Below are 72,089 nucleotides of genomic sequence, written 5' to 3'. Positions count from 1 at the left end.
AGGATAATCATTTATTTCTCTTTCTTGTATTTTCCCACAAGTGCAGATCAATTGAGTGTGGTTGGTTGCACAGGAATTGACTGGCTGGCTTTTTACCCCCAAACCTGATTTGTGGGCTGAGGGAGAGATTGATTGGCCCAAAGTCACCCAGCTGGCTTTCATGCTTAAGGTGGGACTACAACTCACAATCTCCTAGTGGGTAGGATAATAATTATGTCAGGAAATTTAAATAATAATATCATTATAATGGATGATGAATAACATTGGCTGTAACTGGACAGACTTAATCCTAGAAACAGAGTTCTTCAAGGTGTTGTGGCCCACTGGCGGCTGGCGGCGGAATTGGACAGTGAGGAGGTTGGGGAGGAACCTGGGCCAGTCCTGGAGGCTTAGGAAGATTCAGATGAGGGATCTGTGTCAGAGGCAGAGACGGGGCCAGAGCAAGCTGGCATTCATCAGCTGCCTTTGGGCTCGGACAGCAGTGAGGCGGAGAAGCAGCTGGAACTGGTTCCCAGCCTGCGCATTGGCAGAGCTGCCAAAAGGAAAGAACAATTATGAACTCAGGGTCGATGTGGGAGTAAGGCCATAGGTGGATGCTGAATGGCCCCTCCTATAAGGATTAAAAGGGGAGCAAAAGGTAACGGGACTTTTGCAGTAAACAGTTCAATCATTCATTCATTTGTTCGTTTCATTGTTGTGAAGATTTGTCTGTGCATCCTGGAGACTTTGTGCCAAGCCCTTCCTTGTCAGCACTGCATTTGGAAATATTTACCAGGCAGCTTTCCAAGATAGAGAAGGTTTGAGCTCCTAATTATACCCTTGAAACACTGTTTGCCTGGCCGTTGGCTGAATGTGAATGCAAGAAATTCACATTTGTTTAATAAAAGGTGTTTGGTCAGGACAAACAGTCTGCTTAGTGCTTTTTGGAGAAGCCTCAGACAGAACACAAGGAAATACTTGGTAGTGGAGTTTTCAATATACTTTTAAAATAATAGGTATATATGTTCTAGATTTGAAGTGAGATCAATATGGTCATCATGATATAATCTTATTTGCACTTACCAAGGTATAAACCCCACTGAATTCAATGGAAGAGTTAAGTATACATACTATTTTTTTTTCTTAACCAGCTCTCAGATATCCTTTATAGAAGATTTGGTTGGCAAGACTGAGAAAATATTGGAATAGAAATAGCAGAAATTTAAGATAATGGAAAGAAGATGAATTTATAGATCAGCACCTTGGAGGGCACCAATCCAGAGCAGATGGCAGTATCTAGCTGAAAACGGAATAGAGTCAGATCCAATTTATACTTTGATGGGAGAGTATCAAGGAATTCCAAGAGCTATATAGACAGACTGTTAAGTTGAAAAGATATTTTGGAGAAAAACAATGACAACCCATTTCTATAATGCTGCCAAGAAAATTGCACTTGATGTGGTTTTTAAGGAGTTGGATTTGAATTGCGACTTGACTCTTTACCTTTATAGTAAAAAGGTGTACAACAGAAAGAGTTACCTAGATAGCATGTTTAATTATCTGGTTTGCATGCATTTTGCAAAGCAAATAGGTAGAATTAAAGAAGCTTTCAGGACTTATTATGTGTGTTCTGTGATGAGTATATTTTATTTTATTTTTGATGTTGCTTTGTAGTCTGATTTTCTCTGACCTACCAGGGAACTGCACTGTTTTAAATCTGTCAGTCTTATTTTGTTTCTGAAGCAAGTAAAACTTTTTACATTAGATTCAGTCTGCTTATTCAGATTTAACAACAAAAACAAAAGTTTGGTCTTTTTCTCCCCCATCTGTTTTCATTAAAGGTGGATATTTTAAGAACAGTTGCCACTTTCAGCTTTTTAACCTGAGCTCTGTTTTTACTTGTTTTAGCATCCCATCAATTTATTTTTAGTTGGTGTCATTTAGATTATAGATCTTCAGGCAAAGATTATTTTGTTTATATTTGATCTTATGTAAGCTGCTCTGGAACACTTTCAGGTAGAAGAGTGGGATAAAAAATGTTTTAATTATAATAAATCTTCCATGCTGGTGAAATTCTCATATTCATTCACTCTCTGTAGTCTCTATATACCCTGAGAGTACATTGAGTTAAACAAGATTATTTTGGAATATATACATATAAGATTTCACTGTAAACACTGGAAATGTGTATTGAAGTCTCTAGAGACTGTATCTATTTGGATTCTTAAAAAATCAGTACTAGAGGATAAGAAGTAACTAGGAAATTTTTTAAAAAAGATTTTTTTTAATGGGACTATCACCTGATAGTCCCATTTCATTCCCCACCATCCAATCAGACCTGAAGAAGTTTCTTGGATGAGAAGCGAAGCGTTTTCAAAGAAAAACAAGAAAGTCCAATTGCCTCTTGAAAAAACACCTTTGGGACAACCATGACCTGGATGACTGAGAATCTCCATAGACATTTGACTGTCACTTGACTTCTGGACTTTGAATCATTAGTTAGTGCATTAATCCAGATTCTGCAATAACATTCAGTTGTTATAAACAAAATGTTTATAACATTCAGTATTTCAGAGGTGGTATTCATCAGGTTCTGACCAGTTCTGGAGAACCAGTAGTGGAAATTTTGAGTAGTTTGGAAAACCGGCAAAGACCACCTCTGACTGGCCCTGCCCCCATCTATTCTCTGCCTCCCGAGTCCCAGCTGATCGGCTGGGTCTTCTTTTGTTGCCCTGCACAGGAGAACGGAGCTGGAAAGCAGGTTAGTGGGGTGGGAGGGAATGGGATTTTGCAGTAACCTTCCCCCAGGAATGGGGAGGGAATGGAGATTTTGCAGTATCCTTCTCCTGCCACGCCCACCAAGCCACGGCCACAGAACTGGTAATAAAAAAATTTGAATCCCACCACTGCAGTATTTTCTCATGTACATGCAGTAATTCTTAGATATTTGCCCTGGCTTTGTTGGGAAAATACAGTATGATTGAAAGTCACTACAGCTGGTCAAGAAGTTAAGGAAGCTCTAAGCTAAGGCAAATATTTAATAGTGTCAATGCAGATTCCATATATGCTTTTGTGGAAAAGCTGACATGTGAAAGGCTCATGGTAAGACTAAAATTGGATGAAACAGAGATGGTGGTGGAAGAGAAATACATCTGAAAGACCTGGATACATATGCTTCCGAGTCATTAAAGAAATTATTGAAATCTGAAAATAAAAAGCCACTTTAATTCAATAGTTAATTTAGGAATAACCACAAACCCAAGTACTGGCATTTTAAGAGCAAATACATTATGTATTTTTAAACAGTTAATTTAAAAATAGTTCAATAATATTTATATGATTAATCATGTTAGACTTAAATCTAATTTCTATTTGTTTTTCTTTTTTATAAATGTCACAGCATAATGTATGATGAACAATGTAGGAAATGACAGGACAGCCTTGTCGTCTGGTAATGATTTCCTTGGTCATTTATAATTTACAAATGCTGCCACAAACTCTCCCTGATTTTGTTAGATATACATGAATTAATGGCCCAAAGTGGAGCATTATGACTTAAGGCTAGGCAAATACTTCCTATGAAAATAGCAACATTGTGTATAGCCTTTGTCTTTGGGAAAACAGAAGTTAATATGCACTATCATTCTTCTATCATTTCAATATAAGGTGAAAATATTGATGGTTCTTTGCTATTGACAGCAAAGTGTTGATAAAGATTATTGCATTTTGAGATTGTTTATTGTAGAAAACCATTAAAAGTAGATCTGAGATCATATGTATCTTTCTATCTGCGTATATATATATTTGAAAAGCCATCCTACATTTTTCTATGTCTAGTAAGTAAACGAGTAAAATAAAACTCACTAACCAGTCTTTGCAAACTGTGATATGTATTTTGATATTGCAGATCTGTTGGTCCAACATATGGATTAGCTTAGTATATATTTACCAGGAGAATATGTATGTTGTGAACTTGGATCCAATTAAAATATATAACATTCTTCACTCCTAGATGGCTTAATCATTATCACTGATTAAAATGGAATTACAGCCTGGTGATTTCTTTTTGATCTGATTAGAATTTCAGAAGGCATGGAACAAAATTACTGCAAAAACTATGATTCAGCATTAACTATTTAAATGTGACTGGGGTAAAAACAAATTAGGCCTAGATTTTAATAGCGTTGTGGTTGTTAAAGTGTATGTTTTAGAAGTCCCTTCTAGTAATCCAGAAATCTCTCTAGAAAGAGGTGCTATTTGTATCCATAAGCAATTTTGGGCATGTTGAGGTTCAGCTCTCATCCACTCAAAAACAGCATGGCAAAAATTATTTATCATGAGGTAGAAAACAGTATGAAGAATGGTGTAGAACTGAGCCCAAGAAAACTGCATAGAGAGCCAGTTTGGTCTAGTGGTTAAGACACCAGGCTAGAAACTGGGAGATTTGTGAACCAGCTGGGTGATTTTGGGACAGTCACCATCTCTCACCTCATCTCATAGGGTTGTTGTTGTGGGGAAAATAAGAGCAGGAAGGAATATTAGATATATTTGCCATCTTGAGTTATTTGTAAAAATAATGAAAGTGGGATACAAATAACATAAATAATAAACAAATAAAATAGTCTCCTTCTGATTTCCCTTATTCAGAAAGCATTCCTGTGCTAAAGCAAATTCCATTGAGTTCAATGAGAATTACTCTCCCAATATGAAGTAGTAATACATTCTTCTCCTCTTTCCAATTACCTCCTCCTATTGGTATCTTACAATTATATTGCTTTGTTGTTTGTATGCATACTGAGAGCTTTTGCACCATAGATGAATTCCTTGTGTGTCCAATCACACTTGACCAATAAAGACCATTGTATTGTATTGTATTGTATTGTATTGTATTGTATTGTATTGTATTGTATTGTATTGTATTGTATTGTATTGTATTGTATTGTATTGTATTGTACTGTACTGTACTCCAATCCTCTCTAGTCTACTCCACTTCACTCCATTCCATTCCATTCCATTCTGTTCTATTAGTGTGAGCAAAATAAATACATATTTTATTGGTACTTGGGATTTTCCCCCTTTTTCTTGCTTATTTCGGTGCCTGTCTTCCTCCTATATTCAGAAATGCAAGCAGAGGCAGTTAATTTAATCTTGCTTGGCTTTTACAAGTCCATGTCTACCTTTATTTCAAAGATCTCCGATGTCCTGATATCTGTCATTGTGATATTTTCACACTTGCGAGATTCTACCATTTATTCCAGTCTTCTCTTTTAGGTCAGAAAAGGGTTGAGATATTTCTGGAACTGATAGCATTTATGAAAGGCCACTTAAAAATTCTGTATAAATTATCATCTTCTTGGATTCCAGTGAAGAGTCCTGCATTGCCTTGAATGTAATCACTTGGGAGGCCAATTTATTTCATCACCTCTACGCACACTGTTTGCACTGACATAAGGGTATGCTTTGAGCAAGCATGACAAATTGTTTATTGAACTGTAAATGGGCACTGTCTAATTTTGAATAGTACTTTTATCTAATTATGAAACCCTAAGCATCACTTTAGGCTCATTTAGCTAGTTAGAGAAACTCAGCTTACTAAAAGTTATCATATTTTTGTTATTTTTTCTCTCCACATCTCAAATATTCTATCATGCGTTGAAAAAACAACCCTTCTTATTATAGGCTGAACTTCTATATATGGATTGTTGCAAAAAAGAGAAACTAATCTGAGACTAATCAAGAGCTGCCAAATAACATCTAAGGAAGGATAATACATAAAGAAAAAGGCTTCAAAAATATACTTTCATCTCCTATTTCGCTACCTCCTGTCCTCCACGGACAACATGTGGCACGCTTTTTATTTCATTTTATTTCTTTTATAAAAAAAATGATTTCCTAAAAATACAAGACAATTATATCAATGAAATGCTACCTCTGGAGAGCTACAAAAATGATGAAAAAAAGAGGAACCGAACAGTTTGCTACTTATACTTCTAAGCCTTTTTTCTGTAAAGATGCTATACTGCTGCACTTCCTTTAATCTGATTTAGCTGATAATGTATCTGATTTAATTGATAACATCTGATTTAACTGATAAACTTATTAGATCATTTCTACCAGGATCTTAACTGTGGCACAAAACTTTTGACTGTGGGGATCTGAACCAGTGTCCCTTTGCATGACTCAATATATGCCAGTTGGATATAATATAACACATATTTCAAAACAGGTTTCTATGACTTGGTTGGCAAGCGTGTTCAAAGTGAAATGTGAGTTGCATTTGCATATTATTATGCAGCACTTCTCAGGTGTGCTTACACTTTCTATTTCTAGAACAGTATTTGAAACTAGAAATCACATTTTTTCTATGTGTGCTCCTCATATAAAATAAGTCAGATCAGATTCTTCTCCAAGGTATGAATTTTACTGTACCTTAAAACTATAACCAAGGATGTAGGACACATTCCTAGTCAGGATTTGCATAATATGCTAGGCTAAACTGTGCTCTAGCCAGTGTGTTTAACATATGGTTTAGTATGCTATGTAGATCAAACAAGTGGGTCAAACAACGGTTATTTTAACCATTGATAACTTGATTGTGTACATACAGAACCATATTATCTCAGGCTACCTCCAAATAACACAAGAAAATGCCATTAATAAGAAGTATTTCAAAGTCTAGGTCTTCTCCCCAGTTTGAAACCATTCATTCATTCATTCATTCATTCATTCATTCATTCATTCATTCATCAAATTTATATGGCTGTCCATCTCATGAAACAGTGACACTGGGTGCCTGTTGTGGTCCGCTGGCAGCCTGAGGAGATGGCAGCAGAATCAGACAGTGATTCTGTCTGGGTCAGTCCGGGAGTCTGGGGAGGACTCAGACGAGGATGCTGCCTCCGATACAGAGATGGGGCCAGGGACATCTGGGAATTATGTGCTGACTCTGGAGCCTCCAGAATCTGACAGCAGCGAGGTAGAGGAACAAGGGGAGCCTGTTCCAAGTGCATGTGTGCGCAGAACTGTCAGAAGGCAAGAGCAGTTAAGACAAAAGGGGTGACTTGGGAGTAAGGCTTTGAGGTGATTGCCCATCCCATAAGATATAAAGGAAGTGCAAAGGGACAGGAACCTTTGCGGGAAGCAATGTTGTTCGCTCTGGTTGGTTTGGAACCTGAAAACTCTGTGGTGAATTTGTGCTCCATTTGGTTTTGAAAGACTAATTGGTACTTTAGTTGTTGGCAGCACTTCAAGAAAGATAAAGGTGCATTCTTATCAGACTTCTCCTGATGGACTTTGGCAGACTTCCATGGGACTATTTATAACTGGTTGAGACTCAATGACGATAATTCACAGCCGTTGAACTAAAACAAAAGGGTTTTAGATTTAACGTGTGTTTGTTGATTATTTAGAAAAATAAAAATAAAAATTGCAATTAAAGCCTAAGAGAGAGTGGCAGATATCAACAGCAATGAGGCCACCCTCTTGTTCACCTGTGGGACCTTCAGGTTGGTGAGATAACCAGGTTTTAAGGGACTTCTGGAAAATCAATAGGGATGGAACTAAATTATTAAAATTAATAACTATTAATTTATTTAAAAGTAATTTAAAAGACTAAATTCTTGTCAAAGCTCTGGATATTGTCTCCCCTGATTAGTCATCCCTGTCATGCAATGAAGCAGTGATTAGTTTCTGGTGGCTTTCTATATTTCTATAAAGCATTCTGAACCAGGCCATATACTGAGAGAACCAGCTGCCTGACAGATTTTTTTTTTAAAAAATATTTCTTTCATTTGCATGGTATTATGCCTACCAAATCCCAGTCCTTCATTTTACTTCTTCTTTTTTTTTAAATTGCAAATTACCTTGGAGGAAAGCCCTTCCCCAAAGCACGTGAAATATATCAAAACATAAAGCAATAAGCAACATCTCCATTACATTTCTTCAGAAATAGGAAGCTCCTTAATCATAGAATAGCAGACAAACTGTTGTTCAATGTCTTTTATTTTACTATAAATGTATTTCCTGGACAGGTTTTATTTTCCCCCACATCGAAGGGGGGATATTTTCAATTATGATTTGTCTAAAGGATAAATGGACTAGTTTGTTTGGTCTATGATTCCCCACCACCACCTCCCCAAGACTTGCTTGCTATCCGACTTAACACCTCGGTCAGCTGGTTAGAATGAATGCAAACAAAGTGCAGGCTGCGGGAAACGAAGAAAAGTTTACCCAGCATAATAGAGTTTAGAGCTTTTCTTGTCACTGTCGAAAAGATGAGGCTTAAAAAAAAAGAGAGCCCACCGCAATCCTACAGGTTAATCCCTTTTCGCACTTGGGTTTGATTCAGATGAAACCTGGCATGCTCAGCCACCTGAAGGCTGTCACTGACAAGGGGTTGTAAAGAGATGGACTGCCACTGATCTGGTCTAAATGAGCCAGTTGCACCGGGCTGATAAAAGCGAAGATTTACTGGAGTAGACAGGCCTGAGCTAAAGCAGGCTATTCTCTCTATTGAAACACTGACTGTCACTTTAATCACTCATCTCGACTGTCAAGCACAGTCAGCTAAAACAATGGAGCCCTGGTTGAGCTTTGCTGAAGGTGGGGGTGCCCAACAGGGCAGATGGTTAGATAATGGATCCTGATATGTTGTTCTGATCGGTGGGGCTACATTGGGAGTGTCTTTCCCTTCCCCTCTCCATTTGGGTTCATTTTTGATCGGATGTCTGGTTGAGCACTAAATAAAGCCATAAGGACTTTAGGGACAAGGTAATGATAATGAATTATGGGGAGGAAAAGTGCTTTGTGCAATTCTGATTCAATCAGAGAAATGGGTGGGTAATCGCTAAAACAATATTGGCGGGGGTTTTTCCCCCCCAGGTGGATTTTACATCCCCCATTTGTCTTTAATATTCTCTCTTCTATTATTTCTATCATGTTAAACCAGGGTTTCTTGAAAGAATCTTGTGCACAAAAGTGATATGATCTCAACACATTTGAAACAATTTCTCCATCATTACAATAGAACTACCCAAAGATGTAATGAAATACCTCATTGGATTTCTTTCCTTAGCTGAAAAATAAGTTTTAAAATGCAAGGGCAAAACCTGTTATGAGTATTTCTTGAAAACCTCACAGGAGGAAATAGTACGGTTTATCATGTAATATATTAAGCCTTTTCTCTTATTATTCTTAATTATTATTTATTTAATTGTATCCTGCCTTTATTATTTTTACAAACAATGCAAGGCAGTGAATATATCCAATACATCTTCCTCCTCCTGTTTTCCCCACATCAACAATCCTGTGAGGTGAGAGAGTGATTGGCCCAAGGCCACCCAGCTGGGCTTTCATAATTAAGGTGAGATTTGAACTCATGAACTTCTGCTTTCTATCTGGTGCCTTAACTACTAGACCAAACTGACTCCCAACACTAGAAGTTTTTAAGAAGAAATTGGGCAACCATTTGCAATGGTACAGGGTTTCCTGCCTGAGCAAGGGGTTGGACTAGAAGACCTCCAAGGTCCCTTCCAACTCTGTTATTCTGTTCTGTTCTTATTTCCTTCAGGAAATAACCCTAACCCCCAGCAAGGAACAAATCAGGTTTGCTTTCTTAACTACAATGGATAAAAGCTCACTATAGGTCTGATACGATCTTTAAATGATCATAAAGATTTGAAGCAATTCATAAGAATTCTTATCCAGGGTTTATGATAAATCGTCTCAGGAAACTGTCCCATAGGACCGAGGAGATGCTAGGAGAATATTTGATTTTTCCTAAATAAATACAAATATGAAACAAACAAAAAAGTACAAAGGGCTACTTAATCATGGACGTATCTTAGGGAAAATCAGAAATTCAATTGAACTGGTGTGCAGAATCAAACACCATCTTCAGGCTAATATTAGATTTCCTGGAAAATTCTGATCAAGAGTCATTTTTAAATAAAAATTAGGCAATCTAAAGCATAAGAGAGTGACAGGGGCCCAGCAGAGGCCTCTGCTGAAAATCATAATGATGTAATCTGCATCATGATTGTTATTATGCAAATTAGATTTTTTTTGTTATCTATACAATGGCATTGTGGATGTCCATGCTGGCCAGGAAGAATGAAAGAAGAGAGAGTAGAAGTTGTTGTGTTTAACATTAGCCAACCTAATATCATTACCATAATGAAAGAAATGGCCTACAAAACACCTCATTATTCACCAGAGACAAAGAGATTCATTGGCAATGTACCACACAAGATACTAATCTCTGATTCAATGCCTGCACAAGCAGATAGCACCTCTTATTTCTGAGACCTTTTAGGAACTGTTTGCTGAAACCTCAAAAAATACCAACCACAGACTCATGTAAAAAAGATGTCTACAGGAATTCATGCACCAACTACATCTGGGCAGATGGCTCCGATGAAGTCATAAGTGTTTTTGTTGTTGGTGAAGCTCTTGATAATAATTATGAAATAGAAACCTTCTCTGATCATTTACATTCATCCAGAAATCTGCAATACGATTCCAGTTTCTGTTCTGCTTATTGAAAAGGAAGAGAAAGAGAGCTTGGCCTGTGGTACACCTGTCCAATATGCAGTTAGAAGTTGCATGTATCATATAACTTGGATTGGAAAAAGGAAGAAAGAGGGACCTGTCAGTTTATACTTAACCTTACAAAGGAGGAGCAGGAGGAGGAGCAGGAGGAAGAAGAAGAAGAAGAAGAAGAAGAAGAAGAAGAAGAAGAAGAAGAAGAAGAAGAAGAAGAAGAAGAAGAAGAAGAAGAAGGGAGGAGGAGGAGGAGGAGGAGGAGGAGGAGGAGGAGGAGGAGGAGGAGGAGGAGGAGGAGGAGGAGGAGGAGGAGCTGCAAGATAAGAGATGTGTTTCAATTTCTTATGTCATTACCTCCTAGTACTTAACATTTAAGGTAGCATACTAATTATAGGGATGCGGTGGCTAAGTGGCTAAGATGCTGAGTTTGTCAATCAGAAAGGTCAGCAGTTCAATGGTTCAAATCCCTAGTGCCACGTAACAGAGTGAGCTCCCGTTACATGTCCCAGCTTTTGCCAACCTAACAGTTTTTTGAAAGCATGTTAAAAATGCAAGTAGAAAAATAGGGACCACTTTGGTGGTAAGGTAACAGCGTTCCGTGCGCCATTTGCCATTTAGTCATGCCGGCCACATGACCATGGAGAAGTCTTGGGACAGCACTGACTCTTCAGCTTTGTAACGGAGATAAGCACCGCCCTCTAGAGCACTCCCCTTGCACATACAACTAGCACGTATGTGCGAGAGGAAACTTACATTTACCTTCACTAATTATAACTCAACTATCCTAAAATCTATTTCTCAGTGTTTCTGGGAAATTCTACTGATTCCTTGATAGTAGTTTTTCCCCCCTCTATACCCTTCCACCCGTTTACTCCCTTGTGCTTTAGATCTAGCCATCTCTTAGACTTTTCAGCTTTCTTCTCTTACCTTCCTTAGAGTCAGTCATGTGCAATAATTGGTGTTTGGCCAATAAGTGAAAAATGCCTGTTGATTGAACCAATTAGGAGAAAATATTTGGTCTTTGGAGACCATTTGAGCACCAAGTAACTGATAGTTAAGGGAAGTGGTGATATCTTGTTCATTAAATTCTATTGTATGTAGTGATTAATTAAAAAAAGGAGAATTGTTTCTCTCCTCTCCTCCTTGGTTTATACACAGCAGATTGCTTGCATTTTATGTCTGAAACAAGTCTGCGTGGGAAGTAAAATATGCTTTTTTCTTTCAATCTGACTGCATGGATTTATATAAAAATTAGCAATATTCTAAATTTTGAGGATATAAATGGATTTTTTAACTTGATTAAGTTGTAGTTTGTTTAAAATAAATTTAAAAAACTGGAAACAGCCATGAATAATGAAATAGTAAAATAGATAGAGATGGAGATAGTGGTGGTTTTTTTAAAAAGAAAATGTAAATACAGAATATAGTTTCTAAATTGTAGTAGAGGTTGTGTGGGGGCATTAATTATCTTTTATAGGAAGTGATTGGAATTTGGATAGTGGATTGATGGGATAATCCTTTCTGTTTTGATTGCATCCATCCCTTCCTCCACCTTTTTCCTAAAAAATCCTCACCACTACCTTTTTCCTACTAATATTTTTTTTTCCCTAAGAAAAAATAGTGTTTGATGCCATACAATCGGTGTAAATAGATTAGGTACAGTCTGCCCTTCATATTGTAGGGGGTAGTAAGCTCAGTTTCACAATGAAATTATTAGGTAAATCTAACGATCTAAGTCTCATGTTCAAGTGTTTGAGATAGACATAGTTCTCTTTTAGACACCCAGTTCTTTCATATTTCTCAACTTTATTTGCATGGGAAGTGAGGAAAGGAGAGAAGGAAAACAGTGGGTAGGTAAAAATAAATCTTGGTGGGAATGAATCCACATTCTGTATGCCATTTAATGCTTTCTGTCAATTCACAGAATTTGTGAGAATGCTCATTTTTACATTATACCGTGAATATTGTCTTTTTATATTTTGTCTGGATTTGGCCAAAGTGAACTATTTCAGTGGCACAGAAGACATTTGAGTCAAAAGTGATAGCACTGTGGAAGACACCCTCAGCTGAGTTAACTCTAGCATTCATTAAGATGATTTCTGAAAGAAAACTCATGCTTTATTATGGCAGGAAGCCCATCAGGAAGAAAGGGTGAAAATTATCTGTCATAGTCTTGGAGAACACGGTAATTAAGGTCTGAAATACGTCCCAATTTAAAGACAAGATTAGTTCAGACAGCGTTAACTGTTTGAACAATATCCCTTTGCCAGCTATATTTTAAAGTGACATATTTCACTAGGAATTCTTGGTTATGAAATCTGACAATTTTCAAAAGGAAAACAATTATGGCTCTTTAGCTCAGAATATGTTTGTTCTAAGGCTACAAAAACTGGATGACCACAAGATGACAGCAGAGAGTTAGAATTTTCTCTTTCTCTTCACTGCCATCTAGTGCCTCTTTGCATTTATGCAGTCCAAAGTTGGTACTCTTGTATGTGTTTCTCTTAAATTACTGCTGTCTTATAGCCAAGCTTGAATCTACCTCTACCTTAATAACTAGGGTTGTAAATACTCCTGATTGGTTATGTCCTGTATACCTTATTGTGGGATAATTTAATGGCAGGGATTATTTTCTGCCCACCTAGTGGGAAAGAACCACTTACCAATTGCTCTTCTTAAAATGAACTCAAGTGGGTTGTTGTGAATGGGTGCATGAAAGATGGCTTTCGTCAGCTTCTAAGTTGCCACACACCAGTGACATTGCTAACGTATTAGTGTCTTTAATAGTTGAATGATTTTGCATGTGGGTGACAGTGAATCATCTGACATGGATTCTGATGCAGAAATTCCAGGTCCAACTTAGAATTTCTATGTGCAGCAAATCTGTTTTTCGACACTTGCATATTAGAGAAATAATAAATATTGGGACTAAATAAGTCTCCTTCCCATAAGATCATTAAATCTGGAGTCTGAACTATCGTCCTATAGTAAATAATATCTAAATACATTGAGTGATTAAATAAAGGTAGAGGTAAAGTTTTCCCTGTCCAGTCATGTCTGATTCTAGGCCTTGGTGCTCATCTCCGTTTCTTGGCTGAGGAAGCCAGCATTGTCCAAAGACATTTATCATACTCATGTGGCCAGCATGGCTAAATGCCAAAGGCAACAGAACTCTATTACCCTCCCACCAAAGTAGTACCTACAGTGGTGGGATTCAATTTTTTTTTTACTACCAGTGCTGTGGGCATGGCTTGGTGGGTGTGGCCTGGCTTGGTGGGCATGGCAGGGGAAGGATACTGCAAAATCTGCATTCCCTCCCCACTCCTGGAGGAAGGTTACTGCAAAATCCCATTCCCTCCCCACCCCACTAACCTGCTTTCCAGTTCCGTTCTCTTGTGCAGAGCAACAAAAGAAGACCCAGCCGATCAGCTGGGACTCGGGAGGCAGAGAATTAGATGGGGCCAGTTAGAGGTGGTATTTGCTGGTTCTCCAAACCACTAAAATTTCCACTACCGGTTCTCCAGAACTGGTCAGAAAAAAGTGACTTACAATGGCTCCGTGCCCTCCGTGACCATTGCAGCATCCTCATAGTCATATGATCAAAGCGCAGGCACTTGGTAACCGGCATATCTTTACAAATGGTTGCAGTGTCCCAAGATCACGAGATCACCATTTGCAATCTTCTCAGCTGGCTTTTGACAACAAGTGTACACTTAACAGGTGTAGTGTTTTTCTGAACAACTGTTGCAAACAAGTTCATAAAATTGGGTGCAACTCACAACAACCATCTTGTTTAGCAGTGAAAATCCTGGTCTCAGCTGTGGTTAAGTCAAGGACTACCTTGTACATAGATTCTAATCAGATATTTTTGGTACTAATCTGGGGTGAATATATAATTTTGGAAACTATAGGAGGGGTTGCCCTCCTCCTTCATTTATAGTGAATTAATTAAGGCAGAGCCCCTTTGAATGATTTGAAATGTCCCCTCCGGACCTCCTGATTAAATTTATGACATTAACTGCCAACTGATATAACTGCTGTCTCTTGATTGTTTCTTTCAGGTCTTCCCAATTTTTTTTTTTTTTACAGTTTCTTCCACATTAAACAGCGGTGCTCTTCAATAGTTGAGGAGGAAAATATCTACAGCATTTTTTAAAAAATTCTGTTGAAAATGTATGGCTCCAGGAATAATAAACTCAGTATTATTTATAAATTTTTGTAGTTTTTTTTTTTAAATCAGCAGCCTTTTGACTTTTATACTATAATTCTAAAATAAATCATATTACTATTACTGTTAATCTTCTCATCACTCCTTATCATCCATCCCCTCCCACTTGTGACTGTATGATTGTAACTTTGTCGCTTGTATCCTTACGATTTATATTAACTGTTTCCTAGTATGATTTGATTGCTTATTGTACCCTATGACTATCATTAAGTGCTGTACCTGATGATTCTTGACAAATGTATCTTTTCGTTTATGTGTACTGAGAGTATTTGCACCAAGTCAAATTCCTTGTGTGTCCAACCACACTTGGCCAATAAAGAATTCTATTCTGTTCTATTCTACCTGTACCCTTTCAAATATTTGTTGATGTGAATATAAATAGCCACTTCGGTCTAGCTATTAAAGTAAAGGCTAGAAATTGGGAGACGGTGAGTACTAGTCTCAGCCATGAAAGCCAACTGGGTGACTTTAGGCTAGTCACATTTTTCTCAGCCCAACTGACTTCACGGGGTTGTTGTTGTGGGGGGAAATAGGAGGAGGAAGGAATATTAGATATGCTCACCACCCGGAGTTGTCTAAAAAGTAATAAAAATGGGAATAAATAAATGTGCCTTTGAATCAGTTTTGACTTTTGTCAACTCCATGGAGAAACCCATGCAGTTTTCGTAGCAACATTTTGCTGTCGGCCACCTGCCCCTCCAGTAACTGAATCAGATGAAGAGGTGGTGTGGGAGTCAGGGCCAGGATCAAGGCAACCTGAGAACTCCAAGGGGGAAGAGGGAATGGAGCTGTCAAAGACAGAGGCAGAGCCTGGGTCATTCATCAGCCCCCAGATAGAGAGTCAACAGCCCCCAGTCTGGAGGTGGCTGTTGAAGAAGAGGAGGAACAGCTGGGTCCAGTGCCTGATGCCCGGATGCGCAGAAGGCAGAGGAGAAGAGAGCAGTGGAAATCTATGGGCCGATCCTTGGGACAGAAGAGCCACCGCTGCTAGCAGAGCCCCACCCTAGCTCTGGGGATAAAAGGCAGCGGGCAGAGATGAATAGGTATGGCAGATAACTATTCATCTTCCAGCTGGACAAACTTGTTAGATTGCTGTGTGTGTGAGAGAGAGACTTTTTGCCAGGGCTGCTGGCGCTCCTAATAAAGGAATAATTGATTTAACTAATTTATCGTGTTTGGGAGCTGGGTCAGAACACATTTTTAGAAGTGGGATGCCATTTCCTTCTTCCTAGGCCTTAGAGAGAATGACTGGCCAAAGCTCAGCCACAGACCTCTGGGTTTCTAGTTTGGTGCTTTACACCAAACTGGCTCTCCTATGAATACATTGACTCAGTGAGCAATTGTGGCTGAGGAAAATATGGTTGCCCATGAATTGGAGGTCATTGTCATGTCTTACTTGCTCAAAAACACTTTACCAGCAGTTTTTGAGGGACATGTCCTCTTGCCTTCATCTGACTTCCAATTACTACTGATACAGAACTCTCTGTAGTTGTTGCACTGTGGAGGTGATGTTTTTCTTCTTTTCCTGACACAAAAATGTCCATGTGGACATTTGAGACTATCTTGAAAGTGACCCTGGAACTTAGGCAAGCAGGAATCATAACCTGCTCATTTCCAAATGACCCAGAAGACCTGTTTTATCATGCTACCACGTTGTGTTTCTGTGGCCATTGGCTTGGGCTGTGAAAGAGGCAGGGATATAAAACTTTCAGGAGCCTGATAGATCTGTCAGCCAAAATCCTGCTATTTGGTGTGTTTTTACCTCATGGATATTGGTATATGTGCTGGGAAAATTGTAGAGAAAGTGCAGGTGGTACAAACACCTACATACCAGAGATACTTTGCCTAACAAAAAATGACGGGCAGGGGAAATGGCTTGTAGGAAAGAAAGGAACAAACAGCTCAGAAGCACAATAGCCCTTGTTTGGGCTCCTGTGCTTTGTATTTGTATTCAGTCACTGAAGCAGACTTTATGTGTGCGTGTGCTGTGGGGTGGAGGTGGGGAGTTGTTTGACATCAGTATATCGATCTTTTGCTTCTCTGACAGGACTATTAATCTCCCTGGAGATCAAGAGTCCTTAGAAACTATTTTATTAATACTGCCATCTAGAGGTCGTCCAGATTACCTGGACAAACTCTAGATGGCGGTATTTATAAAAGGGCTGAGTAGGACCCGCAGATTTGCCAGATTGATGGTCGTGTCAGAAGAAGTGTGCAGGCAGTAATAAAAATTACTTACTTCGGGTTTGTATAGGTGTGTTTGTAAAACAGGGTAAGTACCTGAGTCTGTGGGAAACTCTTCTATTGAATTTCTGTGCCAGATCTCTGCCTGTCTGGCATTTGCCTTTGGTCTGAACAGGAAACAAGGCTTAAACTAGTGGCTGATATTTTTTATTCTCCCACAACACAATTATTGCTTATGGATGTGAAGATAATATCCACGTGTTTCTTCTAATATTGGAATCTTAACACACAGCTGAAGCTTTCCAGTGGTATCCTGGGTGATCCACACACTTTCTCTCTTACGGAACCAAACCAAAAGTGTTTACTTTTCTCTGGACCAAGACACACAACACGCACACCTCTCTCCACAATACTTCACGTTTTACATCCAGAGACCAGGAGGAGGAACTTTACTTGCTTATTTTTCCTCCTCCCCTGCCTCAAACTTTGAAACTTGCTTGTAGAGCTTTTCTCTCTTCAAGGGAACCCCACTGCATTTGGTTGAGATGTGTGTCTGAGCATCCTACATTTAAATACTGTATTTTTCCACACTTTGTTCCCCCCCCCTCTTTCCATCAGCAGAGCTGCCTGCAATACAGCTTCAGAGATCCTTTGGCCAGAAACCACAGGGCTGCTGTGGGACAGAGAAGGTGTTGCAAAAAAAAAAAAAAAAAAGATTTTTTGGGGGTTGTTTATGTGTGAACAGCAAGAGCCAAAAAAAAAAAAAAATGTACCTGCTTTAAAATATATATATAGCTTCACTCTAAGGAGCAGGGCATCCTTCTGCTTCCCTTCTGCAGGGATTCAGACAAGCTGTAATGACAAATAGTTTCATAGGTCGCTTGATCTCCTGGGAGATCAGCAGTCCTATCACAAAGTACATGCAGTACATAATGAAACTTAAGGCTTGAATACCGCCCCCCTCCTCTTCCTCCTCTCCCTGCTCGCTGCCACATATTGAGTGTGATTGGTGGCTGGTTTTCGTGCTGGTGGGTGTTGCTAGGTGGGAAGAGAAAGGATGGCAGGGAATCCACCAATCGGTGCCCTGTCACTACCCCCACATTAGATTGTGGGAGAACATCCACATGGATACTCAGGCTCCTTCAGAGTAGGCTGTGGGGGCCGTGTGATTTATGTTGATATGCTCCAGATGAATTGCCCGCAAGGTCCCTCCTGCCTGATTGCAGCTATTCAACAATTTGCCTTTTTGAGGGGCAGCAGATACAAAGCTGCACCTGCAAGAATAGCCGAAAGCAGCAGAATTAAGAGATGGGGGCGGGGTGTGTGTGTGCGGAAATCTCATTCTGTGTTTCACAGGATAGAAGACTGGATCATCGGAGACGGCTCTGTATCAATTCACAACCAGTGATATTAGTACCGTTTTATAAAGCCTCAGTAAGGCCACGCTTAGAATTCTGCATCCAGTTTTGGTTGCCATGTTATAAAAGAGATGTAGAGACTCTGGAAAGAGTGCAGAAAAGAGCAACACAGATGATTAGGGGGCTAAAACATATGAAGAACTGTGGCAGGAATTGGGTTTGTCTAGTCTAGTGAAAAGAAGGATTAGGGGTGACATGATAGCAGTCTTCCAATAGTTGAGGGGCTGCCACAAAGAAGAGGGAGTCAAGCTATTCTCCAAAGCACCTGAGGGCAGGACAAGAAGCATTGGGTGGAAACTTAGAACTAAGGAGAAATTTCCTGACAGAACAATTAATCAGTGGAACAACCTGCCTCCAGAAGTTTTGGATGCTTCATCACTGGACTGGAGGTTTTTAAGAAGAGACTGGGCTACCACTAGTCTGAACTAGTATAGGGTTTTCTGCTTGTGCAGCGGGTTGGACTAGAAGACCTCAACGGTCCCTTCCAATTTTGTTATTCTGTTCTGTTCTGAGGACTTTGGCTGAACTCAATTCACAGATTCTGCTAAATCCTAAAATGGTTCCTCAGGTTGTGGCTTATTTTAAATGTGTACATTGAGCCGTCATGACTTGAAAATCATGATTTGTGACATGTTGTGTATAAATCAAGAGAGCCAGTTTGGTCTAGTGATTAAGGGACCAGGCTAAAAACCAGGAGACTGTGAGTTCTAGTCCCACCTTAGACATGAAAAACCAGCTGGGCCAGTCACACTTTCTTAGCTCAGTTCACCTCACAGGGTTGTTGTTGTGAAGAAAATATGACAAGGATGGCATGTTGAATATGTTCATCGCCTTGAGTTATTTATAACAATAAGAAAGGCAGAATACAAATGGTATTGTATGATAGGTGAATGGGTGGAAGGATGGATAAGTATATAGACACACAGACAGACAGATCTAGCATGTATAAGGCAAAACAACTGCCTACAATGGAGAGTGTAGGTCCTTTGCAAACTGTGGAATGAGAAAAGGCTAGATGTAAATAAAGAAATAATGGTATATTTTGTGGTAGGGTGGTTCTGAATTTCCAGAATAGGTTAGTTTCCATTTCTCTAAAAGAAGACTGGGACTTTTTCAGACTAAACCCAGAGAGAGAGAGTGATAGAAATAGGGGAGCTGGAGGAAAAGAAACAAGTAAAATACAGAATGAGAAGTTGGTTCAGTTCTACAGTTTTGGTTAGAGAAAATGCTACTTTAAGGTTTGACTGTTCCTTGTTCTTTTTGATTTGGCTGTTGCCTGCTTGGTTTTGTTTGACTAATAGCACACATACCTACATACTGAAAAAAGCTTAGGATGCTCATTGGACAAATAAAGGATAGACAGCTGAGCTATTGAACATAATTCTTTTGTAAAAGGCCTAGCTTTATTTAACAGCTATTATTCATGCAGAATAATTACTAGTTTAGTGATTTGGGGAAAAGTCAAGTATAGAAGAGTGTCCATTAAATAAACTACTAACAAAATCAAAATAGCTTTGCATGCTGTTATTTCTCAATGGCCAGTAGTGGTTGTCTGAAGAATTAGAATTGTACTAATAGCAATTTTCTCGTCTCCTAATAAGATTCTGAACAGCTGTTTTTGCTACCTATTCAGTAATTGCAATTCTCTATCTATCTATCTATCTATCTATCTATCTATCTATCTATCTATCTATCTATCTATCTATCTATCTATCTAATCATTTCTATAATTCCCCTAGTTCAGTGTAACTCTTATTTTTTCAATTTAATTTTTTAGTAGCTGGACAGAAGCTAGATGAAATCTTCAATTTACTGCTGGGTAAATAACAAAAGCATATCATATATGCTTCAAAAATCTCAACAGCCATCTAGATTTTCAGAGGGCTTCCAAGTGGTTGTTTTGATTTTTGTGGCCCACTTACATTATAGCTAAAATATAATCTACAGATTGGGGAAATGAGAATCATCATCTCATTCCACCAAGCTCAGTAGACATCCACTCTGACTGGGGGAAATGCTCCAGTTTTGAAGGTTTTTAAGATTCTAGTGATTATATGTTGTACAGTTTGCCCACAAAAGATTTGCCTGTTCTCTGAGCTGTAAAGCTTTTCCTTCCTGTTGTTGTGATCCAAATATTATATTTTTTTAAAAAGGGGGAAAAAAGAGAAAAGAAGTATCTCCAAATTCTGTGCCATGGCTGTGCAAGAGGTGAAGAAAATTCTGTTTTCCTGCACCACAGGTTTTGATTAGTGGAACTGTTCTGGATGATTTACAGTGTGAATAATGTCGCTTGTTTGCATCTGGTGGCAGAGTCAAGTGTTTCTCACTGTGAAGAAATTTCAAATTACTTTTCAAATAAAATCACTCAAATCCAGGCTGACATGCTTGTCCCTATATTAGCAAATTCATGACTTTTTATTGTTTTGTTAAGGCTTTGGCACAGTAGTGTTCCTATGATCAGGAGTTTTGAAGCAATTTTTAAGAAATCCTTCAATGCAATTTTATCTCTTAACTTATAATACAGCTTGATTAGCTGCAATTGGATGTGTCTGGTATAGAAAGTGGTTGAGGGTCATAAAAAGGGGGAACTCTGAAGGATAACAGCTGTTCTAAAGTACAAACGGGAGCTTAGGTGATCATGCATTTTTCCTCAGATGTAAGATTCTTGAAAGGCTGGGTGATATAGTAGTTGGATTACGAAGCATATTTGAAGGCCTGTCTCAACCATGATTCTCAGATTGGCCTGCTTCTAAGGATATTGTTTTGGGGAAAATGGAGAGAAGGATGCATGGAGCTCCTGGAAAAAAATAAGGGAAGGCTAGAAACTGAATTATTAGAGCCAGTGCCCAGTTGATTAGACTATGAGAAACATTTGGACAAAGAGAATATTAGTAATATCCATTTGTATCAGCTGCAGAAAGTTTCTGCATGTTACACACTTGTGTGTTTAATAAAGAGCATGGAGTTAGTTAGAGAGAAAGAAGAAACACCTACCTGATGAAGTAGAGCAAGGGTGTCAAACCCGCGGTGTCACGTTGCTGTCATGTGATGTATCACAACATTTTTCCCCTTTGTGGAGCTGGGGTGGGAGTGGCCTGAGTATGATGCATCTGGCCCGTGGGGTACCAGTTTGACACCCCTGGTGTAGGGGTTCTTTGATATTCTACAGTGGGTTTTTTTGGCCCTTTTGGCAGAATGCTTTCCCTTGGTATTAAAATACACAATAACAAAAAATAAGCAAAACTTTTGTATCAAATGGAAAGAGACTAGAAATGCAATCATATGGATGTCTGCTTAAAAATAAAGCTTTTTGGATTTCAAAAGAAACAGTTATAATAAAGGTGTATAGAATTGTAACCTAAATTTGGAAGAAACATTAGAAATCTAACAATGCAACTTTTGCTAGTGTGGAAATAAAATATACTTTGAGTGCTATTAATAGCCTGGAATCCATACAGTACTCTCTGGCTTAAGCCATTATCCTTTGTCTGTAATAAGGCCATTAATTATTCTCAGCCATTCGAACATTATAAAGTACATTATAGTTTAGCTTTTAGGACAAGATAAAGCTGACCCATAATAATTATCCAGGGTATAGGAATAAAGTAATACTTCAAGGAGGCAACATGAGAATGTAAGTAAGTATTTTTAGAAGTAAAGGTATATTAGGGCATTTTGGGAGATTTTGCTGCAGCTGTAAAGGAACAATATGAAAAGGAATGAACTGCTAGAAAATGGTTATTGGTAGCTCAGCAGTAGAATTCATACTCTGCATTCAGCCTTGACTACTCTGAGGTGTGTGTGTGTGAAGAATAAAATCTTATACGTAAGCTGCTGTGAGTCAGTAAAGACTCTAACCCTAACCCTATAGTATGTATGACTTAGAAAGGCAAGATGGTGGCCACAACTATCTTATCTCACCCTTTATTATGTATGTCATAGTTTAGATAAAATGGGTGGGCCTTTGATTACAGGATTGTAGCTGCCATCTTGATTTATTTGACTCCTTGCTAACACACCTATCTAGCCTGGATTCTAATAGCAGCTTCTTTTCCTTCTGGGAAGGTGTAGTCTTCACAATCTGTTTAGATCTGGATAGGGTAGTGTTTAAACAAAAAGTTGTGTTGCTAGTTAGTTGACACTTTTTCTGTTGAATGTACTGAATCTTTCTGCTTTGTCTTTCCTATCTACGTTATTCAAGATTAGTATGTTGGTTATGTTTTTCACACTATGCAAGATGGAATGAATCCAAACCACAATGCCATACTTCTGCATCGCAGCGCCAATGGAACAGATTCCACAGGGATATTTTTGATTGGTATCCATTGGCACAGTTGCAAAGTAACTGAATAAGCACTAAATGTGTGTAAAAAAAGAAGAAGAAAAGGACAAAAACATGAGTGTCTGTCCTTGGGTTCTTCATTTAGATAGAATCATACAAACTATTTAATTTAAATAGAAAAATCCAATAGAAAAAGGAAGTCGATGAAAAGGACAAATTCTGCACAAATTTGGGAACAGTGAAAAGGAGAGGGAAATATTAAAAAAATACTACAATTAAATTGCAAAGGGAAGACATAAAGTTAACTAGGAAATTCAAGAGAGAAATCTCAGTATTATACAAAAGTATGACATCACTCTCTGAATGTATGGAGGAATTCATCTTTACCCAGACCAATTTCCTGAAGCTATAAACCCATTGCCATCATAGAGAGAGCTAGCAGTGGGAATCTGCACCACTATAGCCTTCCTTTGTATATCTTTATGTAACATGTTTGCTATGAGTTAGGATGATCTTCCCAGGGCTTTAGTGGTGGGATTCAAATTTTTTTACTACTGGTTCTGTGGGTATGGCTTGGTGGGCGTGGCTTGGTGGGCATGGCAGGGGAAGGATATTGTAAAATCTCCATTCCCACCCTACTCCAGGGGAAGGATAATGTAAAATCTCCATTCCCTCCCCAATCCAGGGGAAGGTTATTGCAAAATCCCCATTCCCTCCCCACCCTACTAACCTGCTTTCCGGCTCCATTCTCCTGTGCAGGGCAACAAAAGAAGACCAAGCTGATCAGCTGGGACTCAGGAGGCAGAGAATAGATGGGGGCAGGGCCAGTCAGGAGGTGGTATTTTTCCGAATTACTCAAAATTTCCGCTACCGGTTCTCAGAACTGGTCAGAACCTGCTGAATACCCACCTCTGCTTTTATCATTCCTTCCTTTCTTTCTTCCTTTCACAATTCAATTCTCTTTCTCTTTTGACTCTGACTTGCATAGTTCAGATACCGGCCTCCATAATGGAGGAAACATCATGCAGGTTCTTAGCTGTAGGGTGGCTTCCAGCTTTCCTATCACCATGTTATTTCCTAAATGAAACTTAGTTTCTCTTCTGTCCATGCGCCAGCCTCAGGAATGCTTCCTTATAAAAGTTATATTCCTAACTTTAGTGTTTTTCCCCCTCAACATGTGTTCTTTTCTGCAATATAAATTTTCCTGCCAGCCAGAAAGATGTTGGTAGGTTTGTGACAGAAATACGTGATTGGTAGGAATCACAAGAACAGCTATTCTGAGAAAGCACTCTGGACATGTACCACAGAAATGAGAGGTAAACAAATTGAATCCTAGTTTCTGAGAATATTGGTATGGGGACATTGTGAACCAAAACAATATTAATCACTTGAATACAGTTAACATGCACATTTTTTTTCTGAGCACATCAAAGCATAAGAGTTGAACAGTGAGCATCAGGAGAAGGGATTTAACTCTTTCTGATCCTGTGAAAAGTTGCCTCTCTCTGTTTGCATGCGAAAGAAAACTTATATTGACATCTGTCATAGCCCTTAAAAACTAGCTATCACTTTTTTAAGGGTCCCTAATTCCCTTTTGAGAGCCAGTTTGATTAAAGCATCAGGCTTAGAAACCCAGAGACGGTGAGTTCTAGTCCCATGTTAGGCACAAAGCCAACTAGATGATCTTGGGCAAGTCACTTTCTCTTAGGCCTTAGGAGGGGTATAGTGGCAAACTACTTCTGAAAAACCTTCCCAAGAAAACTGCAGAAACTCAGTCAAGCAGTCTTCAATCAGACAGTATGGAACAGAATAATAACAAAAAATTATTCTAACCAGTAGTCCTGGGGCTAGGGGGCGTGCATAAGCGCACCAACGTGCCTACCGTCCCTGTCCTATTGTTTCTCCTATTCTTTTATTTATCTTATATGTAACCATTTCATGTATTCACAACTATGTATACATTTATACTTATTATCTTGTAAACAATTGGCAAATCAAATAAATAAATAAAATAAAATAAATACTTATTCTTTGTTGTGTACTATATACATTCTGTTTGATTGTTTGTCTGAGTGTTGGTAATTCTTTTGGGGTATTGTATACTGATAGATTGTTGGTCCGGTATTTAACCTTGGTGTTAATCTCTGTTAAGATGGTGTGAATTGCTGATGAGAAAACGTTTTAGTCTTTTTTGTATTCTTTTTAGCTTTATTGTCTCTTTTGAATGCTGTGGAAATAGTGTTTGTGTTGTTAAACCTAAAGAAGAACCAAACCATCAGCATCCTGTGAGCAGACAAAGGCCGAACCCCACTTATCATGGACAGATCACAATATATACAACAAGCCAATTACTGGAAGACAAAGACACCTATATCATAGTTTATAGCAACCAAATACAGAAACTAGACAATTGGATTAACAGAATCCTTGGTAATCTTACCAAGAAAGGTCATATCACAAAAGAAGAATAGTGGCAGATGAAAAGCAATGGATTTCCCCCCTCCCAAACACTGACAAACCCCAGTCTCTTCTAGTACTGATGATGTTACTTCATTGGTAATAAAATGTCTGCAAGAAAGTAACCAAGCTGAGAGAGCACCAAAGACCCCAGAGAAATATATATTTGCACTTCTCTGCTGCCGTTGGTGAAAAGCAGATGTAAGAGAAAGGAATAGCAGAAGCTGGTGGTTGAGTCAAAAGGGGGATCAGCTACTAGAAACCCTACATAGCCACGAGAGAACTAGGTCTATCCCCTACCCCCCCCCGCCGGCCTGAGTGACTTAGAGAACATAACCAAGCTAAGAGACTACCAAGGACCTCACAGAGAAGTGTGTATTTGCATTCTGATGTCATTGGTGAGAACCAGATGTAGAAGAAGGAATTATAGGACCTGAAGGCTGAATGAAAAGAGGGGTCCCCTAGAATTACATAGTCACAAACATCTAAATCCAACCTCCCTTGAGTGTCATTGACCCTTATCTAACTCAAACCAGGTTCTAACTTAAGAAGTTTCCTATGCATAGGCTTTTAGCATGTGTGGACCTGGTCTTTTGCACCCTATTAAAGCCAATTGGGGAGAGGTGAAAGCATTGGTCTAATTCACATTTTTCCTCCTCTTTGTTCACACCCACACATGGAGTAAGGAACCCACCTGTTCAGCTATGGATCAAGACATCTTGCTGCTTGGGGTAACCACCCCACAATGCAAATTAACCTTAGCATCATTTTGCAGCGTGAGTGGACCAGGTCAGAAAGCTTTTAGTAGCATCGGAGGCTAAGGTATAGTTGTATTTCCTCATGAGGACCAGTCTCTTGACTTCTTGAGGTAGCTGTTTCAGGCTGACTAGTGGTTAAGGCTGGCTTGTTTGTAAAGAAAACTGTGTTGCTTTCTTAGCCAGGTGAATGGTCGGATTATCTGGATGTCCCTTAAAAACCAATATTAAGTGCCATTGTTCTTTATTATCGCTAATTGTGAATACAAATAAAATATCTGAATGTAAGGCATATTTTGAACAACCTTGCATAAAATATAGTTAAATTATTACAATAGAGCTTGTTTATTAAAATGATAAAGTGATGTTATTTCTCCATTCCTGGTGTCTTAGTACCTGATATTATTCTAGTTCTGTTTCCATGGAAACAGCACACACTGTTCCTTTTGCTTGACCTGAAGTTCAAGCCCTGCTGATGCTGTTGAAATGCCAAGAAACACCTACACTTTTATTAAAAACAAAAATTAGATATGTAAAAAAATAAAATCTAAAAGGAAAAAGTGAAGACCCGTGATTTATATTCCGGCAAGGGAGAGGAATAAGAATAGCTATGACAAGGAAATGAGAAATAACTATTTCAACTATTTTAGCAGCATGCTACATTCAATTTGTCAAATTACTTAGATTTGGATGGAATCATTATCTATTAATGCTTGCATGTTACGTGTTTTGTTTCTTAGAAGTTTCATTAGATAGCCAAAAAGCTTGCTGTTTTAACAAGTATATTTTGAAAAGTATAAAGTTAAACTGTTCCTAAGGCTGTGGGTCAAGTTGTATAGATCATAACAAAGAAGAATTAGAACTAAATCCAGACTAAATTTACATTAGAAACTTAATTTACAGCATTTTGTTGCAAGCACCACTGGCCAAAAAATGTAGAAATATCAGGAAATCAATTGTACTTCTAAATTCTAATTTAGTGAATCTAGCTAGAAATCTGAACAAACCAATAGTCACATAAAACTAATAGTCATATCATATTTACTCTAGTGGGAGAAGTGTATGTGCATAAACCATTCCTTTTAGAACATAATACAGGATTAAAGACTAATTATACATGTAAGTAGTAGCAAATTGGTATCTCTTACTTTTGTTATATGTAATCTGGGATAAATTCAACCTTGCATTAGACAATGAGATGAGGCAGAATGCAGTTGAGTTACAACTGCTGAGAGTCCAATTTCATTATTTATAGATTACAGATTTCTAACTATATATGCTAATTGGTTGGCCAAAGGAAAAGTATCCTTGGTTCATGCCACTGTCAGTAGATAAGTATTTTTGATACCTACAATACTTAATCTTCTTCTCATCAGATTCTGTAATTTATTCTCTCTCTCTCTCTCTCCCCTCTCCCTCTCTCTGTCTCCCTCTCTGTGTCCCTCTGTCTCCCTCCCTCTTTCCCTCCCTCTCTCTCTCTCTCACATATCTATCTATCTATCTATCTATCTATCTATCTATCTATCTATCTATCTATCTATCTATCTATCTATCTATCTATCTATCTATCTATCTATCTATCTATCTATCTATCTGTCTGTCTGTCTGTCTGTCTATCTATCTATCTATCTATCTATCTATCTATCTATCTATCTATCTATCTATCTATCTATCTATCTATCTATCTATCCATCCATCCATCCATCCATCCATCCATATTTTATGAATTATTGTGGATGTATCAATTCAAAAACAACAACAACAAAAGATCTTTGTGAAATCTGCAAAACTAGATGCATAAGAAAAAATTGGAGTAAGTTATAGCATGTACAGGGCACCATTTCACTATTTCAATGCTCCCGAATAGGATTAGGAGGCTCATTCCCAGCTACTTTTGCACTGAGAAGAAAATTTAATTGATACCAATGGGATATATTTATTTATTTTGTAATCTTCCAAGGCAGGTGCAGATTGGGGGGTGGGGGGGGAGTTCTACCCACATCAGGATTCTAATCTGAATTGCTTATTCATTTACTTTTTAAAATCTACTCTAAAAATTATTCAAACGGTATTATTCCTAGCTTGGCTTTCTGCAAACAGCAAATAGATTTTTGCATCCATCACATGGCGCAAATGAGAACTCCAACTGAAGTCAATTGGTGAGGTTAAGCTATATTTAACAACCTTAAGACTATATGAGAAGCAAAATTGCACACATACAAAATGGACACAAGGTGTGATTAAATTGTGATATAATAAAACGCCTTTTAGCATAAAGTGGTATTGCTGGCAAGTGGTGAATTATAGAGGTGGACACAAAAAAAGCTAACGGAAAGTAGGTCACTGGAAGATATAGAGAAATGAGAAACAGCTTCATAAGAAAGAATGGAAATGTTATGGTAATTAAAAAATACAAATTTACTATTGAGCAGGAAATTAGAGCAAATAAAACCTGTAATGTAAAGTAAAAGAGGAAGCACTTAATGGCTCCTCTTCAAGTCACACTTCAAAAAGATTATTGTTAATGTGTGCTAAATGAAATGGTGTAGGAAGAAACAGAATAGAAATCTTGTAAAAATTAATATTTTAGAACATTCAAATTGGCCAGATGGTCATAAAATTTATGTTTGCAAATTGCTAAACAGACAGCTAAATCATCCTTAGAAAATGTCTAAAATCCATAAAATTATCCATAGCAAGAAATAGTTAAATATTATTTTTACAGAAAGTTGGGGGTCATAGGTATAAATGCTTATGATTGATGCCCTCGTGCCATTGTCATCTCGGATAAATAAATTTTGAAGTTTTTTGATATGTTGCAAACATCATGCAAAGCCTACATGATTGGAGTTGACAAAAGGCATGTAGCTACATACCGTGGATTACAATATTTCTGTCGTTCCATTTTCAACTGGTTGAAAAATGGAGAAGTGTTGAGTTAGGGTGCTTAATTCACAGAGTTCCTAGTGCTATAAATCAAAAAGCATTGAGTGGTGGCTTTTTTTTTTTGTCTTCTTAATGGATTTTCTCCAGAAAAAAATATATGAAAAAGAAAATATTTGGAAATAGTGGAAGGTTACAAATGGTGAGGACAAAATGGAATCTTCTGTAAAAAATAATAATCCACGGACAATAAAGAGTAATTATGCGGGCAAATCCTTTGAAAAGGTTTATATTAATGCTTCTTTTGGTTGTCTTTCTTCATGTAGCTCTTCAGAAACTATTAAGTTGATTATGTAACGGTTTTTATCGGCAGAGCTAGCTTGTTTATGCCACTCAGAGGTGGTATTCAGCAGGTTCTGAACAGTTCAGGAGAACCGGTAGTGGAAATTTTGAGTAGTTCGGAGAACCAGCAAACACTAACTCTGACTGGCCCCGCCCCATCTATTCTCTGCCTCCCGAGTCCCAGATGATTGACTGAGTCTTCTTTTGTTGCCCTGCACAGAAGAACAGAGCTGGAAAGCAGGTTAGTGGAATGGGATTTTACGGTATCTTTCCCCTGGAATGGGGTGGGAATGGACATTTTGCAGGAGCATTCCCCTGCCATGCCCATCAAGCCACGCCCACCAAGCCATGCCCACAGAACCGGAAGTAAAAAATTATGAATCCCACCACTGTAAATATGTCAATTTTTCAAGATGTCACTGATTTTTTTATAATGTTTTGGGGAAACACAGTCATGTAAATCTTGAATTCAATATGTATTCCATTTATGTATTGGTATGAGAAAAGTCTTGAAAGATTACACCATGCATGTTTCTCAGAGGGAACATCCTACAGGACTTCTTTGTACATTCTTTGGCTCAGTATTTGTAAACAGCAATGGATCAAGCCCAGTACTTCCTAGTCGAACCACAGACAACTACAATGATCTAATACATATCGATTATACAGAAGACATTGTTGAAAAAGCACTGCGCAATCTAAAACCATCTCTATCTATTGGACCGGAGGGAATCTGTGCCTACTTCTTAAAAAAGCTATCCACTGCCATAGCCGAACCTCTAAGCATAATCTTTGAAAAATCTTTCAGGACCAGCTCCTTACCAAAACTATGGTCACAAGCCACGGTCATCTCCATCTTCAAAAAGGGAGACCCCAGCCTAGTTGAAAATTACAGACCAATCTCCTTATGCTGCGTCACCTGTAAAGTCATGGAATCAATTATTAACCAATCCATTATCCTCCACTTAGAGACAAACAATCTACTCTCTAATAAACAATTTGGTTTTAGGAAAAAACTATCGTGTAATCTGCAACTCTTACACTGCAAAAACATATGGACTACACAACTCGATCAGGGCAAAGCAATAGACACAATCTACATAGACTTCTATAAAGCCTTTGATTCAGTGGTACACAACAAACTACTCCTAAAACTAAAATCTTATATTATCTCTGGACACCTGCATAACTGGATAGAAGCATTCCTGTCAAACAGATAACAAATGGTCAAACTTGGGAGCATCCTATCAAATTCTGTACCTGTCAACAATGGTGTCCTCCAAGGCAGTGTTTTAGGACCTCCACTACTCATTGCAGAATACCTTATGCCACCAGACTCGAAACTCTAGACCTAGAAAACCTAGAACTACGCCGCCTCTGGTCCGATCTAAATATAGTATATAAAATCATACATTGCAATGTCCTACCTGCAAATGAATACTTCAGCTTTAATCATAACAATACAAAAGCACACAATAGATACCGAGTCAAGGTTAACCACACCAAACTTGACTGCAGAAAATACGACTTCAGCAACAGAGTGGTCAATGTTTGGAATACTCTACCTGACTCTGTGGTTTCTTCCCCAAACCCCAAAAACTTTAACCTTAAACTGTCTACTATTGACCTCACCCCCTTCCTAAGAGGCCTGTAGGGGGCATGCACAAGCGCACCAATCGTGCCTACCGTCCCTGTCCTATTGTTTTTTTTATTTTTCTTATAAGTATCTGTCTCATGTATTCAAAACTATATTTATTCTTATACCTGTATCTTGTAAGCGACTGAGAAATCAAATAAATACTAAAAAAAATACTAAAAATACTTGTAGCACACAGATCTGCTGTTGTAAATTCTTACTGGAAAAGAAATTATATATTTTTAAAAAAATATATAAAATTGTAACTTGAAGGGGTCATTGAGCACATTGATTCCAATCCCCTACTCAGTGCACAAATGCAAATTAAAGTATGCCTTAAAGATGGGTATCCAGGCTCTGTTTGAAAACATTCAGTGAATGGAAACTCATCATCTCCCTTGGTTCCTTTTCTCATTAGCTTTTTTCTGCCATGAAACCCTACGTATCATTGCTCTGAGTTTATTAAAATTCATTTCCTTTAAGAGGCATGTTTCACTATTTTCAGCTTTGGATCCTCTTAAATTAAAAGAATTCCAGCATTATGTAATCCCTTTCCCTGAAAGTTCTCACTACTTCTACATTGTTTTAGTAAATCATTTACCTTGGTTAGGGTGAGATCAGCAAATGTCTCCTTAATTCTCTGAAGGAGAAGACAGTCAGCAAGTTATGTTAGGGATTTCCTGGAATAACTGTGATTGCTAGAGTTGGTTTTCTAGCTGGTCATTACAAGTAGTAGTCCTTGACTTACAACAGCTTGTTTAGCTTATTGAGAGTTTTGCAGCGTTAATTCAGCGCCAGAAAAATAAACTCAGATGGCTGATGCTTCATTTAATATCTTTATAAACATAAGAGAAGTTCCTGAGACAGGAAGTCTAATCCTGCCAAGAATGTAATAAGGGTTAATGGAGAGGCAGTTTCTGTAAGCAACACCATAATGTTTCCTTCCTGCCTTCCTTACAGGATTAGGCCAGTAATTTCTTCTAACAATCAGTTCTCCGAACTGCTTAGAATATTAACAACCGGTTCTAGCGAATAGGTGCGAACTGGTAGAATCCCACCCCTGATTCCTATGTTTTAGTAGTTGCCATAAAAAAAGGGAGGGGAGGAGGGAAATCTGGAAGAGCAGTGCAGCAGTTTGAAAGTGAAAGTACATTCCAACTCTTATCTTTAAAAGATTGTAACTAAAACACCAGAGCTTTTGCCCGGGAATATATTTAATTGGAGAATGTGAATGATGACACCCAGCCCGTGAACGTGCTCAATTGGAGAATCTGGTTTATGAGACACCCAGGGGGGAGGGGGGAAAGAGGGTCACAGGTGATTGTAAATTTCTGACCCTGCAGTGCCAGTATGTTGCCTCTAATAAATCCTTTGAAGTTTTTTGAAATTTGGCTCAAGAATCATGACTTAATTAGGGCGATTGCTGGAATCCTGACACAGTGATTCACTTAGCAACTGTGGTAGAAAAAAGACCATAAAATGGAACAAAACTCCCTTAACCAATGTCTCACTTAGCAACAGAAATTTTGGCTCGATAGTGGTCATGAGTTGAGGTCTACTTGTATAAAGTTCTCTATCAATGATACTTCATAGCTTTTTAAAAATATTTACAGTCTGCTTTTAGGAAGTGTCAGCCACATCTTGTCCCTTGGAAGGGTATTAACAAGAGCGTTGCTTTCATTTTTTTTCTTCCATTTATTTTATCCCATTATGCCAGCTAGATTCCCTTAGATCAGGGCTGTCAAACTTGTGGCCTGTGGGCCAGATGCGTCATGCGCTGGAGCTACGCCCACGTCCGGTTTAGCGAAGGGGAAATAAGTCCCGATATGTCACGTGACGCCGCCAAGATGACGCGAGTTTGACACCCCTGCCTTAGATTTACTGTTTACACAGGCACAGAAACTTTGCTTTCTATTGCTTTTATTCTTTTTTTTTTTTTTTTTTTGAAGAAGTTGTATTCTTTAATTGTTATTCTCTAGTCATGAAAATCTTCCAACCAAGTTACATTTGAATCATGGCCCACTATTGAGATGTGATTATATTTTCAAGGTATTATCTTTAGGTCCAAATAAATTGAATTGTTTTATATGGTACACAATAAAGAAGGATAATCACAGTTTTATTCATAATTCTCCGCTGAGAGTTTTCCATCTTTAGGTTTAGTCTCTCTGAGGAAGGGACCGAAAATGTTAAGTGGAAGTATTGTCTTCAAGCTAGCATGAGACAAATCTCTTGCCCTTTTCGATAGAGTTGGATTATAATTTAATGACCTCTTCTGAATTCTGAGACCAGCAAAAAGATATTATCTTTGGCCAAAGGACAGAAGGCAGCTAACATGTTTAAAAGGTTAATCTATTTAATAATGGATTCTTAGCTTTTTGTTTCATATCATGGATTTGGGCCTTCAACCAATGTCTGATATCCAGATCCAGGCTTGGTAGTTTGTAAAGTAATAACAGCTACAATTAGGAAAGAGAAATTCTGAGCATGTACAGAGTCATTCATCTTTATTATTAAATTCAGTCACCACGCAGTGCAACCTGTTTCTATACCTGGGATTTGCAGGCAGAAATTCCAGATAAGGCAAACTAAGGTTGGGGTTAGTCTTCTCTTTCTCTTCTTCTTTCTCCTCTTCTTCTTCTTTTTCCTTCTTCTGCTTCTGCTACTTCTGCTTCCTTCTCCTCCCCTCCCTTCTGCTCCCCCACTCCCTCCATGTCTTCCTGTTCTACTTTTTCCTCTTCTTCTTTCTCTTCTTCCTCTCCCCCTTTCCCTCCTCCTCCTCATCCTCCTATTCTGAAGTATAATTTAGACAAAATGGAATTCCACCCTTCTATTGTGTAAGACATATGGAAAGACCTTAAATGGCTGAAATGTTCCTGCAATTCACCAGTAATGTTAAGGGTGACATTAAGCCACTCCAGTAGGAGTTAGTGAAGCACATCAAATCGCACAGAAATCAGAACAAAAAAAAATGCTTTTTTTTTTTTTTTTTGGGTGGGGGGGCGAGAGGAAAAACTATGCAGTGGAATAGACGAGAATCCCCACATGGTGGGTAAAGTGGATAAAAATGTATGCAAAAAAGCTGGGAAGAGGTTGTACAAAGAGAACAGATATTTGTAAACACAGTGATGCCATTTTTGAATATGATGGAACTGATTATTTGGGGCTGAAGCAGGTGTCTGGGAGGGTAACTCTTAAAGCCAGTTATTTAAGGCAGTGTGCAAAGTATTTATGTATTCTGTAGTTTGTAATCTCTAATAGCGCCCGGCAGTTAATAACAAAATAGCATATTTAATAATTAAAACATGCATGGTAATAATGATAATAAAGTTAAGTTAAAATTAAAAACTGAGCAAACCACCAAAACAATAAAACACAAATTAGTTCCCCAAAGTCACTTGGAAGAACGCCATTTTAGCTAACTCCCTGAAGGTGGCCACAGAAGAGATTGCTGCACTGAATAAAAACCTGAATAACAATAAACTGGAGAGGACAATAGAACCAAAAATTGCTTTTCCAAGAATTGTCTCATTTCCCCAAGACATGATTGGTCTGTCTGATGATGATCTGAACACAAGGCTCACTCTAGTTTGCATCTTGCACCTAGGCAGCCTCTTCCTCCTTCCTTCCCCTCTGTCCCTGCGGTGCTGTTTTGCATAAACAATTGCCTCTTTTGCCGTTCCAGAGAAACAGATTGGGAATGAAACTTCGTGCAGCGTTTTGAATTGAAACAGGGTGAATTAAGTGGATTTAAACACTTTGGTTTTGAATGATGAAATTCACCCCAATGCAGAGGTGGTATTCAGCAGGTTCTGACCAGTTCTGGAGAAATTGTGAGTAGTTCGGAGAACCAGCAAATACCACCTCTGACTGGAGATTTCACAGTATCCTTCCCCTGCCACGCTCACCAAGCCACGCCCATAGAACCGGTAGTAAAAAAAATTGAATTTTACCACTGCCCCAATGTCTAGCTTCATCTAGACCAGTGCATAGTTGGCCATCTGTGGGATTTCTATGGAATGACAAAGACTTTACTAAATTTGGGTAAATTAACAATAACTAAAAAAAACAAAAATAAAACCCTGTGTGTGTGTGAAATTATGTGATGGTGTCTAAAAATATACATACTTGTGTGCCACATGTTTTGGCAGCTTTTTAACCTCAATTATACTGAACTGTAGCTAACATCTATAGGAATCTGATATGTACTTTCATATAGAATTCAGTTGTAGCATTCAGTGGATAATATGTATTAAGCCAGGGGTCCCAGCCCCTGGTCCCTGGTCTGTCACCGGTCTGTGGCATGCCAGAAACCGGGCCATGCAAACTAGTGAAACCACATTTGTGGGATGCTGGTAGCACATGAAATCATGCCCCCTCCAGTCCACTGAAAAATCTCTTTCCACGGAACTGGTCCCTCGTGCCCAAAAGGTTGGGGGCAGCTGCATTAGGCTCTTTATTCAAAGCATTTTTAAATTGTACTTAGATGGTACCTTGAACTTTGGACTTCATTTTTTTTTGTACTTGTCCATTCAGCCAAAGATTGTATGTAAGTTCAAAAAGTCCTGAGAAATGAAAACTGACTTCAGTTTTAAGGGCTGCTTTTTCTATAGAACCCTAAATTATTACTCTATCCCAACTGTTAAATTGCTGTATTATTCTTGATTCTTAAGGACTCTTATCTGTAGTTGTGCCTTCAATTGATTCTTGAAGTAAATTCCTTAGTTCATGAAATGCCCAAACCTCTTTTTTTTTTTTTTGTAAAGAGGTCCAGTAGATGAGAAGAACATTGAATGCTGTCTTTAAGTGTGCATTACTTGCACTTTGATATATTGCATTTCTTCTAGTCTAATGTATCCCTCTTTATAGTACAGAAGTGGATCTGAACTTTGAGGGGTGCAAATTAGAATATTTGGAGCAGAATCTATGTTGCTTTCTGCCCCTAGACTGAAGTAATTATATTCCAGCATGCTCAAAGTCAGCTTTCCCATTAATGTTTCTTTCCAGGTCATATTAAAAATACTTGGTATGCCCAATTGTGCTGAGGATATTATCTTTGTTAACTTCAAAATGTTTCACTTTTAAAATCATTGTGCTTTTAATACACAGTATTGGGGCATATGTTTTAAAGAAAATTGAAATTATTTTTGCTTGAGTGTTTTCACTTGCCCACACTATAATAACTCTTAGAGCAAAATAGCTGGTCAAGAACATTCTTGCATAGGAGTCTTTGTGGACAACTGTCCTCAGTGAAATTGTATTTTTTAGAAATACACGATCTATAATCGTTTCTTTGGGGATTGTATGGACTCATTGTTGATAACTGTACTTGAGACCTGTTCAGTGTTGTCAATTTTCTGAATTTGAGTTTTGTGTTGTAATTTGAATTTTCACTTATATACAGTACTTTAAGGAATCAGTCTGCGGCCACTGATCTATTTTCATAAATAAGATGACTGGTGGAGAATGCAGAGAAGCCAGAGGTGAGTTGGCAATAGACTCTGATCCGCCTGATGGGCAGTGATTGTAAGCAGGCAAAAGCTCAGGTAGGAACTGATCACTGATCAACTTGTTCGCAAGGTTGAGGCAGACTTGAGCTGATGAGTGTTGGAAATCTGTAATTAACCATCCTAGGAGATTTACCTCACATTCCAAGATTTAGATGCTGCTTAAACTTTCCCTGGAGATAGATAGATAGATAGATAGATAGATAGATAGATAGATAGATAGATAGATAGATAGATAGATGATAGATAGATAGATAGATAGATAGATAGATAGATAGATAGATATAGATAGATAGATAGATAGATAGAGATAGATGGATACAGAGGGAGATAGAGATAGAGTGAGATAGAGAAAGTATGTGTGTGTGAGAGAGATGATAGATAGAGATAGAGAGGTAGACATAGAGATAGATAGAGAGATAGAGATAGAGAGAAATATTTATGGTTTGTAATATCTGAGCCAACTCAACTCAAGCGTTTTACAGCTTGGCATAAAACAGCAAATGGCCCCAGTCAGGTTGCCCCATTTATTCATCAGGTTGCTGAACACCCAGGTAGACTGGATAACTACCAAGTAAAAGGAAAGCAAAGTAATTCAAATCAGTGGTCTGAGAAGCTCATCTCACATTGCCTAGTAAAAGGGCTGGCCTAATGGAGCAGTTCCCATATTATCAGCATGTGTGAATAACTACAGCAGGAGGTGATTCAAACTTTGACAGAAAATGAATGGAGAAAATGAATGGATTGAAGTTATGGTCCTGCTGTCTCTCATCCAAGGCTTGGTTTCTCCACCCCCCCCTCCCCCATTTCATCTCTGCTGCACATAATTGTGCTAGTTCATAGCAAAAAGCAAAAAAACTATATTTACAAGATATAATAATGAACATGCTGTACTTCATTTTCATTTGTTTATCAAAATGGTGGGGATGTTCCCATACATGTTATACAAACCATCACTCCTCACGTGCAACTTTTTGTTACTAGTTAGGTGGACTATAGAACAATTTTATTGTGATCCTTCCCTCTCTGTTTTTTGGCAGTGCTAAATAGCAAGCTCAGATGGTCCATGTCAACAGCATCAGATTGCATTGACTAAGGTAAGCGGAATCTCAAAGACATTGCCCATTTCAATAAGTAGTTTCCATAGAGACCGCAAAGAATGACATTTGTAGAATTGAACATTAAATACCTAATCTAGTACAGTGATTTCCTCTTTAATTTGACCTCGCCTATGCAAGTTTTTTTGGCTTCCCTCATCACAGGTGGTCCTTGAGTTGCAACCAAGATTGGGATCAAAATTTCCATTGATAAGTAAAGTGGTTGCCCAATTTCACATTTTTGCTATGGTTGTTAAGTGAATCACATGGTCATTAAGCAAATCTGGCTTCCCTCATTGACTTTGTTTGTCGGAAGCTGATAGGGAAGTTTGCAAATGGTTATCTGATGACCCTGGGATGCTGCAAATGTCCTCTCTCTCCCCCCCCATCTCTCTCTCAAGCATTAGACCCTATAGTACCATTTCAGACAAGTAACTGTTCAGTCTCTTCTTAAAACCTCCAGTGATGAAGCACAGACAACCTTGGAAGGCAAGATGTTCCACTGATTAATTGTCCTCACTAGGAACAATTAGGAAGGTTTAATTCCAGGTTGCTTCTCTCCTTAATTAGTTTCCATCCATTGTTTCTTGTCCTGCCCTCTGGTGCTTTGGAAAATAAATCGATCCCTTCTCTTTGTGGCAGCCTCTCAAATACTGGAAAACTGCTATCATGTCTCCCTTAGACTTTTTCTCAAGACTAGTCAAACCCAAATCCTGCAACCGTTCTTCATATGTTTTAGTCTCCAGGCCTTTAATTGTCTTAGTTGTTCTTTTGCACTTCCCAAAGTTTCTATAACATTTTTGTAATGTGTTGATCAAACCTGGCTGCAATATTCCAGATGTGGCCTTACTAAGGATTTATAAAGCAGTACTAATACTTCATTTGATTTTGATTCTATGCATCTGTTTATACCTTACAACCAAGGATTATATTAGCTTTTTTGGCTGCTGCCACATCATGCTGGCTCATATTTAAGTGATCATCCGCTAAGGCTCCAAGGTCCCTCTCACAGTTACTGTTTTTGAGCCAGGTTTCACCTACTCTGTACTTGTACCTTTTTGTTTTACCTGCCCAGGTGTAAAACTTTGCTTTTCTCCACATTAAATTTCATGCTGTTGGATAGAGCTCATTGTTCAAGTCTGTCAAGATCTTTTTGGACCCTGAGCTTGTCTTCTGGGATGTTGGCTATTCCTGCTCTGGGCAGTGTACAATAAAATATCCAAATATATAAGACAGCGTATTAAAAAATTAAAATATGAAAAACATTTTCTTAAGTCATTCTCTAAAGGCAGAATCATTTATTTTTTAAAAAAACAAGGTAGTAAATCAACGATTTGAAATTAACATAACATCTTAATCCTCTTTCTCATTTTACTCAGCCTTTCAAAAATGCTTTGGAATTTCAAGCTTCTCCAAGACTTAAATGCACCTCCTGCCTCTGCTCTAATTAGTAGCAATCAGGAAGGCTAGTTGGGGACACCTGGAGTCACAGCATTGTGAAGTGTTGCCTAATGGCTACAGACGTTGCCATATGTTTCCCCGAGAAAGATTGCGATCATCTCTATCAACAGGAATCCCTGATAGGAGATGAAAGATGGTCTCTTCATTTATTTTTATTTTTTTGGTCCTGCATCATTTTCAACACCCGCAAGAAACTTGTTGATCAACTTAATTCTCTTTCCACTGAGAAGGAACTTGGATGATATGAAAGCACTATGACTCCCACAATACAAGCCATCTGGAACTCAGTGAGACATATGATGGAAGGTCTTTGCAAAGGAATGACAGTTCTTCATGGACCATATGCCACTGCCCAGGGCAATCCAAGAAGCTGATCATGATATACATGCAAGCGAATCTGTCTAATCCAAAACAACTGTAATGATCTAATTCTAATGGAGCTGATCTATCTGTTTTAGTTTATTGTCAGTATTCATCTCAAACCTTTTTTTCTAGGAAGAAAACTGGCTACAACTGGAAGCAGGCTTAAGGCACGTAAATCAGTATAAATTCCTTCTGTTACATTGTCCAAGTACCCAGTATAATGTTTCTTTTCAAATTTCTTTATAAAAGATGGCTTTAAAAAAAAATCTGCCTGCTTCTGTTTGTAGTTTTCCTTAATATATAGAGTTTTTGCATTCAGCTTCTCCTATAATACATAGCTGTCAACATACATTTTCACAGAATCATATTCTTTAATGTGGATTTTTCTAATGTTATTCTTGGTTATGTAAATCTTGCCAGTACAGCAAATCTCTGTGATTCACTCCTGCTGGAATTTATGGTGATACCAACTCCCCCCCTACTCTCCTCCCCACCCCAAAAAGCTTGAGCCAAGTTATTAGTACTGGGGTCAGTTTCAATGTATTGTTTCCAGTTTTGATAAAGGAGAATATTTGTAACTTGGGGTTGAAAATGAGGGATCCTTGGTGCTCTCTGAGCTTGGTTGTTTTCTTGCAGATGTTTCATTACCCAAACAAGATAACATCATCGGTATTTCTGGTTTGTTTTAGGGACAAATACAAAAAATAATAACTTGGGCTGGGGAGTTAAGGGAAAGAATTTAAAGAACTAATATTTCATTAATCTCAACCATGTACCTTCTTGATGTAAAGATTGGGGTTTTTTTTTTGTATGCATGGAAGGAACACCATTTATAAAACAAATCTGATTGGCCTTAGGATTTGCCCCTGGAGCACTATGGGAAACCTTGGAGTATAAAGGAATAGTGCTATATAAGTAACAAGCTTTGTTATTAGTACAATTTAAAACATATACATTTTAGGGGCTCAGTTCTAATAATTGCAATGTATAAATGAAGTCTTTGGAGGGCTACTTTCTTGATCTCAGGTTCTCTGGATACTTAGAAGGAGGCTTTTCACTGTATAAGGAATTATACAATTAAAAAATATATTATTCAGAAAGGAAGAAGTGATATTATAGCCATTTCAATGCTTTGTGAGTTATGTACTTTAAAACCGCCATCTTTCTCTCTTTCTCTCTCTCTCTTTTTCCCCAGCCATACATGAATAGCTCAAGCTGTTAAACTGTATGCTGGTGATTGATCTCTTTAATAAAAACACAGTTCCTTTGTAAGGAAAGGGATAAACAAATGGACTTGTTTGTCCAGAGCTTTAGAGTTTATAGTAACTCTGGGGCATCAACTTTGTCTTCACTGATAACTTAGATGAAAGATATCAATTCAGCCTTTATGTGAGCAGGACAGAGAGTGAATATATGCATCTTTGCCTGTACTTCCACAACCGTATCATTAGCAAAACAAAGTGCATGAATACAAGCAAAGAAATTTAATTTTCAGGTAATTTCCTTAAATCCCCAACTACTCCTCTGAGAATTTTGCATATTTAGAACCAATTTTGGGAGGAGAAGAAGAATCCACAAGGGCCCTTTCCCCTTTGATTCTAAATCACCATTGAGTCCAGAGTTATAATTACCATGGCAGATTATTTGTTCTCATTAAGCTTTGCTGAGAAGTAGAATATATGTGGCAGTGCAAGCCTGAACTGTTAAGGATTGGTCTGTCCAAAATACAGTTGATTTTCTAACTGAATGCAAAAGGGATGGAGTGTGTGCTCATTGGTGTGTGTGTGTTGGAGATAGATAGGAAACACTTCAGTTTGTAATTATCTATAATTATTTCACTTTGCTTTCTTTATTCCCCTGTAGTTTTGTTCTTAGGGACTGACAAACACGGTAGACTGAAGGCCACCTTGGTGTAATCCCACTCAAAAGAACTACAGCTGTTGCTAGGGTGTGTGGTCTTTAAAAAATAACTTTAAACAAACAGAAATGTTGTCGTAAAACATTTCATACTCTACCTCAAACCCGCTACGTCCCCATTTCCATAGTTAGGATTATGTGCTTCAAACATTATGTGATAGCAAGATCCACTTGAAATCGTTACGCATTATTTATGCTGTATAGCCAATTTTTAAGCTCACCACTGAGTTATAACCACAATATTGTAGCCTCCATGCATTAAAGTTCAGCGCTTGATATTTATGGAAGGTGTGCAGAAAAATCCTTGTAAGGATTTCTTGATAGTCATAACCAGCTCCATCCTGGGCCATTATTTTTTGCTGGTGCCACATCTGCAGCCATTTTATGTGTGCATATTGTCCCTTTGTGCGAACCAAAAAGAAGCTATTTTCAACCTCCTTTAACAATGCTCCGAATGAAAACTGCTTTGCAATTTCTTGTGCTGACTTGTCTTTAGGATCTACTGCTGTTAGCCCAAAGATCTCCTAATAGTTTCAGTGCTACATGAGCACATTTTCTCTCTCTCTCTCTATGCTGCTTCTTGCAATCAGTGCTAAACTTGTTGTTTACGGAGTGTAGCTTATAATAGAAATAAATTGGTAGTTTGTTCTAATTGGTAGTTTACTACTAAAGAAATTGGTAGTTTTCTACTGAACCTGATTTTAGTATTTTGGACTGCTTTGTGTTATATTTTGAACTGTTTTTAATTGTGCTTTATGTATTTAATTGCCTTTTTGTGAGCTAGTATATTATTATTTTAGAAAGAAAGAGACTGTTATTTTTAATAAATATGTTGGCATGACTAAGGAAGCATTCCCACCTATACTTATTAATCTCTTTTCTACATACAGTTGAGTGCAATAAGCCAGAATTCAGAAGAATTTGGATTTACCATAAAGAATAAGCTGTAGGATGAGGGATGCTACTCAGTCTCTGCTACCACTGGGAACAACGAGGAATGTACAAGTTTGTTTGCTTTGTTTGTTTACTATGACGTACTTACGATGCTTATCTTAATTTTGTCTTGCCAGTTGTAACTATCCCCAAAGAGCCCAGAATCATCATGGGCTACTCTCAATAGACTTAGAAAATTGAAGATATATTGTCTTCCTCTATATGCATGCTCAATAAATGTGGCCTCATTTATTGACCACTTTATCAATGTTCAAACTATGAAATCGAAGACATAATTAAGTCTTGTGCCCAGGAGTGTCTGTAGGGTATAGTCAAAAAGATCAAACTGGCAGCCACAACAGTGTGATCAGAGTAATGATGTGTTGTTTTTTTAATGTGAATTGCATTGATTATACTGTTGGGGTTGCCAGCATGATTCCCATGCTCAATTTCAGAAATGTATTTCAAATCCATCTGTTCCCCTAGTCTACCTAGAACTTTCCCAAAATCAACAAATCTAATCACCCTTTTGCCATTTATTTATTTTTTTAAAGAGAGATTTTTAAAATGTCCATAAATTTATATTTAAAACTTCTTTTGATTAGGATTGAAGGAAATTTACCAGGTGCATTTTGTTAGATCTGAGGTGGATCGGTTCGAATGAGACGCAAGACCATTCTAGTGAGTTCAGCTCTTTATTTAGAATAGGAACAGTCTGAAGAATACAAGCCGTGGCAGCCCTTCATATAGGGCTGGCTCGCGGCTCGGAGGCCAATGGCAGCGCTTTGAATCTCCCACGATCGGTACAGCCAATCGCGGTAGATTCTTAATGCTCCAATCACGGCCGGGGTTTCGACCAATCAGGTCGCTGTCCGTCTGGACCAATCGGTTGCGAGGGTTTGGAGTATGCTAATACAGCACACATTTTGTGAAACTTGCCTATCGAAAGGCTCTTTATAGTTGAAAAGTGATTAATAAGCAATTTGCAAAAGTGATTTAGAAATGAGACTTTGCAGAACCTTGTATTCATAAGACTACATGGTGGCTAGGAGCTTAGATGGAAATCCAACTTCCAGCAGCTGAACTCACAAGCTGGCTGCAGAAACCTCAGTTCCTATAGTTTACTCATGAAGAGTCTAGAGTGCAAGTCGGCAATTTCACAATCTCTCCTTTATCCAGAGAGATTTGGCCAACTAGAAAATGGAGTCTGGCTGCTGATCTCATTGCAATAATGTCTCTGATCCCTTAGAAACATCTAATTCAACATGAGTCTCATGGACACTTATCAGCTTGATTTTTCTGACCATAGCTTAAACACACATGTGCTTGTGACTGTTCTATATTGTCTTCTTTCTTCCTGATGACCACAATTAAATCTAGTAGTATTCAGATAACTACAGTTTTCTGTTTAAGTAAGGAAACTATATCAGGTTTAAAATTCTTAAGGTAATAAAGATTTAATAGCTGACCAGCTGCTTTAAGGCTATAAGCCAAGATGATGAACTGAGGATGAATCAGCAGAGTACTGCCACTTTAAGAAGCTGTCTATATAAAGAGGCCATGTGAGGGCATCTCTCTCTCTCTCTCTCTCTCTCTCTCTCTCTCCTTGTGTTCTATTTCCATTGTTGTTCTCAGTGTAGATTGATTGCTTGCCTAGTATTTGCCTAACACATGTATGTATAGAATAATCTTGTATATAAACCACTGTTAAAAGACAAAGCCTCTGTGTCCTGTGTTTTGCTCCTGGGTTGTCTCACAATAGTAGTCACACTGTAAACACTCTGACAGAAACAAACAAAATCTTAAACTAACTTCAGACTGTGATTAACAGCTTTGTTACTTCAGGCCTGACATTCATTCCCCAGTTTGGATTTAATAGGAAACTATTATTACTATTCTGTCAGGGAGAGGGAGAGGGAGAGGGAGAGGGAGAGGGAGAGGGAGAGGGAGAGGGAGAGAGAGAGAGAGAGAGAGAGAGAGAGAGAGAGAGAGAGAGAGAGAGAGAGAGAGAATATGTTATGGAGACAGGAATCATGCATATTTCAGCTTATATATTTTGTATATTTTATTTTTCTCTTAACTGTTACCTAACAAGAATACTTCAGTTAGATTGGCTACACAATCTGAAAAAAAAGGATACAATAAATTAAAATAAATAATGATAAACTGTCACTGAGCATACATGTAAATGCAGTTAGTGCACAGGTATAATCTTAGAAGCCTCTATTATGTTTTTTATTGCTAATGTCTCCAGGAGTTGTATTCACTCTAATGATGGAAAATGCCATACTGATCTGACCCTTACATAATATCCTCAATAACTGACAGAAATTTCTGCAGTTATTCATTGCAGAGAACATTTCATACTGTAGTGACATTTATTTCTATGGTTGACACTGTAAAACTGCTTTAATAGGCTACACACAGGCAGGCACACACACACACACACACACACAAACACACACACACACACACAAATATATGAGGTATGGTCTCATCATCCCTAAGAAAGTTTAGAAGAAATACTTATAATTCTGATGTTTTATTTTTCATATGATGTAATAATTTTGCTGGGTATATTTGGAATATGATGGGAATTATGTATTTATTTATTTATTTAATTTAAAGGTCCTGCCTTTCCTCAAAAAGCTGAAGGCAACTGATATAGGACTCTCCACCTTTTATTTTCTCCCCCAGCCAACAATACTGTGCAGAAGATTGGGCCAAGTCATTTGGTGAGTATCCATGGCTAAGAGTGGACTTGAACCTGGTCTTACTAGAACACCTTAGTCACCAACTACACTGGATCTCAGCCAGGGGTGGGATTCAAATTTCTTAACAACCGGTTCTGTGGGTGTGGCCTAATTTGTGGGTGTGGCTTGGTGGTCATGTGACTGGCTGGGCATGGCTTATATATAAATATTATAAATATTTATGTAAATATTGAATTTTTCATTCAGAGATCTATCTTTCTGCAATCGGCTACCTGAGTCTGTCACAAAATTTGTTTGCTAGCAAAACAAATAAAATTTGCTAGCAAGCCAACTCACAAAATTAACTCACAACACACTATGTATGTAATATTGAATTTTTTATAAAACAAGAGCAACTTTTACCCAAAATCAGGCAAAGCAGGCAGGCACATTGAGTTGCTCACAAAATCACAGATTCACTTAGAGATCTCTGTTTCTGCCATCTGCTACCTGAGTCTGCACTTAACAATAGAAGCTTCAGGCTCAGTTCTGCTTTTAGATTAGCTAGAAAGCAAGAAATCTTATGATGTCCTGCTTTCTAGCTAATCTAAATCTCACGACACAGCAGAATAGCTGATGGTCAGGAAAAAAAAAGTAGGAAAAATAGCAACTTATCAGGCAAGTTTGATGGCACGCATGCCACGTAAGGAGTGAGTGGGCGGGGTGGGGTGGGACGGGGCCAGCCAGTGGCACAATTTGCCAGTTCTCCGGCAGGACAGCTGACAAGTGCTGTGCGTGAGTGTGCAGCGTTTGAAAATCCTCTTCTTTCCTGCTTTTTCAACCTCAGCTGTGCCGTGCAAAGCAGCTGAGGTTGAAACAGCAGGAAATAAAGGGCAGCCAAGAGCCCAGGCAGGTGGCTGGGCCAGAGTAGCAGACACTGAACCATTACAGGAACTGGGCATGGCTAGTCTAGTGAAGAGAAGGACCAGGGGAGACATGATAGCAGTCTTCCAATATTTGAGGGGCTGCCACAGAGAGGAAGGGGTCAAGCTATTTTCTAAAGCGCCTGTAGGCCAGACAAGGAATAATGGATGGAAACTGAACAAGGAGAGATTTAATCTGGAAATAAGGAGAAACTTTCTAACAGCGAGAACAATCAACCAATGGAACAGCTTGCCCTTGGAAGTTTGAGACCTTCAAGAAGAGATTAGACTGCCATTTGTCAGAAATGGTGTAGGGTCTCCCGCTTGGGTGGGGGGGTTGGACTAGATCAGCTGTCGCCAACTGGTAGGCCGCGGCCCACTGGTGGGCTGTGATAAAATTTTGGTGGGCCGCAGAAAAATCTCACCCCAGAGCACCACCCAAAGCAATTAATCCAGGCTGCGCAAAAACACTAGGCTGCGCCATACACATGGCCTGCAGGAACCCTCCCCGCCCACTCACTCCTTACCTGGCAAACTTGCCTGCTAAATTGCATAGATTGAGTTGCTTTTAAGCACAGCCAAATCTCCCTTATGACTAAAGATTCTATTATTCAGTGCAGACTCATGGCAAGCAAATGGCAGAGCTAGCCGACGGCAGATAGATAGTTAACTGAATGATTCTGTGAGCAACTCAATCTGCCTGCCTGCTTTGCCTGCTTTTGGGTAAAAGTTGCTCTTTTTTTATAAAAAAAAATCAATATTTATATAAATATTTATAATATTTACATACAAGCCATGCCCAGTTAGTCACATGACCACCAAGCCACACCCACAAATTAGGCCACACCCACAGAACCTGTTAGTGGTCCCTGGAATTTAAAATTATGAGTTTGGTGCTCCCTGAGGTCCAAAAGGTTGGCGACCCCTGGGCTAGATGACCGTCCTATAAGGTCCCTTTCAACTCTGACTATCTGGCTGTTATCTGTTTCGGTGTCTGCTGCTCTTCAGAGCTACCAGTTCTATAGAACCGGGCCGAACCGGTAGCATCCCACCCCTGATCTCAGCAATCAGTAAAGTCTCTTTCTCTATGCAGATAGACACAAATACACACATCCAGACAAATGCACACACCAGTGCTACAAATTAAATTGGCAACTATTGCGTTAGATGGAAAAAGGCAATATCGCTCTTGGTGTGTTGGGCCTGTGAATTTTGATTACTAGCTTCTCCAAAACAATAGTTTGGTTAAAACCAATGGATTGGTTGAACATGAAAATATTGTTTTGAAAGAAAAAACTACTACAATTGTTAGATCAGAAAAACCACTGTTTGGGATTCTTCAAATCACACGTTCTACCTATAGCTTGCAGTACTCTACATCACTGTCTTTTTCAACATTTGTACACTATTTCAAGACATCAGCGATCACATAACAAATTGATTCCAGTTATATTGTTGGAGAACTAAAAACATCAGCTAAACACTTGAACATACATTTCCATTAGCATTTTACCCATAGTTAAGGACATTTACCCATGTCGTATGGCTGCATTACTATTATCCTTCTCATTTTTTTTATTACCTTCTCCTATTGGTATTTATGATTATATCACTTTTTTGTTTGTATGTACCAGTGGTGGGATTCAAATTTTTTACTACCAGTTCTGTGATTCTGTTCTTGGTGGGCATGGCAGGGGAAGGATACTGTAAAATCTCCAGTCAGAGGTGGTATTTGCCGGTTCTCTGAACTACTCAAAATTTCTGCTACTGGTTCTCCAGAACTGGTCAGAACCTGCTGAATACCACCTGTACACTGAGAGCTTATAATGTGTGTCCAATTCCTTGTGTGTCCAATCACATTTGGCCAATAATTCTATTCTATTCTATTCTATTCTATTCTATTCTATTCTATTCTATTCTATTCCATTCCATTCCATTCCATTCCATTCCACTCCTTTTTACCTAATGTTTTGATTTAAAAAAAAAATACCTACAATTTTAACTAAGTTTTAGGGATTTTGCACTTCATTTGCATTCCTTTTTCTGCAAATTTTTTGCTTGTGCATAGGGCTGCAGAAAAAAGTCGTCTTCTGTCTGGCAGTGTGTTTAATTGCTCTTTTCCTCTTTATTCTCCTATCTATGGAGATTCCCAATCATTCAGATCATGGTTGTCCCAAAGGTGCTTTTTCCAAAAGGCAACTGGACTTTCTTGTCTTTTTCTTTGAAAACATTTCACTTCTCATCCAAGAAAATCTTCAGAACTGAAGAAGCGTCTTGGATGAGAAGGGAAACGTTTTCAAAGGAAGTACCAAGAGAATCTAGTTGCTTTTTGAAAAAAAAACACCGTACCTTTGGCTCTTTGCTTTCCTATCATTTCATCCAGTCTAAACCAGTAGCAACATGGGCATCTACATCTCTGCTGTGGAATTGAGTAGGATCAACCAGCCAACACACAAGAGCTCAGTTGTGGTGCTTGGAAAAGCTGAATTATTTTTGTTTGATACTTGAAACAAAAGTCTCAAAAGGCACTTACAATGCTCAAAATGGCCATTGCGAGGTTAGAATATTTCAGGTTTCAAATGTTTGGCTCATCCCTATCATTGGTCAATTATTCACATATATCTTTGAAATGATCTTTGAATGTGTAACTCGTGGTTGAATGATAATGATTTTATTAAGCAGATGGAGCAGGAATGGTAGGTTGTGGTGTTTTTTTTTACTATCATTAGGGACTTCGTTTCATCGCTTTTCTTGCAGCAAAATCATTTATTACAAGTTGTATTATTGCATATGCTTCTCATAAAAAGAAGCAATGATTAAAGTTAAATCTCTAGAGGAAAAAAATTAAAGAATTGTTAATTGTTTTGCATTTCATGCATCTCCTGAGCAATAATACAGTTTCATGTTCTCTGCTAAATTTGAACAAACCAATTGTAAACTGAAGCAAATTAAGTAGTATAATATTATATTCTACATAGAATTTAGAGGGGAAAATATATAAAAATTCTACTGTAGAACAACCAATAAACTATTTTCAACATTTCAAAGGTATATTTCCAATTTCCCAATATTCTCTTTATAGAGTGTTCAGTGAATATTACACAGTAACTTATGACTTCTACAGCCATTATTAGTAGGTTCACTTCATCCGTTTCTCTTCCAGAGATTCTGAATACATTTAAAACTATGAAAGTGGAGACAGCATTGATGATTCTCCTTGATTGATGATTCCAACTCTGTTAATGTGTTATTTTCCAAACTTTATTGAGCGTTTACCTTTTTTTTTTTAATTGGAGAGGCAGGTATTCCCCAACTTACGACCACAATTAGTATCAGAATTTGCTAAGCAAATGTGGTTGTTAAGTGAGTCACATCCACTTTTATGGACGCATTTGTTAAACAAATCATTGTGGTTAAGTGAATCATGCAGTCATGTGAATCCTGTTTTCTCTGTTGACTTTGCTTGTCAGAAGCCAGCTTGTGAAAATTGCATATGGTGATCACATGACCCCAGGATGCTGCAATTCTTGTAAATAAATGCTGGTTGCCAAGCACCTCAATTTGGATCATGTGATGGAGGGGATGCTGTGATGATCATAAATGTGAGGACTGTATCAACTCATAAAACGTTTTGTATACACGTTTTATAGTTGACAACAGAAAGAAGGGGGTGGAGTTTCAAAGAGCAGGCAACAGGGTGAAATCGAAAGTACATTCCATTCATATTTTCTTCAAAGACCGATTAGATGGCTGAAGCTTCTGCTGTGAAAAAATCTAGTTGGAGAGCCACATGGTGGCCTAGTGGTGAAGCTAATCGCCTTGTGTGGGGAAGGTTGAGAGTTGGCTATCTGTCAGGATTCCAGCAGTTACTCCAATTAAATCATGAGCCTTGAGCCACATTCCCAAAACTAAAGAGGATTTATTTGAAGGTAACATATCTCAGAGTTGGCTACACCCAGGTTAGTGCTGGACGGAGAATGTTACCTTCAAATAAATCCTCTTTAGTTTTGGGAGTGTGGCCCGAGGCTCATGATTTAATTGGAGTAACTGCCGGAACAGACAGACTGATTGTAAATCACTTTTTTCAGTACCTAATTTCAAACAGTCACTAAACAAAAGACTGTAAGTAGAGGACTATCTGTATAGGTTGAAATTTTTTCAACTCTTTTGCAAAATCTTATAGTATATTCCAATATAGACCTATTTATTTCCTAAATGCTGATGCTAGCATTTTAAAAGCTACCTTGTCCCTGATTACATTTTTTTCAACTATTGTGCACCCAGGTATGGTTGAATTTCTCAAGTTTTCTGATAAGATCTCAAAGAGTGGGGTCTGAGCAAGATTGAGTAGGTGTGCAGAGCCTGAATACTCAGGGCAGGGACTGGATAATTTATGAATGGAATGGGAAGACAGACTCAAAGCAGACATAGTTCTACTGTAGGCAGTAACCCAGCTTGGATACCTAGAGATATATTGCTATTGGAATTTGCTTCTGATCTGCTTAAACAGTTTGTTGGTGGGTCAAGGTTTTTCTCCAACTGCTACATTGGAGAGTAAACATTGATTTAGGGCCCCCAAACGCTTCAACTCCTTCATAAAGTTTCTGATTGTTCATCAGCCCCCCCCTCCCAAACACTTATTATATGAAAATAATTTGATAAATATTATTTTAATTGTGAATAACAACAACAACAATAATAAGCCGAAGATACAAAAAACCACTGACAATCCAAACTGCCCAGTTTGCAATGACAAAATTGAAACTGTTTCACATTTAATATGTGAGTGCAGAAAAATTTCACAAACTGATTACAAAGCTAGACATGACTGAGTTGCTAAATTAATCTACTGGTCATTATATAAAAAAAATATGCCTTATCTGTATCAAAAAAGTCATGGGAACATAAAGTGGAAAAGGTTATCGAAAATGAGAAAATGGGACTCTTGTGGGACTTTTGAATACAGACGGAACACAACATGGCAGATATTATGGTTGTCGAGGGCTGAAGCATACAATTTATTGATATCGCTGTACCAGGAGACGCCAGAGTCAAAGAAAAAGAATTGGAAAAAATCATGAAATATTGCGACCTGGCCAGCAAAACTACGCGATTGTGGATGAAACATGTAACAGTGATACCCATTGTCATCAGGGCAGTTGGTACCATGTTCAAGAATTTTATAAAATACATTAAGGAATTGCAGCTTCTCTCAATAACACCAGCAGAACTGCAAAAAACGGCGCTACTTGGAACATCATATGTTTTAAGAATATACTTGGTTGATATCTAGGACGCTGGCAGCAACCCATATCAACCATTTGTACCAGTCACTGGTATTTGTGATACATTTTTAAATGTTCAGTTGACTGGGTTTAATGTTTAATGAATAAGAGAGATAATAATAAAAGATTTAGGCTGGCCTATGACCATAATAAAGATTTGATTTGATTTGAATAATAGAAACAACTCAAGGTGGCTCTAGATGGCAGCTGACCAATCCTAAGTAATCCTGTCTCACCACTGTAAACCTTCAACACTAAGGAACTTGACTGGAGATTCCAAAAGATTGATTGAACCCCATCAACTTTCAGTCATTGACTGACCACTTATTGAACCGGCAAATACCACCTCTGACTGGAGATTTTACGGTATCCTTCCCCTGCCACGCCCATCAAGCCATGCCCACAGAACCGGTAGTAAAAAAATTTGAATCCCACCACTGGATAGATATAGATAGATAGATAGATAGATAGATAGATAGAGAGAGAGAGAGAGAGAGAGAGAGAGATTCACTCCTCCGTAACATTATTGATGTTACACATAGAGATAGAGATTGATGATAGATAGATAGATAGATAGATAGATAGATAGATAGATAGATAGATAGATAGATAGATGATAGACAGACAGACAGACAGACAGATAGATAGATAGATAGATAGATGATTTTCATCTATCTATCTACTTTTCATATGTTGACATGGCTACTGAAAAATTCAGAGTGAACAAAGCTGTGTCACACAATTTAGAATACACAAATTAAAACAAAACCCCCTGCGTTTGTAAAATGTGACTAAAGCTGGGAAAAATATTCACTCATGCATGGGCGTGCAAATTCAGGTGCGGCTGCACACCTGGGACTTCTTCCTTATTAAATATTGGAGCATGAATTATGCATAAACAACAAAAAAAAGGAGACTAAAACCTTTTGGGCTCTTTGTCTGTCATCTCCTGTTAAAACAACAACAAAAAATAAATAAGTGTTTTGCCTTCAAAATAAGTCTTTGGGAGGGTTGCCATGCTATTCCTTAGGTATTTACTGTTGCTTCGTACGCAGCAATTAATTAGTATGGCAAATATTATCATAGAGGCTCATTAGAGAGTGCAAAAAAGAGGTTGAAAAAGTGTCTTATTTATGGGAACAGACATGGGAACTCATCAAAATGTTCCTTGTGGAGGCTCATTTTGCATTCTGCCGTGACAGGCCCATTGCTACTATCACAGTCTGCATACTATCCATAACTGCAAAGGGAATTTCTTATGGAGGGCACTGCTTTGCTTGCTTCAATGACATTTAGTTCTCAGTAGAAGCACATTCAATTCCACATAGTAATAGTACTTTAATAACAGTTGAAAATATGTTTTATGGTGGATGTTGATAACTAAATGCTGAGCCCATATATAGAAACTCGGATAATTGGAATTTCTCATAGCCCTGGATGCAGCTGAGGCCACTGGAAAATACCTTGATACAGAAGTTTAAAATCAATAGACTGTTCTGGGTTCGTTTTCAGTGATCTGTCCTCTGCTTACTATTACGATATTTGTATCAGGGATTCTGCTTCCTGTAAATCTAAGGTCTCCCGCTCTTGAATGAATGAGGAGATAAGCAATTGAATTTGAAAGATTCTTTATGCAACAGAAAAGCAATTTTGTTCCTTGTTATCAAAGGGCAGGAAACAACCTTGCAAGTTGAATGCTAAATATTTATAACCCTGGGGCTTTTAGTGTATCCTGGACCTATAACTGACTATATTTTTTGATAAAAGATTAGCAGTAGGGGCAGAGGTTGTATTCAGCACATTCTAACCAGTTCTGGAGAACCGGTAGTGGAAATTTTGAGTAGTTCGGAGAACCGGCAAATACCACCTCTGACTGGCCCCACCCCCATCTATTCTCTGCTTCCTGAGTCTCAGCTGATCGGCTGGGTCTTCTTTGGTTGCCCTGAATAGGAGAACGGAGCTGGAAAGCAAGTTAGTGGGCTAGGGAAGAAATGGAGATTTTGCAGTATCTTTCTCCTGCCACGCCCACCAAGCCACAGCACACCCACAGAACCGGTACTAAAAAAAATTTGAATCCCACCACTGAGTAGGGGGTCCTGGAAAGCCGAGTGACATTTGGCTGAGCAATTTTGCTCGGGAGCTGCCTCTTCCCTTGTTTTATCCACTTTCTGTGAAAATTACTCAGTGGGATTTCAATCTGTTGTTTCCCTCCAAATGATTTTCTAAAGGAAAAGAAATGATGTTACCATGGATGCTAGCTTAAATATTAACACCCCAAAGGATAAATGAAATGGTAGCAAAAGAGTAAGGAAACACTCGGATTGGAGGACATCACAGCTTTGTTTCGGAGACGAGAACAAAGATCATTTGAAACCGATAGCTTCATCGTGTAGTTTGGACCATTAGATCCAGATATGAAGCAGCCTCATTTGGAGTCTATACACTGTTGCTTCTTTTGCTCTCATCAGTGAACAGCCCTTTGTTTCGATTTTAGTAACGCTACTGTGGATTTACAAATATAATAGAAACGCAGCTGGTTTTAAGCAATCAAGGGATGATCTCACGGACATTGAAGAGATCAAGTATTTATTTTATTTTATTTATTTATTTGATTTGTCAATCACTTACAAGATAATAGGTGTAAGTATAAACATAAGTAAGAATACAGGAAATAGGTACGATTAAATGGGGACAATAGGACAGGAACGGGAGGCACGATGGTGCACTTATGCATGCCCCTTACAGACCTCTTAGGAATGGGGTGAGGTCAATAGTGGTTAGTTTGAGGTTAAAGGAGTGGGAGTTAGAGGATGTAACAACAGAGTCAGGTAGTGCATTCCAGGCATTGACCACTCTGTTGCTGAAGTCGTACTTTCTGCAATCAAGTTTGGAGCAGTTTACATTGAGTTTGTATCTGTTGTGTGCTCTTGTATTGTTGTGGTTGAAGCTGAATTAGTCATTGACTGGTAGGACATTGTAGCAGATAATTTTGTATGCTACACTTAAGTCTAACCGTAGGCGGTGTAGTTCAAGGTTGTCCAAGCCCAAGTATTTTTATTTCTTACCACTCAAAGTAATAGCAATAGCACTTAGACTTATATATCGCTTTATAGTGCTTTACAGCCCTCTCTAAGCGGTTTACAGAGTCAGCATATTAGCCCCAACAATCTGGGTCCTCATTTTACTGACCTCGGGAGGCTGGATCAACCTTGAGCCTGGTGGGATTTGATCTGCCAAATTTCAGGCAGCCAGCTGTTGGCAGAAGTAGCTTGCACTTATAAATTATAAATTAACTATATCCTCAGCATACAAATAAAACATGTATAAAATGTTTTACAGATGGTATTTAGCCCCAACAAGATTGGCAAGAATTTATCCCAACACAAGCCCAAAATGTTGGAAATGTAAGAAGGTTGAGGGTACATTTTATCATACGTGGTGGCTATGCCCCGAGACTAAGACATTCTGGATTCAAATTAAAAACTGGCTTCAAGAGATTACTGGTTATCAGATTGAGCTCAGACCAGAAACCTTCCTTTTAGGAATTATTAAAGATAGAATACCAAAAGAAATAAAATATTTATTGTTACATATCACAACAACTGCCAGAATAGCCTTTGCACAGGTATGGAAATCTCCCAATATTCCTAAAGAAGAACTGACATTACAAAAAGTAACAGAAAGTGCCAAAATGAATATGTTAACGTTGAAATTGAAAGAAAGACATGACTCTGATTATTACCTAATCTGGAATAAATGGTATGATTGGTTAGCAAACAGAACTTAAAAAATAAGACAAGAAACTTAACTGTAAGAATCCTTAAGAATGTAAAATGTAAATTTGTAAATTATGTAAGAATATAGCAATAATGATTAAAGTTATTAATTAATATTAGATAAATATAAATACAATGTGTTAAGATATTTATGATAAGAACTTGTATAGATGTCAAGAATATTGCTGAAACTATGCTTTATCTTGAAAATTAGAAACTCAATAAAAACATATTTTTTTTAAAAAGTAGCTTGCAGTGCTGCACTCTAACCACTGCGCCACGGAGGCACCACCGAGTAAAGGTAGTCCTTGAGGTACGATCACCACGGAGCCCCAAAATTTATGTTGCAACGTGAAACATTTGTTTCAATGAATTTTGGCCCATTTTATGATTTTGCTTGCCACAGTTGTTAAGAGGATCGTTGCCTTTGTTCAGGGGGGTCACTTGGTTCTTTAAAAGTGACTCTGGGTCCCTCATTGTCAGAAAGTCACAAAAGGGGATCGTATGACCCCCATGCAGCCGTCATAAACCTGAACCACCTGAACTTTGATCATTGGGACCATGGGGATCCTGTAGCAGTCGTAAGCGTGAAAAACGGTCACAAGCCACTTTTTTTTCCCAGTGCCGTTGTAACTTGGAATGGTTAACTAAATGAACTGTTGTAAGTCAAGGACTACCTGTAATTCTGTTGGAAGAAATATCCTTCTGGGTTCAGTTCCAAGCGGGGGGAAAAGACACTGGAATCATGAAAGTTGCTTGGAAAGAAGGTTTATTGATGAACAGGACCGCATGCCATGGAGATCTTGGGCGAAGAAAAGGGGAAGAGATGCTGAGAGTCCCTGGGTTTTTACCCTCTCTGGCTTTGAACTTCCTGGGGCACAGGAAGCGTATCCTGATTGGTTGCTGTCAGAGGTCATAGCTAGATTTGTAGGTTGTCTGTGTGCTAAGTTTGGTTGAGTCTTGCTGGGTGATGCAATGAAGAGCGATTAAATGTTCTGCCTGAAGGAGGTAGATCTTTGTTATGTAGAATAGACTGGTCCAGGCCTTAATGGCCCATTAACAAAGGAGAGGGGGCTGAGTTTCTGCTTCCCTTTTAGGGGAAATATTCTGCCCTTTTAATATTTCCTAAACATTTCATTTTTCTAGGAGAGGGGTAGGTCTTAACTTCCTACAATTCCTTATATAAAATGAATATGCACTTGATCAAAAGAGCTAACTGGTAGTTAAAAGGAGAGAACCTTTAGTGTACTAACCTGTCATTATCTTCAGCAGAGGGTTGCCATTGAAGACATTCTTTTCTACAATAAAGAGACCATTTAGTCTAGTGGTGAAGGCCCGGGGCTAGAAATCAGGAGACCATGAGTTCAAATTTCACCTTAGCCATGAAAGCTGGCTGGTTGAACTTGGACCAGTCACACACACTCTCTCTCATCCCTACTTCACTGGGTTGTTGTTGTGGAAAAATAGGAGGAGGAAAGAGTGTTGGATATGTTCACTGCCTTGAATTATTTGTAAACATAATAAAGGAGGAATAGTAAAATAAATAAAATAGCTATATTGCAAATCAGTGGTGGGATTCATTTTTTTTTTTTTTTACTACGGTTCTGTGGGTGTTTGGTGGGCGTGGCAGGGAAAGGATACTGTAAAATCTCCAGTCAGAAGTGGTATATGTCAGTTCTCTGAATTACTCAACATTTCCGCTACCGGTTCTCCAGAATTGGTCAGAACCTGCTGAATACCACCTCTGTTGCAAATGTGGCGTATGTAAAGACCGGAAAGGATCCTTTCCTAAGCTTCAACTTCCTCTCATCTCCCGCTTTAAAGATACAGACCGGATAAGCTATCAGCAACTCAGAATATCCGTAGTGTTCTAAGCAGAGGACAACCTCATCACCTGTTACCTATGGACATGCCAGAAATCCAACCTGGGTTTTTTGGCCAGGCAGAAGAAGTGCTTCTCCTGAGCTGTATTCCCTCCACATGCTGTGCAGACATGGAAATCGGCAATGGCAACCCAGTGTGTATAAAATACTGTATGGTGGTGGAGTTGGTAGAAGATATCTGTCAGGCCCAAATCACCTGGAGCATTTCTTGAGTACAACTCATAGAAGAGTTTATTATTGCTGCCCCTAGAAGAATCTAGTCCACTAATGATCAAAGCTACACTGATGTCAGATAAGGACCAATGGAATTCAAAGGGGGCTGGACTTGGGTCTCTTATGGCTACACAATGACTCCAAATTGATGACACATTTAATCTCACCTTCTAGCTCAGCCTGTTCTACTCCTACAGTATCTCATCGTGGAAGTAGTGTGTTTGATGGCAATGTGGAATGCTTCATCTTGAAGGCTATGCTATTAGGAGTCAAAAGAACTTTGAAAAGTTGCAGTGATTAAATACTACTCAGAAGTTTCTTTTTTTTTTGGAAAAATACTTTATTAGTTTTACCTTTAAAAGAACAACACAACTACAAATTATGTACAACAAAAAGAAAAATAGGCCTTGGCATAGACCAAGAGGAGAGAGGAAAGCCTAAGAGAGGGGAAAGGGAAGAGTAAGGGAGGGGAAGGATAGAGTAGGGAAAACAGTTAAAATAAAACCATATTTTGTGACTGTCTGTAAGATCCTTTCTTCTTCAAAAGTATCATCGGCGGTGCTTTTCTTTATCTCTGCTTCGGAGGCCCTCGGCCATAATTTTCCTAGAGATGATCTATCTTTGGTTTAGCCAATTATACAAAGGATTCCAATTGTTGTAATATGATGAGGATTCTTTATTTTTTAGTGCTTGGGTTAGTTTGTCTCATCGTGGAAGTAGTGTGTTTGATGGCAATGTGGAATGCTTCATCTTGAAGGCTATGCTATTAGGAGTCAAAAGAACTTTGAAAAGTTGCAGTGATTAAATACTACTCAGAAGTTTCTAATGTCAACGCATGGAGACATCTTGGCTTGTCTTTTTTCTTTCTTTTGTTGGGAGAGGGGGAATCTGTTTATCCGATTAAACTATCGCATGCTAAATATTCATAGGGGGGAAAAAATCCAGGATGCATCTGCCATTTAGATCTAAAATAATGAGAGGAACTAAATTGCTGCTTCATCTGTTAAATCTTTTAAAATGTTATTGTATTATTTTGGTCAATTGGTAGTTGACAGTTTATCTCTCCCTAATCTTTTTAGTCAAGATTTTAGTTGTGTGCGATTTTTTTTTAATTAATGTACATTGCTTTTTCTTTATAAGTGGAATTTGAAAGTGGAGCTGCAATTTATTTAATAGCTGTAAACCATTATTGTAATGGTTCAAAAAAATGCCTTTGAGGATACACTATAGCATTCCAGCCTTCTAACTCTTTCTCCCAATCCCCCACCCTGGGAAAAGGGCTTACCATTAAATAAATGTTCCTTCCCTCTGGGGACTACTGTAATCTGCTCATTTGAAAGGCAAAGTTAAGAACTTAAAATGTTTCAGAGTAAGTGTTCAGGGACAGATGCAAGAAAATCTGTCAACAGATTATCACTTTGTGTTAGAAATGGCAAATTCTTTAAAAAAAATTAAAAACTTTTTCCATTATCACTTTGAGCCCATCATGGTAAAACAGAGAAGTTAAGTGGAGAATTAGGAACAGAAGTAGCTTATATCTAGCATCTTGTCCTAAGTTGCAAAGGATTATCTGATGTCTTTCTCCCAGGATGTAACTTTGTTATTTTAAAAGTTATGATTGTAGGAGGGCTTTGACAATTGGAAGAACAAAAAGAAAAAGAAAAAAAGCAACCTCTCAACTCTTTGCAATTGCTCTATTAAAGTGATAAGTTGAACTCTTTTGCTTATCCCGCCCCCCCATTATGGAAGTTAAATCATGACACCTCTTTAGCTGATAATACCAAACTAATCTAAAGTTAGTTGTGCATTAGCATGACAAAATGGAATGTGGTTTAAGCAAACAGTAAAAATTACACATAAGGCTTGAGATTAGCTTGCTCAGACAGAATATAAAACTCTGTTACGGTTCAGTATGAATCTATTATTTCCCGCAAGACGTATTCTTCTCAACTGATAAACTTTATATCAAGCCTCTAGTTTCTCTTGGAACTCCTAGCCATCACCATTCGTTGGGATTCTGGAAATAATCATTCAAATACATCTGGAAGGTAGGTAGGCTGTGGAAAGTTGTCCTATACATTATGCTGACTAAAAACATCTGCACATTCCATTCAAAAGTCAACAGGGGCAATGTTTAGAATGTTTAGTATGCTCAGCAATATGGTTAATAAAGACAGTTCTGGAGTCCCTTTGGGTGGCGCATGTAACACCACTGTCACAAGTGCTGCTCTAGTTACTGACATTAGTTATGATGGTATCAAGCAATAAAGCTGGCCAGCATTAAAATACTGCTAGTCTTTAATTTCAGACTTTCACATGATCAGTGGTTCCATATAGATGTTAACATTATAAAGGACAGGAGGGAAATACGGACCGTGTAGCTCAAATGCCATTAGGTTGAACAATGGTTCTTTGCTGCTGTGTTCTGAAAGATATGAGAGAAATGTGCTGATTTCTCATCTTCAACCCACCACCCACAAAGCTATGCTAGGCAATGGTACTAATACTCTCAGTAGTGTATTGAAATTCTTCAACAAGCCAAGAACAGCTTATACTTTTTGTTGTCTTTCTCTTGTTGCACTTTAATTCATTAGGACCTCCAAGATTGTTGAACTGAGAATAAGCCTTGGATTGAAGTTACTCTAAGTAATCTTGTTTCTTTCAGGAATGGCTGGAGCTGGAGGAGCAGATTGTTACTACTTTCTCAAGCACCAAATCCCAAAATGTTAGTATTTGATTTGAGCAATCCACTTCTACAATCTTCCAGGTCTACTGAAGTTTTCATACAACTTGATCCAAGGCATCTAGGGCCACTTTTTATCTCAGTGAGGCACAAACTACATCATGGAGATATGAAATAAATATGAGATCACAAATCAAGATAAGCAAGATAGACCTTTTAGGGACTTTGAGAGCTAAGACACCCATAACAATGAAATATGTTAGGATTATTGTTGTAACTAATTAGCTTCTTCATTTTGAATTATTAATTCATCCAAATATTGAGCTTGACATGGGACACCCATTGCCCCCCAAAAGCAAAATATAGAATTATTTTTAGCATATGCTTATCTCTGCCATGGATCACTTATTCATTCCTACTTCATCTGCGATGAGAATCAAGAGTAGGCACGTCAAGCAAGTTGCATGGTCTGTTTTCCATGCTTTTCAGTTCCAAATGCAAGAGAAACTTATTTTGTTTCTTCTTCTGGTACAATTTCCCCAAATATTTGCTTCTGACATAGAATCTTTAATTTGCTTGCCAAAACATAGTGCTCAAAGGAAGCAACAATAACATCCCTGTGAATTGAAAATAGCTTCTGATATAAGTTCTTATTCAGTCCTAATACTCTGCAGTGATTCCAGTTCTTCTTCTAACACATCACTAACCAATATTTGGCTGTCAAACAGCTGCAATAATGAAAGCTTTGTGTGGTGCTTTGGGAAAAAATCACCGCAATATAGACCATAAAGTTCAGTTGGCAATAAAAATGTAAAAATTCTTCCCGGTTGTCTAGATCTCTTTGAAAATGATATAGGAACAGTGTGAAGATTGGAAAAAAATGTCTTGGTATGCAGAAGCACTGAAAATAAGCTGCTAATATAGTAGATGGTTTATTTAAAGAGATTGAAAATATAGATGGTAAAGATTTCCTCATCTGCCAGTTCTTCGGCTAGCTTGTTTGCAGATGGATCAACATAAATCTCAGCATGTATCTTATCTCACAATATTCTTCCTGGTTTGCTGCCTTCTCTGCCCCTCTCCTTCTCTTTTTATAACGATGATGGTGATGATCAAATAAATCATACATCATCAAGAGATGCAGGAGGCAAAATACAAAAGCTGAGAATCTCTCCATCGTCAGATGACCAGAAAGAAAATTTGTGGAAATTGAAGCCATGCATGTAATCACAACTTAGCCTGAACAATTCTTTACCGAACATTTAATTCTTGGAGTCATTACGAGCAGGTGTATGTTCACATAATACCTTCTGCAAATATATACTACTTTACAGGAGAAAAATCTCTCTGAAAATAAAAAGAAATATGGCTAGTTTAAATCAGAAATGGCCATCTGGTGACTTGCATTCTCTTTAGACCCTTAATAGTTGAAATGTTTCAGTTAAAAGCAAAATAACAAATGTTCAGATTGTAAAAAAATAAAATAAAGCAACCTTGCACTTTTATTCGATATTGTTATTTATACGTGGTACATGTGATGCACAAACATATAACTTTTGCACCATTCTGCATGACACAAACCAAGTGTTCTGGTGTGACAACAGCTATGAAAACTGAATTTTCCTGAGCATTCTCATTGTATACACACACTAACACAAACACACACACACACACATATATACACAAACACAGAGTTTCAGCCCCTAATTTGTAATCTGTATAATAGTACAATAGAACAACAATAAGAACAAAAGGCTGCTTCTGCCTTTAGGAGCTTGAAATAAATAATAGTTTTGGGCAAGGATAAACAAACTTTCTGTAAAAATAGTAATATTGGCAGGTTTTTTTTTTAGTCTGTCCAAGTTAAACTCTATTCTCCCATCTGACTCATTGTTTTCTATATTGTAATATGTGTAGGTATAAGAAATTTCTCTCTCTCTCTCTCTCTCTCTCTCTCTCTCACACACACACACACACACACACATACACACACCTTTCTATCTATCTTGTTAACTTAGTCACTGGGAGTCCATTCTTAAATTGTTGCTGGGGGGAAAAATTGCAAAGGTTTTTTTCCCCCCTTACGGATGATTTCCTCTATTTTTTTTTTTAACCTATGGAAAAGTTCTGTTGACCCAGAATAGTAAAGGAGTGCTAATACAGTATCTAATTGAATTGCTTTGACAGCTCAGGTAAATATAATCATCACTCACATTTCAGGTAGACAAATGTGGCAGGTGCCAGATGGTATAAAATTCAAAATTATTCTTGGAGAAAGATTGGGAACATACACATGCTGAACCAGGGTTGCAACGATTCTTTAGGGAACTCAGCCTCCAGCAATATTAAGCAAAGGCTGTGGTTTTCCTCCTCCATGAATTTCAACCTGATAGTAGGAAAAGTCTCAGAAAAGGAAAGGTATTATTTTGATGGGAGATTAGTGTTGGGGATGTCTGGTAGAGATTAATCATGATCACTGTCCAGTTCATCATTAGACTGAAAGGGAAGTTATGGCTGGCTCAAACACAGAATGGGTTGGTGGTGATTGGGATTGAGGAACCTATGCCCCTGTAGTGACCACAAATACTTTTCTGCCCTTATGATTTTCTGAAATCCAACTTTGGCATCCAACCAGGGGTGGGATTCTACCAGTTCGCACCTATTTGCTTGGACCGATTCTTAACATTCTAAGCAGTTCGGAGAACCGGTTGTTAGAAGAAATTACTGGCCTAATCCTGTAAGGAAGGCAGGAAGGAAACATTCTGGTGTTGCTTACAGAAACTGCCTCTCCGTTAACCCTTATTACATTCTTGGCAGGACTGGACTTCCTGTCTCAGGAATGTCTCTGGAGTTTCCCCCCACCCTCCTTTGCTGGTACTTTGCTTGTGTGGAGTGGCCATTCAAAGTTACAATGGCACTGAAAAAAGTGACTTATGACCCTTTTTCACACTTACAACTGTTGCACATCCCCACAGTCACGAAAGGCCAGGCGAGGAGATGTGTGCCTTGATGTGAGTGATGTTGAGTTGGCTATGCCCAGCCAGTCACATGACCATCAAGCCACTCCCACCAACTAAGCCACACCCACAGAACTGGTTGTTAAAAAATTTGAATCCCACCCCTGCATCCAACTATCAAAGAAACTCCCCCCCCCTTTTTAAGGGGTTGAAGCATGTGTAAGACTTTATTTTGTTTTAATCAACCCCAAAATAACAGAAACAAGACAATAAATACAACAAACTAACCTCAAAGTAGCCTTTAAAAAAAAATGTCTCGGAAACTTTGCCTATTTTGGATATCCTGGCATTGCTCTTCTCACGATGCTACTCTTCTAAAAAGGTGCAGTCACTGTTGCTGAAAGTTGTTCATTCTTGATCCTAACAAAAAACAAAGAAGTACTTCTAAGTGGAATTCCTATTGTTATAAAGTAAAGCAAATGTATATTTTAATCTGCTATTCCTGACATACGGTGGCTTGGTGGATTAATGATGCTGGAGATGGTTTTCGCTCCAGCAGTTCAAGTCTTAGCACTGCATGGCGGGGTGAGCGCCCATTCATTCACCTCAGCTTTTGCCCATCTAGCAGTGTGAAAGCATGTTCTAGATAAATCGGTTGTCAACTTTGAATTGAATCTGGCCGCAGCCATTTCTCTGTTTCTCAGTTGCCACACAGGGGGGAAGTGGGGGGGGAGGAAGGAGGTTGGAATGTATTACTAGACACAACGAAGAGCTTTCCCATGAGAATGGAGGTTATCTCCACTGGCAACAGATAAGGTTGGGAAAGGAGTGCCTCAGGTGCCCACCAATTAACTTAATTGGCCAACGTGACCTGTGACACTTGAGGATGGGGTTATTTCCTAATTTAATTATGCTGAAACCGCGGGAAAGAGTTAGATTTGGCTTCCCATTGAGCTGTGCCAATATGATATACTCATTAAAGAAGACCTTTGAGAAGGAGCCAAGTCTTAGGGTTCTGATTTGCTTGAGTTCATTAGTCGGAGCCTTGAACCTTGAGATTGGTATTACTTCAGTGGGAAACAAGCCAGGCGGAGGTGGTATTCAACAGGTTCTGACCAGTTCTGGAGAACCGGCAGTGGAAATTTTGAGTAGTTCGGAGAACCGGCAAATACCACCTCTGACTGGAGATTTTACAGTATCCTTCCCCTGCCACACCCACAAAGCCACGCCCACAGAACCGGTAGTAAAAAAAAAATTGAATCCCACCACTGGACCTGGGGCTTCACGGGGATGGTTAGAATCCTGCTGGCGTCTGAACTTCCCGGTTGTGATACTTGTTTGCAAGGCGGCTTTAGGTGGAGGAAAAGGGTCCCGGATGCTTCTGCAGAAAAGCCCTTGTCTTTCTTTCTGAGGTGGAGCTAGCACACCCACTCTGGTGCACTTTGGAAGGCAAAGGAGCATGAACCAAACAAGGCTAACAGTCTTAGGCAGCCAAAGTACTACTCTGAATTAGCATTGCAGTCTGTTGGCTAATACAAAAATCGCCACACGCTAAATCAATCAATCTGCTATTCCTGTAAAAACCTTGCATATTTTGTTGGAAATAATGCATTTACATTCCCCGGTGCATTACAAATTCTCCAATTTAGATTGAACGTTGAAGCTCAAGAACAGTACATTCAGAGGGTGGTATTCAGCAGGTTCTGACCATTTCTGGAGAACCGGTAGCGGAAATTTTGAGTAGTTCGGAGAACTGGCAAACACCACCTCTGATTGGCCCCACCCCCATCTATTCTCTGCCTCCCGTGTCCCAGCTGATCAGCTGGGTCTTCTTTTGTTGCCCTGCACAGGAGAATATAGCTGGAAAGCAGGTTAGTGGGGTGGGAAGGGAATGGGATTTTGCAGTAACCTTCCCCCAGGAATTGGGAGAGAATGGGGATTTTGCAGTATCCTTTCCCTGCCACGCCCACCAAGCCACGGCCACAGAACCAGTAGTAAAAATTTTTGAATCCCACCACTGAGTACATTCCTGAAGCCCAGGGCAGCTTCTGGGCATTCTGTCTATGCAGCTTCTCCCATCCTTGGGATAAATTCATAATTATGCCTAAGGAGTATTTAGGAACCGATATCACCCAGGATTCAGATTAAGTGAATTCCTTAGTTCACATGGATTTATTGCTGAGAACTGTGGGTGGGTGGGGGGAAAAACCAAGCAAACATAGCTAGCTTTATCTGCAATGCTGGATATTAATTTGCGTTGAGATATTACATATGATTCAAAGCTTAAAGGAAGGAATCTGTTCTGGAGAGGGCTTGCTTTGGGGGTTCATTGGCTATGTTAACTATAATTCTATTAACAACAACAATAACCCTCTTATCATACACACTACTTGAATGAGTTGGGACCTAGGACTCAAGGGCTCCAATTTTAATCAGCTGAATGAGTTCATTATGGGTAGGAATTGGAGTCCTTGATTTAATTCCTATTCTTCACTACATTGTATTGAGTTCTTCTTGTAAAAATATGTGTCGAGAAATTTAGCAGTACACACACACTCACACACACTTACACAAACATAGACACACTTTTTAATCAGTTGCCATTTGTAAAGAAAACAACAAAAAAACTTGAGTTTACTGTATATAAAAAAAGGGATTTGCTTATTTTGTGTGTCACTCAGCCTACTTTTAATTACTCAGGTTATTTCAGCAAGATGTCTGTGTAAATTGAAGCGCTTGAGTTTGATGCTGCACATTGCTTTTCATAGATTGTGTTGACAACATGTACTGACAATTTTCTGTTGGTAATTTGGAAATCGGGTCTGTTTGGTAAATGGTGCTAAGCAAAGTAAAGTTAAAGAGGCTGGCTATAGAGGATCACTTTGCCATGTGGAAAGAATTTTATGTGCATGAGGTTGGGCTACACACGTCCTGTATTTAGATGTACATTCATAACATTTATTTATGAATATTGAACATAAGGAAGGAGGCATTTTTCCCAATAGCAAATTATAGCCTTTAAAGTATTATGAAAGAGGGTGTAATTTGTGGCCAGTAGTAAAGATAAAGGGACATGGTGGCTCAGTGGCAAAGATGCTGAGCTTGTCGATCAGAAAGATCGGCAGTTTGGCGGTTTGAATCCCTAGCGCCGCGTTAACAGAGTGAGATCCCATAACTTGTCCAAGCTTCTGGCAACCTAGCATGTAAAAACGCAAGTAGAAAAATAGGGACCACTTTGGTGGGAAGCAGGGGTGGGATTCAAATTTTTTAACAACTGGTTCTGTGGGCGTGGCTTAGGTGGTGGGCGTGGCTTGATGGTCATGTGACTGGCTGGGCGTAGCCAACTCAACATCACTCACATCGAGGCACACATCTCCTCGCCTGGCCTCTCGTGACTGTGGGATGCTACAACAGTTGTAAGTGTGAAAAATGGTCATAAGTCACTTTTTTCAGTGCCACTGTAACTTTGAATGGTCACTCCACACAAGCAAAGTACCAGCAAAGGAGGGGAAAAAAAACTCCAGAGAAGTTCCTGAGACAGGAAGTCTAGTCCTGCCAAGAGTGTAATAAGGATTAACGGAGAGGCAGTTTCTGTAAGCAATACCATAATGTTTCCTTCCTGCCTTCCTTACAGGATTAGTCCAGTAATTTCTTCTAACAACTGGTTCTCCGAACTGCTTAGAATGTTAACAACCGGTTCTAGCAAATAGATGCGAACTGGTAGAATCCCACCCCTGGTGGGAAGGTAACAGCATTCCATGCGCCTTCAGCATTTATTCATGCCAGCCACATGGCCCCAGAGACATCTTCGGACAGCGCTGTCTCTTCGGCTTTGTAACGAAGATGAGCACCGACCCCTAGAGTCAGAAACAACTAGCACGTATGTGTGAGGGGAACCTTTACCGTTACCTTTAGTAAAGATAACTGTGAGTTGTAAGACCCAGTCCTGGTGAATAAGGAGTTTAGTTTCTCACAAAGTCATCACTCTTTAATGGATATTAACTGGAGCCACCTACAAAAACATGGTACACATGCTGTTGTAGGGTAATATGGTACGTATTTATCAACATAAATAGAAAAGAAAATACAGTCGTTTTCCTAGCTGAGGAGCTTAGAAAAGTTTGGTGTGCTTTGGGGTTTTTATTTTTTAGCTTTCCAGTGACTAAACATCCCATGAAACTTCTTAGCACAGCTGAAATAGTCATTGAGCATATTAATTAGCTGGAGGCATAAAACCAGATATTCAAATCATTCTTCCAGAGCATCAGTTTTGATTTAGCACCGTGCTTTGAGGTTCAATTTGATCTACATAAAGCAGCAGTAGCAGTCGACACAAAGCCACCTAAGTCTCCCTGTTTCCCATCTTAAAGCTGAATGATTCATAGTTTATCTGATTCTAATCATTGCAGCACCATGCAGAGCCACTTATCAGAAGCTGGATATTTTAACTCACAAAAGTGCTGCAGCAGCTTCAGTGACAGTACATAATTGCCCCTCGGCGCTGCTGCCATTGAAGGTGACACCAGTGGAATCCTCCCGAATTCGGAAAAGATAACAGTGGAAAATATTAGTATCTAACTGCATTTCAGGTTGGCTGAACTTATAGTGTGGAAAATTGTCCTCTAGTCTCCTGAAAGTTTTCTTCCTCTGCATCCATTTGTCTAATTCATGTTTCAGGATACTTTAACACTTCTACTGATGTGGCTTGTTACTGAGCTTACATTATCACGGAGAGGTGATAACAAATGCTGTGGTTGTGGGTCCATTTTCTGGTTTGCTCTTTGCCAGCATTCTGCATCCTTTGTGTCTGTCTGCTTTAATTTCTTAGGCTGGGAAAAATATTGAATGAATTTTCTTTCTTATAATATCTACTCTTATCTAAAGATGTGAAGGAGAGGTAGATACTCTCTCTCTCTGTCTGTGTGTGTTTTCCCACGTCATTATAGCTGTGCTATAAACAGATGAACACAATACAGAAGCCTGATGATGGCAGATGAGATTCTGCTGAAACGTTGCTACAACTTTAAAAGCACAACTATAATGACGTGGGAAAATACCCAAACAAAGCTGAATACCATACATGTAAGTTCCCGTGAAAACTTAAGAATATATATATATATATATGTGTGTGTGTGTGTGTGTTCAGTACATTATTTATCTGAACCCATTTCATGGATCCTTAATGTCAGATTTTGAACAGCTATTGATCTCTGTTCTTATTTTTTGTCTGCTGAACAGAAAATGAACTTTGTTATATTAGTTATGGGTTTATTTAGCTTAGCAATCTATATCTAATGGCAAGGCCAGATGTTATGGCATTTTTTTTTTTTTGGTCTTTAAGATGAACACAAAAAGTTCAATATTGATTTCAGAGGATCCAGCCTTAAATTTGTTTTGTGAAATTCTTAAACCAGAAAAGCTTTGTTGGCTTTGTTGGCTGTTTTTATATACTGTGTTTCTCCCAAAATAAGCCTGGGCCTTATTTTTTTTTGACCCCTGAAAAAACAGCTAGGCCGTCTTTTCAGGGGTGACTTAATCCCCCCCCTTGCATCCTCGGGCGGGCGGGCGGCGACGACTTGGATGTTGACCTCGGCGTTGATGGGGCACTTCGTATCGAGAGACCTTCTGCCACTGTTGCTTTCCCTTCTCCCCATTCTGCTGCAGCGTTTAGAGCAACGCTGCGGCGTTTGGTGCAGCCACACATGGCCAGCCAGGGCTCCTCCCTGCAACTGGAGCCTGGCAGAGGCACTCAGCTTCAGGCGCTCCTGTCGCTGCCTTCCCTTCTCCTTCAAAGGAAAAGCCAATTCTTTTAAAAACGATGTCCTACTACCGGTACGACAAAGCCTCCCCTGCCTGAGAGGGCAGCCCAACCCCACGTGGGGAGGCAAATCTCCCGGGGCTGCAGCACAGGATCAGCCCACCCCGGGAGAAGCACCCAGCCGCCATCCCTGCCTGGCGCCGGGCAGAGTGTGAAGAGCTTCGCCTGGGGTGCCCAGTGCAGCTGACAGACAGGCGCCAAGGCAGCGAGCACCTCCCCTCCAGGCCCTCCACTCATCCTGCCAGGGCCGTGCCAGAGCCATGCAGGCTGGGCAGAGCCAGGAAAGCGAGCCGTGGGTGCACGCCCGCCTGCCAAGCGAAAGAGCCGGGCCGCCCCAAGCTTGGCTTCCTTCCCAAGTCCCTCCAGCCCAAACCCGAAGGGGCCACTGGGAGAGGCCACCTGAGGCAGTGATAGCACCCACCCATCCACGGACAGGGAGGCAAGGGAGCCTGCGCCGTGTCCTCCTCCGAACTGAGCCCTGCCGAGTGAGCGCTTCTGCCCGATGCCCGTGCCACTGCAGCATTTGGAGCTGCCGGTGCATTTGGAGTTACATGGGGATGGTGACGGGCTGGACGAGGGGTGGAAAGGATGGGCGGCTTCGGGCTCTCTTTGCCGGACCCACCGGCCAGGGAAGCAGCGCTGCCGTCGCCTCGCCTCCCTGTCCGCAGACAGGTGGGCCCTATCACTGCTTCGGGCAGCCTCTCCTGGTGGCTATCGGAAGGTCTCCCAATACGGAGTGCCCCACCAACGCCGAAGTCAATGCAGGCAGCACCATATCCGGGTATGCAACAAAAGTACTTCCTAACGGCAAGGCCCCCCCGCCATTCCCTCCCATTTCATATGTTTAATATAGGCCTTAATTTGGGGGGAGGGGCTTAGTTTGATTTTATGCCTATAAAACATGCTGGGACTTCCTATTGGGGGAGGCCATATTGTTGGAGAAACACGGTATAATATTTGCCCATTGTTTTGGGGATTAATCTGGTTCCTGATTTTGCACAACACACGAAACCACAAAATTGAGCCCCAATTTTTATATGAACTGTGCCACCATATACATTTTAGTTTCTTTTGTCCCCAGTTTGCCCTTTATGCATTTATTTACTTATATTTCAGTCAAGTGATTCTGAGTGCCTCATATGTTATCATACATGAATCAAGGTTAAAAAAAAAGACTAATTGGCAGTGCCTATAAGAAAGCCAAAGAAATAATCAGTTAGCATATTTTTTACTACTAAAAATTAAATATTCCAATATTGGCTGTGAGAAAAATAAAACATTTGGACCCTTATAATATTTTAAATATTTCAACATGGTAATCATCTTATGAAAAATTATTAAGCTTTTGAAGTCCTATGTTTTTCTCTACTGTTCAAGTGCTCAGTTAGGTCATAGGCTCCTTGGAAGAGTTGAGTTGTGATATAGAATATGAAGGTGGTAGTGAATATATATGAGGAAGGGCAGCAAAAAAAGAGTAGTTCTGGACTCCTTTGATCACTACAAGCAATATACTGAAATAGTAAAACTCACAAACAGTGATATATTTGAAGAGAGGGGAAGAGAACAAGATTGGTTTGCAGATCATATAAAATGCTATTAGAGCAGGGGTGTCGAACTCACGTCGTCACAGCAGCATCATGTGACATACCGGGACTCCCCCCCACTTTGCTAAACTGTGTGTGGGCATCACCAGCATGTGATGTATCTGGCCCGCCAGGAGTTTGACAACCCTGTATTAGAGGATGCAAAGATCATCTTCATAATCCAACAGTGGTACGTGGTTTTATGCCAACATTTTTAAAGGTGGATCAGTTTACCCAGCTCATTTTGACTTTGCTGTATAGGTTGCAGTACACATCCTAAAACACCACCATATTTTTACTGCTTGATGATATGCAATTAAGTCAGTCTTGACTTTTATCAACTCCAAGGATTTTCTCCATGACAATCTGCTCCTAACGTAGTCCTTCAAGTCTTCCAATGATGCACCCATTGCTATCATAACTGACTCCATCTCTCTTGCAGCTGGTTATCCTCTTTTTTTATATCCTTCCATCTTTCCCAGCATTAGAGCTTTCTCCAGTGAGCTAAATCTTCACATTATGTGCCTGAAGCAGGATAATTTGAGCCTAGTGATTTGTGCCTCTAGTGAGAACTCGGAGTTGATTTAATCAATAATCCATTTTTTTGGGAACAAATTTTATTAATTTTTAAAGACATACAAAACATAACACAAAACATAGTAACATAAAAAACCTCTTTTCTGAAAGTTGCTTAGTCCCGGGTTAAAACTCTTCGTACAGACACAAATTCAAATTCATATTCATTTTATATGCCATTCCATATCTTATTAGCATTTTCAATTTTCTATATAGCTTCTCCTCTCTTTTAAATTTTCTTAATTTTATTTTATTTATCTCATCTCAATTCGATTCATAATATTTATTATTCTTTGTTCTATTTCCAGCTATCCATTTATCTTTCTTCTTTAAAGAAAACTTCTCCTGTACACTAATTGGAGTATGACGCCTTTATCTCTTTCCCCTACATTTATAATACTTAATATAGAATACATAACTTACATTGGGATTCTGTTTGGTACATTCTAAAATTACACAATATTATCAATACCAATACAAATCTATTCATTAATATTAATATTCATTTATATCTTAAACACTTAGCACATTATTTTTCAATTAAATCACATACTTTTATGGGAGCACCTACTTTCCATAGTTATTCCCCCCCCCCACATCACATATTTTAAATCATTATTTCATTAAAATGTTCCCCCTTCTCCTACTCCAAATCTCTCATTTCACAAAAAAATTCACTAAGATGACATAGTCTAATCATTAATATTAACAATCACTTATATCTTAAACATTTTACCCATTTCAGTTAAATATCATTCCTTTATGGGAACACTTATGCTTTCCATAATTATCCCCCCCACATCACATATCTTAAATCATTGTTTCATTAAAATGTTCCCCTTTTCTTGACAAAAATTTCACTAAATTATACTAAATATTTTATCACATTTTAAATTGCATATTGTTTCCAATTTTCTATGGTTATTTCTAAGTACAAATGTAAAAATATAATCTTGTGTACCTTTCCAGAATCCCTTTTTCAATAAATTTTACCCATTATCTCTAAAAGACTTTTGTTTCTTTGCATCTTGCTCCCCACCATTGAGGCTTCTCATCCCTTCCTTTCTCCCTTGCTTATTCTTCTCCTTATCCTCTTTACCCCCTTGTCTCTCCACCTCCCTTTTATTCTGCTTTCCTCCTTTCTGTTGCTTTCTAGCATAGTATTCCCTTTTCACCTTATTCTTCTCTTTTTTGGTTATTTTTCCAAGTCTTAAAGTCTTTTTTTCCTTTTTCTCTTTCTCCTTTCCTTCCCCAACCAAAAATGGCTTCTTCTTTGTCCCAGTCGTCCTGTTGCGTATTCAGCTTTACATAAGTACAAACCGCCATTTCTAAAAATTGAAAAAGAGTGCCAAGAGAATCTTTTCCTTCTTGCTTTTATTTTTCATATTTTTGGTATACAAGTTTCAATCCATCCACAAGTGATGCCATTGTAAAGAGAAAAAGGTTTTCCAAATAACCACCCAAGTGCTTTTAATCAGAGATAATTCTCAGAAGTTCCAAAATCATCAAGCAATCCAAACAAGCTGTTTCTTTTAGATTATTTCTCCTTCTTCACTTTCTCATTCTGGGGTTAAAGTTTAGTCACAAAGTTTCATTTAAAATATATCTTTTAGAAGTCTTATTAATGTTTAATAACTCTTTAGAGTTCTAGGCAATCTTCTCCTTATTTTCAAGTTCTGCTCCAATTTTTTTTCCTCTCCCTTCCCACTCACAGC

This window comes from Notechis scutatus, chromosome 3 (genome assembly GCF_049901735.1).
Source record: "Notechis scutatus isolate UNSWTSFEM ecotype Mainland chromosome 3, rNotScu1.2, whole genome shotgun sequence".
Lineage (NCBI taxonomy): Eukaryota > Metazoa > Chordata > Lepidosauria > Squamata > Elapidae > Notechis > Notechis scutatus.
Note: the sequence above shows the minus strand (reverse complement) of the source record.